This window comes from Lytechinus pictus, chromosome 6 (assembly GCF_037042905.1).
Source record: "Lytechinus pictus isolate F3 Inbred chromosome 6, Lp3.0, whole genome shotgun sequence".
NCBI classification, from domain to species: Eukaryota; Metazoa; Echinodermata; class Echinoidea; order Temnopleuroida; family Toxopneustidae; genus Lytechinus; species Lytechinus pictus.
Genome location: NC_087250.1, coordinates 17,137,971 through 17,192,500, shown reverse-complemented (window position 1 = coordinate 17,192,500; position 54,530 = coordinate 17,137,971). Strand labels below are relative to the sequence as shown.

Genomic DNA, 54,530 nt, shown 5'->3' with positions numbered 1-54,530 from the left:
AATCTCGGACTTAAAAATTGATTTTAAAGTTAATGAAACAATCCCTATAGACAACCCCCGAGATACTGATTGATAATGCTAACATTTGTTTCTAGTGGATCTAAAGCAGTGGCGTACCTAGGATTTTCCACGGGGGGGGGGGGGGGCAAAACCGTCCGCCAAAAAATTTGACAAGCAAAAAAAAAAAAGGTTTTCAATCACAAATGAAGGATTTCGACCAGAAAAAAAAATTGACAAGCAAAAAAATAAAATAAAAAAAATAAAAATAAAAGAGCTTCAAGCTCGTCAGGGGGGCAATAAAGGTCTTCAAGCTCGTCAGGGGGGAGGGCAAAAAAAGGTATTTCAAGCTCGTCAGGGGGGCAGGGATACGTCCTTTGCATGGGTTGTGGCTCGTCAGGGGGGGGGGGCAGACTGCCCCCTCTGCCCCCCCCCCCGTAGGTACGCTAGTGATCTAAAGCTTTCCCTTTCTCACTCTAAAATGCAAATGAACCAAATTACCGATGGCACATCAAAATAAGTCAAGTAATGCAAATTTGCCTCTACTTTATATAGCAAATATTGACTCATTATACATTTACTTCCATGGTCGACCATTTTGTCGACGAGAACTCATTTCATTTTATTGATGAATAAAATGCCCGCTCCTCTCCGTAAAAAAGGAGCCTTGCGAACTTGTCATAACCCTTTATAGTTTCTTCATGTTCATCGTTTTCTCATAATTGAATTATGTTATAAAGTCATTTTCTTCACCTTGATGGCGGGAAAATATGCTCAGATGAAATGATATCGATCACAGTAATCAATACACCTTAGTAGTCTCCCCAGCTTCAAAACCCCTCAAACGCACTCGTTACAGCCTTCACGAACAGGAAATAATAAACACAGACGGCGACTATCCAGGCGATGTTGAAGAGGATACCAATGACGAGTGCGATCTTGGCCCATTTACTCGCTCCCTTTGAGGCCTGCTCAGCACCGGCAATGTCGCCTGCATTGTAACGAGTCTTCACCTGAAAACAAAAGGTAAAGAATTAATGCATGAGTAAATAAATAAATAAATAAAATAAATAAATAACTGAATGAATGAATAAATAAATAAATAAATAAATGCACAAATTAATGATTTAATGGAATAAGTGAATAAATAAATAAATAAATAAATTAATTAATTAATCAATAAATTAATACCAAAAAAAATAAATAAATGAATATATAGATAGATTAATAAATGAATAAATGATTAAATGAATAGATAAATAAATAAATACATAAATAAATGAATGAATAAATAAATAAATGAGAATGAATGAATGAATATGAATTAACTAATTAATTAATTAATTGATTAATTAATTAATTAATTAATTAATAAAACAAACCCATTGCTCAGTTAATTTCTAAAAAAAATCAAGCCTGCTATAGGTATCCATTCATATCACCTTGGTTGAGTGCAGCACAATGTTGTTAAAAAAATCGTAGGTGAATCAATAAGGATGGTGGTGGTGGCAGAGGTGAGGAGATTGGTCAGGTGATGATGATGATTATGATGGTATTGGTGGTGGTGATGGAGGTGATGATGATGATGATGATTATAGTAAATGATGGTGACGACGCCAACGACGATATTGTTGTGATGCTGTTGCTGCTCAAGGTGATGACGATGGTGGTGGTGATGATGATCATGATGATGGTGGATGATGGGGATGAGGTTGATGATGACGATGATGATTAGATGATTATGACTAATAATGTTATTAGTATTATGACGCATACTTACATTCACCGATTTGAGTACTGCGACCACACCAAGCGGTAGACAGCAAAATATGGTAACTAATAATGCGAATATGAAGTGATCATCAGGCATTGGCTGTGCTTGGCGCACAATTACAGTGGTGTGTGTTTGGGGGTCTACCGGAGCGGACGTAGTCTGCGGATGAAAAAAAGCAACTTAAACAATGAATAGTTTTTCTAGATATATACTGCGTAATCAAAGGAATATAAAAGTAATAAAATAGATACACATCAGGGGCGGATCCTTATTTTTCAAAGGAGGGGAGGGGAATTTTTGTACAGAAAAACTTAACAAGCCCCCCCCCCCCAAAAAAAAATAACTTCACTCCCTATCAATCACTTAATGGTGACTTATTATGTCAGAAAAAATATGATAAGCAAAAAAAAAAGTCCCTCACGAACGAGGGACCTAACAATATTGGTATGTCTCTCAAGACGGAGGGGGGGGGGGGGGCGCATATGCCCTTGCCTGGATCCGCCACTGATACACATGTAGTTATTACAACGATTATCCTACAGCAGTAACGTGGTATGCGAAGGGGGCACGGTCAGAGCGAACTGGGGTGAAAAGGGGGTGACACGACATATGCTCCCGCGACATTTGCTCCCGGGTCTCAATATATTATGACAGGGCACTGGGGTACAGTTAGGCTAAGCATATTGTAAAAGTTATATTAGGAGTAGGTCTTATTTAGTTTGGAGGTTAGGTTTTATGTGTGGCGCCACGTGCAGATTTTCCATCAGAGCAATTGTCGTCGGAGCAAATGTCATGGAACCTACTATTGAATATAGAATTGATAAAAAGGCTAAAGCAAAACGATATAAATAATAAAAAGATAATAATGAAATGAATTGATCAATACAAGTGCGAACATTACCGACAACTATTACAGTGATGTGTAACGTAACTATAGAGGGCACTCGACCAGAACATGGACCTATAATTTATGTAATAGGTTAATGGCCAGAGCGAGTCTTGGAGTGAAAAGGTGAACTTAGAATGGATAAATGAATGAAGTAATCATGAGATATAATATTAAAATAATAATACGTATCGGGATCGACAATATGGGGTTAAAAAGAAGGGGGAATGAAAAGGATTAAAGTATCAATGAAATAAAGAGAAATGAATGATCAACATATTATAACTAGATGATACAAATCACTTAAACAAAATAGTGCTGAAACAATAATTATATATCGATCTATTCCCCGGTCTATTCCCGGCATACCTGCCTGCATTTCTATTATAGTATCTAAATATATCTATCTATCTATCTATATATCTGTCTGTCTGTCTATCTATCTATCTATCCATCCATCCATCCATCCATCCATCCATCCATCCATCCATCCATCCATCCATCCACCCACCCACTTATCTATCTATCTATCTGATCGACTTACCGTATCAGGCACTTGGTTGATCATGATTATCAGTCGATAAGTGCAACTTGATCACAAGAAACAATCTAAATTTATAAAACATCACAATAATTTGTTAAATACTTGGACGTAAAAACAGGGGCCGCGGAACGGTTTTCAAAGAGGGGGGGGGGGGGGGCAACCATGGACAAAATCACATCATAATGGTATTTTTTACGTATTTGTACACGATTTTTGAAAAAAGTGGAGGGGCTGAAGTCCACCAGCCCCCCCCCCCCCGCTTCCGCGGCCCCTGAAAAATGCTTACAAACAATTAAATTATTACAGACTGACATAGGCCTAGATAGTCTGACAATTTGCACCTCACCCTGTGGTAAGGAATCCATAACCTGGCAAAGCAAAAATGAGACTTCACAAAGTCCAACAAAATTATTGTTTAAAATTGGTCTAATCCAAATCTACAAGGTAGATCTTAGACCTATCGTTACTGTAAAGATACTCTGTCGACCCATCATCATGTTTGAAATAATTTCATCATTAAAAGTTAGGGCCTATCATCATCGCGTTTAATAAGATTATTTGACAACGTTGTTATCGAGAAAACCCAACCATTCACGGCCCCTACTCACAAAATCACCCTCTTCCCCCCTTTATCTCTCATTCTGAAACATAATCTTTAACAACATTAGGCCTATTTAGAACTACTTTCTAATACTTACCTAATTTTAAGTAGAAAAGGTTAGATCAAAATGATGTGAATAAAGAAAACAATAGAAAATAAAACAAATTCTTCCTCGCGATTTCCCGTTTCTGTGTAGTTTTTTTTATTTTTTATTATTTTGGCCGGCCGCGCTTAACAACAGTGTGCAAGACGGGTGCGTAGCGCAGGGCGCTTAATACGCGCTCTGACGTAATAATGATAATGATCATTGAAACTAAAAAAATCGTGAAATCAATTTTCTTGTTTGATTTATCTACTTTATTATTACTTTATCATTTACTTTATTCTTCTTCTTAATCTTCATTTTTTATGATGATGAGGATCTTCTGTTCCTCTGTCGTCTGAAGAATTGGCGCTGTCCGGGGGAGGGACCTTAGTTACACTCTTAAAACAAATCAGTCAAATTAGCTAGACAAGACAGTAGTCAGCTGGGTGCAACTGATAGTCTAGTCACATTTCATATTTATAATCTAGTTAGAAATAACTCGAATCTAGTAAAATACGACTAGAATATAGTTAAATACGACTAGAATAACAGTTGCACCCAGCTGACCTATATAGTCATTTTTTGTGTATAATCAAATTTAAATTTTGCATTGCGCCACCAAAATCAATCCTCTTTTTCTTATTCTTTTGTTTGCTATAACAAAACGTTAGATGGCGCTACACGTTTTTCTGCAGTTTTTCTGTAGAGTAAACAAATATAATTATCGGGCTTTGAGAAAGTACGGTATAGTGGAATTATTTATCCGAGGTTGGTCTGGCAATGACTATTTCTCCCGAGGGGCGAAGCCCCGAGGGAAATATAGTAGTTTTGCCAGTCCAACCGAGGATTGATAATTCCCACTATGCTTTCGAATGAAACGCCTGATATATTTGTTTTATATTCTACTTTTAATAATGTATAACCAAAATCTATGCGCTGAGCTTGCAAAGTCCGGTTACTTGCATTACCTACTCCGTGCCACCGCGCTCAGCGGAACGCAGATTAGTGCCTGCGCCGACGCATCACGGGACTTGCCCGGGAGAGAGAGCTCGCTGGCCGGTGTGCCCGAGAGTTTAGCTAAATATACAGCAACGAACGTAGAGGGCAGCAACACACAAGCGTGTTGCTCTAAGGAAGGTCAACTCCGCTCGAATTTTGTGACCACTTTAAAAAATAAGGTGGGGTTTTGGGAAATTTGTCGAGTTGATTTTTTTTCATTTGTTAATTTCAAATATTTTTTAATGAACAATTATTAGATCGGTTATTCTGGGTATAAATATTAAAAGTATTACTTTCATTTTTAAAGAAAATATTTAGCTTAAATAATCATGATTTTGACATTTTTCCTCATTTTGGAATATTAAGCCTGTGACGAGGATACCTCATATCTTTTATTTTCTTCTGCTGAATTTCGCTGCACAACTAATAAATGCATAGACAACCACCGTAATAATCGAGGTCATTTTTCTGGCCTGGGTGCGCCGAGTCTGGGCCGGTCGCGCAGCTAGCTAGTGACGTTGATGATGCGCTGGGGCTTCAGGCGACTCGTCATAGATCTAGCAACTTATACCGTGTTTACACTTAATCGGCAATTGGTTCTGAACCAATTGCCGATGCAGAATCGGCATTTGGATTGCGTTTACACGTTGTTACAGCTCACGGTTCAGAACCGCGAGCCGATGCAAAAACTTGAAATGATACGCATACCTACAATATACGTCATAATAAAGACAACGCTGGATCAGTGCGCTAACAATTACGTCACAATGGTAAAGTAATTGAAATGCGCACAAATTGCCGGTGCAGAATCGGCTTTCTGTTTACACGTAGTAAAAAAGCCGATTCTGCATCGGCTCGCGGTTCAGAACCTACTACTTTGGTGGTGCAAATTGCCGGTTCTGAACCGCGAGCCGATTCAAGTTACTCGCGTTTACACGCTATGAAAAAGCCGATGCTGCATCGGCTCGCGGTTCAGAACCGCGAGCCGATTCAAATGCCGATTAAGTGTAAACACGGTATATGACAATGACGTCTAATTTGCCTGGCCTGATTTGAAGTGTAATGGCTTCAGGGCTGATGTTTATCAACGATGATTGTTCAAGGTTAGATTTCAAATTTTAAATGTCATTTGACTTTTAAGTCTATAAATCTGAAATAAAGGCGCTGTATCCCCGAAATCCGGGTCTAAATTTCAACTCTGAGTCCGAGACCATGGCATGGACGGCGAAAAAACAACCCATGCATCGGATGCATTGCATTGGCTGCGCGCTGCGCTGCAGCTGCACTGTGATGATGGGTTCAGCGAAGAGCTCAGAGAAAATAAGGTGGTTATATTCAATCCCGAAATGCTTTGCGAGTGGTCACAAAATCGTCTCGACGCAAATCACCTAATACAGCCGTCTGGTGAAATCGCTGATAACAACAATCACCGATTTGGTAATGATTTTAGTTTCCTGAAACTTATATTTGTAAAGTTTTAAATATCAAAGTATGTATTTATATGTATGTATATTCCTCAACATATTTTTTAAGTTATCTTTGATATTGTTGTAGTCATATTCTTTCATATTCGTTTTTTGATCGCTACTAATTTGTTGTTGTATTTGATCGGCATTTGATTTCGTTGGCATGAACAATAAAATACGCGCGCAGCTCAGCTGCATGCGCGTATCGAGTTGACCTTCCTTATAGCAACACGCTTGTGTGTTGCTGCCCTCTACGTTCGTTGATATACAGTTTTCTGAAATGATGACGTCAGAATATTGGTATAGTAAACAAATATATCAGGCTTTGAGAAAGTATAGTGGAATTATTTATCCGAGGCTGGTCTGGCAATTACTATTTTTCCCGAGGGGCGAAGCCCCGAGGGAAATATAGTAGTTTTGCCAGTCCAACCGACGATTAATAATTCCCACCATGCTTTCGAATGAAACGCCTGATATATTTGTTTTATATCCTACTTTTAATAATTTATAACAAAAATCTATGCGCTGAGCTTGCAAATTCCGGTTACTTGCGTTTACCTACTTTTCTCCGAGCCACCGCGCTCAGCGGAACGCAGATTAGTGCCTGCGCCGACACATCGCTGGACTTGCCCGGGAGAGAGTAAACAAATATATCGGGCTTTGAGAAAGTATAGTGGAATTATTTATCCAAGGTTGGTCTGGCAAGTACTATTTTTCCCGAGGGGCGAAGCCCCGAGGGAAATATAGTAGTTTTGCCAGTCCAACCGAGGATTAATAATTCCCACTATGCTTTCGAATGAAACGCCTGATATATTTGTTTTATATCCTACTTTTAATAATTTATAACCAAAATCTATGTGCTGAGCTTGCAAAGTCCGGTTACTTGAGTTGAATCACATACTTTTCTCCGAGCCATCGCGCTCAGCGGAACGCAGATTAATGCCTGCGCCGACGCATCGCTGGACTTGCCCGGGAGAAAGAGCGCGCTGGCCGGTGCGCCCGAGAGTTTAGCTAGATATCCACTTTTGTGAAATAATGACGTCAGACCTCGATATATCCAAAAATATATCGAGGTCTGACGTCACGCGACATCATAGTTGAAATATATTCGGTCACATGATGCTACTTGAACCAATCACTATACAGGATTTACTCTATGTAGGATATAATAAACAAATATATCAGGCTTTGAGAAAGTATAGTGGAATTATTTATCCGAGGTTGGTCTGGCAATTACTATTTTTCCCGAGGGTCGAAGCCCCGAGGGAAATATAGTAGTTTTGCCAGTCCAACCGAGGATTAATAATTCCCACTATGCTTTCGAACGAAACGCCTGATATATTTGTTTTATATCCTACTTTGAATAATTTATAACCAAAATCTATGCGCTGAGCATGCAAAGTCCTGTTACTTGCGTTGAATTTCCTAACTTTTCTCCGAGCAACCGCGCTCAGCGGAACGCAGATTAGTGCCTAGCTGCGCCGACGCATCGCGCTGGACTTGCCCGGGAGAGAGAGCGCGCTATCCGGCGCGCCGAGATATCCAGTTTTGTGAAATAATGACGTCAGAATATTGGTATATCCAAAAATATATCGAGGTCTGACGTCACGCAACATCATAGTTGAAATATATTCGGTCACATGATGCTACTTGAACCAATCACTATACAGGATTTACTCTATGTAGGATATAATAGTAATTATCACCCGTATCAGACATCTGAGCTGGTCATTTACAAAACTGCATGTATTTCCCTGTATTTTATTATTATCAGGGAGGGATAGGTATATTGTTTATATTTTCCTCGGTCTCAATGCGCGTATTGACTTTGCATGCAGAGACGACGCAAAATATACCTTTGTATTTTCCCTGGTCTCACATCCGGGCCTTTGAGGATGCTAATGAAGTGATACGCTTCATAATGTTCCGCGCACCAACGATCTACGTCATAATAAAGACAACGCTAGATCTGGGCGCTTGCAAGTGCGTCATAATGGTAAAGTGCAGAGCCTAGACACTGATATTATCATGACACAACAGAACTCTATTCTAAAAAGATATCACTGATATCATGATTTTTGCTCTAGATATCTGATTTGGATGATAATAAAAATATTGACTGCCCTTCTTTCGGGGAACATCAAATATATTGCCCTTAAAAGACCCATATTGCCCTCGTCTAAAGACTCGGGCCAATATGATTCTTTTGCTGGCAATATATTTGATGTTCCCCTCAAGACCAGTCAATATTATATAAATATACTTCTCTGTTTTTTTCTGCTTTGATGCGTCATCCATCTTCAAAAAAAAAAGGAAAAAAAGAGCCATCTTATTTTTCGTTTTCTTTTTACTCTCGAAGCGTTGATTGGTAAATATAGACCTATTGATGAGATGAATAAAGACAAATCTCTACTCACCGACTTTATTTTTGTAGAGATCCCCGCAGAATTCCTCCAATATAACCGAAAAGCTCCATTAATATACAGCACAAATTCTCAGAAAATACAATAATTCACCACAGTTCTTTATAAAAAAAACTATCTTGGCGAGCTAAAGCGACATTTTATTGTTATTATTCTATTAGTGAATATTACAGACAGAGAAAACGGCGACAAAATCACAATAGTTTCCTTCAATATCAAAAGCTCAATTATTGCCAGAGGGGTTAGATCCATTTTTCATCAAATTATTTTTTTGGTCTCGATGTATAGATTTTGGTAGCTTTATAAGATGATACAAAAGAAAAGTTGAAATTCTCATTAAAGAGTGAAAAAAAATGGCAAAGAAAAATTACCTTTTCATTCAAAAGGGGTTGGACTCATTTCAGTTTGTTTGCAAAAGGGGCTAGATGGTAATTTTTGAAAAAAAAATTATTTAAAAGATATGAAGACAGGTAGATTTTTTTTTTACAAAAAATGTTATGCATGCCATGATAGGTTAGTCAATTTAGTTTCGCATAAGAATATTGCAATATATGGGAGATTAAAAAAACATGATGTTCTCGGAATGGTCTAAAGTAGATCTAACCCCTTTTGCCAACAAACTCTTCATACGGTATGAAGGAAAACCTGATGAAAAAAGATATATTCTGGAAAGATGAAATTTAAACGTAGCTTGGATGATCCAAAGATGGGATCGAGAGTACGGTTCCAAATGAGACGGCTCAAAGCATAGGTTAGTCTAAATTCTAGACGTCGGTGTACTTGTTATTTCTCTCCCCTTTCTTCATTCTCCCCTGCGCGCCAACCCCAGTGATCGCGCAATCCCCTCTTTCACGAGGGTAGGTAATCGTGGGGCTGTTTTCATTTCGGGCGTAGAGGTCGAGGATTGTGTTATTGATCAACTGAAAAGCAGAACAGTCCTGGCAAAGGACTAAGCAAAGGTATGAAACTGAAATGCCTGATTGCGTGTTAACTCGACGAGAAAACTTCAAGAAGTGCGTCCGAAAGAAAAGTTGTTGTTTTCATTCCAATTGGTGATGGAGGGTGTAAAAAAAGAAAGGGAGGAAAGGAGGGAGGAAGGGGGAAGAGAGAAGAGAGAGAGAATGAGAGGGAGAGAGAGAGAGGGGGGGGGGGGGAGTGAGAGGAGGGTGGGGGGGGGGTATCGAGGATACCGATTCAGGGAATCTGCAGTTTGTGAGTGTGTATATAGTGCAAGGGTCATTATTGATCACTTGTTGACATGTTTATTGCCATTGCATGTTTATGGCCCGCTCTGAATGGACATAAGCTATAATCCCAAGGTTACAATATCCTCTTGAAAATAATGACTAATAAAGGACAAAATTGAGAAATCGTGATATTTGGAAGACACTAAAAATTAATCAAGTGAAGAAAATTTGGCGAACAAACTATAAACTGGGAAAGAAATTTTGAAAATGGCGGACTGGGATGGAAAATAAACGCCTAAAATAAAGATCAAAATAAAGGTAAAACAAAACAGACTTTAAAAATGAAAAAAAAAATGGATTGACGTGGAGAATTTATTTTTCTTTCACCCATAGCAGGGGCATTTATTTTCAGCATAAATCAATTCCACATACAAAACTTAAAAATACAATTGCAAAATATCTGGCAAAATACAACCCCCCGCCCTTTTTCCCTATAGCTCCTTATTAACGTCTAATCTAATTTTCAATTCCTTCACAAAGGTAATTCACAGTTTCTTTTCTCTTTCTCCTCTTTTATGTACGTTTCTTAAAATTATCAATTTTGAATACTCCAAAATGATATGATGTCATCGATCTTCTTTTCTTGGTAATTTTTAAACAAAATGTTTGTATCAAGAGAAAGGTCTGCTTCATATGCATCTTTAAATCAAAATGAATAATTTGTGAGCCTGAGAGAAAGGCCTATTTATACATCTTTAAGCTGCGATACAAAAACGCATGTGCCAAATCTTCCTTGATATTACAAACTTCACATGTATCAATATTATCCTATTGCCATAAAAACAACATCATCTTCGTGGGAATGAAGTAACACAAGAGTTTAAGTTAAATTGTTTCAAATTGTTTTCTTTTATATTCACCAAATTTCTCTGAAAGACATTTTCTCCAATTTAAAGATTTATCTCCTACGTTAGCCCAATGTATGTACAGGCATGTAATGTGATAAAAAAATAATTAATGTGGTAAAAGAACTTGCTGGAGCAGAACTAAAGTTGTTTCTCTTTTCCCTTCAGTGGTATTTTTGGAATGTCCAATGTGATATCGTCTTTTAAGTTATTCAACCACGCTTTTGGTATCGCCCTTTGTAGTTTACAATAATTAATTGCGGCTCTTGTTTTTGTTTTTCTCCAATTCGAAATTTTCTTTCAGTTTTGTGAGAGAAACGAATTTTCCGTCAATGCAAATGTCTTTCAGAAAAAATACTGGAACAAAATCACTGTAAAAAAGGGTGGTTGATTATTAAAGAAATAAGGGGGGGGGGGGTGGGCTGGTAATCTTTCGGAGCGAAAGAACACCCAAGAAATGAATATTGTGACAATTAAAGGGAGAGAAAAAAGAAAAGGGGAAAACAAAACAGGAAAGGAATCGATGATATGAAAACATAAAAAAATGGGTGGTGCATCATTGATATTCTAAAGGGGAGATAAGGGGAAAAGAAAAAAAAAGTGAGACCACGGTCCCCGTTTTCAATGGGAATCAATTCGTGAAATCTTTTCCAATATTCGCACGGAATGGAGCATCATATTAGTTTTGTCAAACTATCGGTTCGTAATTATGAAAGCGTGGGTGAACAACTATGAAGGTCGTTATTGACACTTTTAACAATAGGATAATAATATTTACAGTATAAAGATATTTTCTATTGTCCACCTCTTAGGTATATTCCCTTAATTTTCCCCTGCAGGTGAAACCCCGGGGGGGGGGGGGATTCCATTGCACGAGTGGATACCATGCGCGACCATGAATGGGGTAACGAAAAGGGTGCCAGGTAAAAATGGCAGAGGTAATAATGGCAGAGGTAAAAATGGCAGAGGTAATAATGGCAGAGGTAAAAATGGCAGAGGTAATAATGGCAGAAGTAAAAATGGCAGAGGTGAAAATGGCAGAGGTAAAAATGGCAGAGGTAAAAATGGCAGAGGTAAAAGTGGCAGAGGTAATAATGGCAGAGGTAAAAATGGCAGAGGTAATAATGGCAGAGGTAATAATGGCAGAGGTAAAAATGGCAGAGGTGAAAATGGCAGAGGTAAAAATGGCAGAAGTAAAAATGGCAGAGGTAAAAATGGCAGAGGTGAAAATGGCAGAGGTAAAAATGGCAGAGGTAAAAATGGCAGAGGTAAAAGTGGCAGAGGTAATAATGGCAGAGGTAAAAATGGCAGAGGTAATAATGGCAGAGGTAAAAATGGCAGAGGTGAAAATGGCAGAGGTAAAAATGGCAGAAGTAAAAATGGCAGAGGTAAAAATGGCAGAGGTAAAAGTGGCAGAGGTAATAATGGCAGAGGTAAAAATGGCAGAGGTAATAATGGCAGAGGTAAAAATGGCAGAGGTGAAAATGGCAGAGGTAAAAATGGCAGAGGTAAAAAGAGCAGAGGCATAATTGACAAGAGGTAATAAATGGAAGATGTGATAATGGCAGGGATAAAAGTGGCCGAGGTACATTATTAGAAAACAGTAGATTCTACAGAAGAAAACAGTTAAAAAACAGGTTTTACAGAAAAAAAACAAATAATTGTGTAAATTATAATAACAGGAGGATTTTCCACAATTTTTCTACAATTTTACAGAACAGATGTTTTAAAAAAGGGGAAAACATTTTTATTACAATAAATTTGTAAGGGTACACGCACAAAATACTAATTTTCTGTAATTTTACACAAATGCATGTAAGATTACACAGTGCAGTAAGATTACAGGTGTTCTCCAGACTCTGTTGCAGGAATTTTTTATTTTTAGGTGTAAATTTTCTAACAGTGTAAAAAATGGCGGAGTTGAAAATGGCAAAGGTAAAGGTGGCAGAGGCAAAAAAGAAAGAGATATGGGGTGCTGGTTTGTTACAAAGCCGAGAAAAAAAGTTTTCACTCCAAAATGAAAGGGGATTTGGTTAAGGGGGAAAATGACACAAAAACAATTATTTTAACAAAATGAAGTTCTTTTAGGTCAGAAAAAGAATTACAAAAAAAATAATGACAATTAGATAATAAACAATGTTTTTTCTTCTGTTTAAGAAATAACAGAAATTTGTATCAAATCTCTACATTCTAGCATACCAAGCTAATTACCAAGAGGGTGCTGCTTATGGTGTACAAAATACCCAACAGCACTTCCGCTTCCAAGGGTTATGACCATCAAAGCGTTTATATCATATTCGATGCAGTGGTAATGCAAAGAATCTGAACCAGACGGTCCCCCTCGATCGACCCCAAATTGGTTTACCAGTCAAAACAAGATTATTATTGTTGATTTTCATAATCAGTAACATATTCAGTGCCAAGCCTGGGAACGCATGCTTATTGTCATTCAAATATTTAAAAAGAATAGTACAGACGACATTACAAATAAGGACATAATATTTAACCACAATCATTCGTGACAATTTCAACGTCTAAGCTTGCCCCGCTATGTTCTCTATGTTTTCCCCGCCCCTAACCCTCTCTGTCTCTCCACCTCTCATATGTCTACTCTTCCCAGTGGCGTAACATGCGGGGGGGGGGGGGGGGCAGGGGGGGGCAAGCTGCCCCCCTGGCGGATTTCACCGGGAAAATAAAAGAAAAACGGGAAAAAGAAAAAAGGAGGGAGAAAGAAAGGGAAAGGGGAAAAGGAAAGGAGGAAAAGGAAAGGGAAAGGGAAAAGAAAACGACGAAAAAATTTTTTTTAATGGAAAAGGAAGGAAAGCGGGAAAATGTACGAAAGAAGAACATTTGAGAAAAAGGCCTATGTAATGCAATAGCACGGTGGGAAATAAATTAAAAGATGACAAAATGGCAAACTGTATAGAGGGAAACGAAGGTAGAATGTAATTAGTCAAAAGTTAAATTAGAAAACAAAGAAAAGGGACAAGAAAAATAAATAAAAACGCGACCGGCTGCCGATTATTGAAATTAAAGAGCGGGAAGAAAGATGAACTGCATACAACATTGTGCAATAAGCTTGCTAACTTTTATGCAAATAAGCTAGTGGGGCTTTGCCCCAGACCCCACGCAGTAGGGGCTCTTCATTTATAACTTTCAAATGGTTTTATAACGCCCCCCCGTTCAATCACATTCAATCACTGGCATACTGGCGGGGGGGGGGTCTTGGTTCCACACCCAAGAGGAAATAAAATAAATTATAGGAGACAACGTATAATGAAATGAATGGAAACAATGAAATGTGTTATTTGCTGAATATAATGGAAAAAATCACATAATCACATAATTATAATTTAATTTCAATAGGCAATTCTTTTTTCCAGCTCGCTTTGCACGCTGTCGACTTTTTACAAGTTTTTCTCACATTGCTATGTTTTGCCCCCTCAAAATATTTGGTTCATTACGCAACTGGGTTGAATAAATGTGTTGTGTAAAAGCTATATTCTGTATATGCCCGCGATTTGATTAAAATAGCGGCAATCTGCGAGGTTTAAATGGCTTTGATATCAAGAAGTTCTACAAACAAGAACAAAAAAAGGTTGAAAGAAAAGCAAAGCAAAGCAAAAGTGTAGGATATGATTTATTTACTGAATATAATGTAAAAAAATAGATCAAAGTTAGATTCTCATGGAAAGGTGATTTTTTTCTCGCTCGCTTCGCTCGCTCGAGACTTATATAAAGCAGCTTTTTAGCACATGTGCTATACTGCGCCCCTCGTTTTTTTTTTTTTTTCACAGTGGCATACAGACCACAAAAAAGCAATCTAAAGAGAGAAGAGTGAAATATATTATTCTCTGGATATCATGTCAAAATCTATCACAAAATTTGATTTTTGTATTTAAAAGGTCCAAATTTCTGCTCGCTCGCTTCGCTCGCTCGCAACTTTTTTTTTTAAAGATAAATTCTGCCCGATACGCAATATCTGGCCTTCTCAAATTAGTCGCCTCATTACACCATTACGCCTGTTCATACCATGATATGACCGGGATATTTTTGGCTCTTGCCCCCCTGGCCACCGACCCCTGTTACGCCGCTGACTCTTCCTCCTTTTTGCATCGGTAAACCTGGCAAAACTTTAGAGATAAAAAACCAGCCAGGCAAAATGGAGTGTTATAAAATGATGAATGAGAATAGTGCAGTTTCATTTTGCTCCTGATAAATTGAATGAAAAAATATCTGTCGTTTGATTTCCTTTTAAAAAGCGTTCACGGTACACCTCCAACGAATTCGTAAATAGTTAGGCCGATGAAGACATAATGATGATGAAATGCCTAACCGTGACATGCACTTCTTATTTAAAGGACAAGTCCAACCCAACAAAAAGTTGATTTGAATAAAAAGAGAACATTCCAACAAGCATAACATTGAAAATTTCATCAATATCGGATGTAAAATAAGAAAGTTATGACATTTTAAAGTTTCGCTTAATTTCACAAAACAGTTATATTCACATCCTGGTTGATATGCAAATGAGGAGACTGGTGATATCATCCACTCACTATTTTTTTTTGTATTTTATTACATGAAATATTAGATATTCTAATTTTCTCCTCATTGTCAAGTGAAACAGCGATTAATTCCTCCCTGAACATGTGGAATTACCATTGATTAATATTATATGATTCAGTCAAGTTGGTTCTTTTTGTCAAATCTGTAAAAAATGAAATATTGTATAATTCAAACAATAAAAAACAAAAGAAAAAGTGAGTGAGGGACAGCATCGTCTGTCTCATTTGCATGTCACTGAGTTGTGCATATCACTGTTTTGTGAAAAATAAGCGAAACTTTCAAATGTCATAACTTTCTTATGTTACATCCGATTTTGATGAAATTTTCAGCATTATGCTAGTTTGATTTTTCTCTATTTATTCAAAACAACATTTTCTGGGGTGGACTTGACCTTTAATGTATGTACATGCGGGGGCTTTTTGACAATTCATTGCATGGGGGTTTAAAGACTGGCCATATTTTACCAAGAGTTGTCATTTTTACCTCTCCCATTATAACCCCTGCCATTTTACCTCTGCCATTATTACCTCTGTCATTTTTACATCTGCCATTTTTACCTCTGCCATTTTTACCTCTGCCATTTTTACCTCTGCCATTATTACCTCTGCCATTTTACTTTTGCCATTTTTACTTCTGCCATTTTTACCTCTGCCATTATTACCTCTGCCATTATTACCTCTGCCATTTTAACCTCTGCCATTATTACCTCTGCCATTTTTACCCTTGCCATTTTTACCTCTGCCATTTTTACCTCTGCCATTTTTACCTCTGCCATTATTACCTCTGCCATTCTTACCTCTGCCATTTTTACACCGAGCCTCGAAAAGCACCCTAATCAAGTATTTCCCATATTCTGAAAATTTAACATTAAAAATTTTAATTGTGCCTCTAAAGGGGGGGGGGGGGGGGCAAGGGCCTACTGTGCCCCCCTGGATCCGCCACTGGTTGATATAATAGTCATTTAGTCCATAGGTCTATACCATTTGGTCTAATTAGAATAAGTGTTAATTGGGCAAAATGAATAAAAATAAAACGAATATTAGACCAATTGGTTATGAAACGAAATGGTCACACAGACGAACTGGTGATAAGACGAAGTGATGATTGGACCAAATGCTTAAAAACGAAATGTTGATGGACGGAATGGCATTAGACTATATTATGAAAGTAGACCATGTGGTGAGTGGACGAATTGGCCATTTTCCCAAAGCGACGGCTAGTTATATTTTGATGTCATAATACCTTCTTTTGAAAATATTCATTAAGATGTTTACAAAATATTTGAACAGAAGTCGAACTTTGGACATAATGGCCCGTATTCTGAGCTCGGGTTAAAATCAATCCCTGGTTTAAAGTTGTTGTTTAACTATGGAAAGCCAATTGGAGCACAAATCTCTTAAGAGTACACATCCAATTTATTAACTCATATGACACCAAACTTGTCTAGGAATGATTACTGAAGTATTTTTCTTCATTATGAAAGCAAAAGGAAACTAAATAGTAAACATAAGAAATGTACAATATAAACACATAATTTCTGAACTTTTGGCTCCGCATAATTTTAGAAGAGTTAGACCGTAGTCTAAGCATATAGGGTCCATTTTTATAAGTTAAACCCGACTTCAGAATACGGGCCCGAATGTTTCGACTTAAATTGTCAATGCAAATTTATAAGCATATGGCGTTTTACAAAATATTTGAACAGAAAAAAATACAAACAACAGATATCGAACTTGTGACATCTTTTTTTTCGACTGGAGTTGTCAATGCAAATTCACTAGCCATGTTAGGAAAGGGAGTTTTACAAAATATTTGAACAGAACCAAGATTACAAATATTTGAACAGAACCAGGAAGATTACCAAATATTTGAACAGAACCAGAAAGATTGACAAATATTTGAACAGAAATCGAATTCGGGACATTTTGTTTCGACTAGAGTCGTCAGTGCACTCTTATTTGCATAGGAAGTTTCGATAAGATTAATTTTGGCTAAGTATGTATGTATGCGCAGTGTGAAAAGGTTGCTTTATCCGGCTTTCGGAGAATTTTACCGGAACGGGGATTAAGTTGGCCTTCTCCACTAAATTTTACTCCGTTTCACTATTATAGTGGAGAGTTGGGGGGGGGGGGGGCGTTGCCCTCTGGCCCCCAAAAGTTTCACGTCCAATGGAAAAAGAAAGAAAACAGAAAGGGTGAAATGTGACATTACTTGTTGAATGTTCAGATGTTATGTAAAAATCTATCGCAAGATTAGATTTTCAATTTAAAAAGGCAAAATATTTCACTCCTTGAGTAGAAAAAAAAAGAAAATATCCCACGTATGCTCTTTTGTGGCCTTCAAACATTTGCCTCATCTGTTTACATAACCAAACTAAAACTTCTGGTGGATTGGTGAAATACACTCAAATCTGTAGAGGGGCGGAGCCAGGGGGGGCACACGACCAAAATTATTAAAATATAAAAGAAAGAAAGAAAAAAAGAAAGGAAAGAAAGAAAAGAAAGGAAAGAAGAAAAGAAAGGAAGGAAAGTAAGAAAGGAAAGAAGGAAAAAAAGAAAGGAAAGAAAGAAAGAAAGAGAAAAATATGACAGGAGTTACACAACCCACCCCTCCAGACACCCTTATTTCTTTCTTCTTCACTACTTGCAAAATCACCGGGGGGGGGGGGGGGGGTGATCGTCCCCTCCCCCTGTTAAAGGGATGGTCCAGGCTGAAAATATTTATATCTAAATAAATTGAGTGAAATTCACAGAGCAAAATTCTGAAAATTTTATCAAAATCGGATAACAAATATCGAATTTATTGAATTTCTAAGTTTATCAATAATTTGTGAGAACAGTTATATGCACATCGTCATGAATATTCATTAGGTGGGCTGATGATGTCACATCCCCACTTTCCTTTTTCTTATGTTATTACATGAAATCATAAATGTTTCATTTTTTCATACACGTGTCTCCATTATGAAGAAATAAGTTGCGGCAATAAATAACTAATGCACTTAATCAGTTGTCAATCCAATTGTTTTCAATCTTGGTAGAAAATTTTTGAATAAACCTAAATTTCATATAGAAAATACAAAAGAACAATGACATCATCAGCCCACCTAGTGAATATTTATAAAGACATGCCTAGAACTGGTTTACCGGAATAATGCAAATCTTTGAAATTCAATAACTTTGTTATTTGTTATCCGATTTTGATCAAATTTTCAGCATTTTGCTCTGTGAATTTTACTCTATTTATTGAGATATATTAAATCTCTAGCCTGGACCATATCTTTAAGTATATAAAATACAACATGAATGACAAAAGGGGAAAACGAGAAATCACTAAAACACATTTTTATTCATAAGTAATCATACATATAGTTGGTTCACAATGTGTACAGAGGGAATAAAATCTGATGCATTTAATTGCAAATATGCAATGTCATAAAATTGGTATGAAAGTACAATTAAATCTTTAAAACTTGATTTTATCGAAAAAAGAAAATACGAAAGAGTGAGGCACGATCGAACAGTACGAAAGAATGAAATTACCCGGCCTGAGATATATTCAAAGGCATATACCCTCTCTCTTTAAAAATGATAACAGATGAATGAAAATGTATTCGTTTAGGAGTGAATAAAGGTGAATTCAATCTATAAATAGTGAATTGACTGTCAAGCACAAAGAGGGATTTGACACTTATGGACTGATACAGTGCTTAAATTCACTCTTTGCAGAACGATTCATCTCTTGAAAAGTAGAGTAAGGTGGAATTAATTCTTTCTGGAGTTAAGATTGAATAAACCCTTCAAGTTCAGGAGTGGATATGAGTGAGTTCAAACACTAAGGATTGAATCAGCATTAAATCACACTCCTTATTTTCACTTTTTCATTAAATTAATAAGATTGCATTCACTTTTTTGGAGTAATAGAATGAATTCACTCCTTAAGGAGTAAATCAGAATGAATTTGTAGAATATATTGAGTGAAAATCTAATCTGAATATTCCCTCATCTGAAGCAACCTATCTCAAGGATTACTCAAAGACCATTCTATAAGTCCATCCAAAAGTATTTTTCACCCCCAATTCACTCTAAAATCACTTTAAAAAACATTATGCCTTACGACATGGACATCTTATTCAATGTATAAAGATTAGAGAGAAGAACTACAATTTTACAAATTCGAAGACAAAAAATATAGAAAGACCATTGTATGATTCATCATTCATAATTTGAACAGAGCTAAAAATGGGTCTTAAAAGACAAGTCCACCCCAACAAAAAGTTAATGTGAACAAATATAGAAAAATCTATGAAGCATAACACTAAAAATTTCATCATAATTGGTTGTAAAATAGGAAAGTTATGACATTTTAAAGTTTGGCTAAATTTCACAAAACAGTTATATGCACATCCTGGTCGGTATGCAAATGAGGGGACTGATGACGTCACTCACTCACTATTTCTTTTTTATTCTATCATATGAAATATGAAATATCTTAATTTTCTCCTAATTGGAAGGTGAAATAATTTTCTTCCTCCATGAACATGGGGAATTACAATTGTTCTAACATTTTATGGTTCAGTAAAACTGGTCCTTATTGTGGCAAATCTGTAAAAATTGAAATATTGTATAATAAAATTCAAACATTAAAAAACAAAAGAAATAGTGAGTGGAGGACATCACCAACTCTCTCATATGCGTGTTGCCGAGTTGTGCATATAACTGATTTGTGAAAAATAAGCGAAACTTTTAAATGTCATAACTTTCTTATTTTACATCCGATTTTGATGAAATTTTAAACATTATTCTTGTTTGATTTTTTCTCTATTGATTCAAATCAACATTTTTCTGGGGTGGACTTGACCTTTAACGGCCATGATTTACTGTCGATGCCGTTTTCTCCACATTTTGTCATGTTCACGCCCAAGTACGAATGCTGGTAATTAACACAATGCTCATTAGTGTTATTAGCGCAGCATGCATGCACATTTGCTCATTTCCCCATGCGTATACACTGTATGGGCAAGGACATGGACACCTCCCCAGAATGACACACAAACAGGCAGTGTACTGAGTCATTGACTAATTATTGATTAACTTTTTTTAAATTTCTCAAATATTTTTGAAGGAAATTTCTAATCCACTCTAGTGCAGATATTGATGAACTGATCACCGAAAGTGCATGCAATCAAAGAAATACTTTAGTAAAATTTAGCTTCCCAAATAAAAAAGAGGCAAAGTATGAAAATACGAAATTTTCATTTTACAATTTGATACCGATGGCGGGGTGTCATATGACATTATGCAATTAATTGTAAAGTAAAGCTTAAGGCGACCGCACACCTTACGATTGGTCTGCGACCCGATTTCAGAATATAACGTAGTAGAATTTGATACTAATATTGAGACTTGAAATATCTTACTGTGTAATGTTCTAAATCATCGTACGAATACCTATGTTCAAATCTGTGACTATGCTATCATCCTGCTTAGAATAAAAGCGAATTTTATATCTAGTCGTAATGACGTCATATCAGTCGTACGATAGACTACGATTTGAACCTAATTTGGCCTTTATTCCAAAATAAAGGCTTGCGATCTTTCAAAATGGTTACATTAGTATTCTTTCAATTAATTTTGACCTCAAATAAAATGATATGTTCCATTCACATTTTCAGAAAATGAGCAAAATGCAATTTGTCCCAAAATCGGATCGCGAACAGTCGTAAGGTGTGCGGTGGCCCTTACATGTACATGGAATTATATTGAAAACCATACATCTTAAAAAAATACAATCAATCATTGCTTTCTGTAAATATAAAGTGAATCTCCTTATCTTACAGCCCCTTTGCCCCGAATCTTTGAAAAACAAACAAAAATGTGAAGTATTATGATTTAGCAAACAAATACGTGAAGTATTATAGGTTTAGCAAACAAATATGTGAAGTATCATAGGTTTAGCAAACAAATATGTGAAGTATGATGATTTAGGAAACAAAAATGTGAAGTACTACAATTTAGCAAACAAAATGAACTTTCTGACATTTCAGTGTTTTCTAGAACGTTATTCCACGTTAAACATCAAAGCGCTTTGACATCAAATGCATGAGGTTCTCTAAAAAAAAATAACAGCAAAAAAAAAAAACAACAACTTTTGTTATTTCTCAAAAATGCAAATAGGGGGGGGGGGGGCAAGAATATAAACAGCCTCAGTGCTATCACTTGTATTAAAGCAGTATGAGCCAGTACAATAGCTAAAAAGAAAAAAAAATCTAAAATATAGTTAAAATTACGGCTGATGCACTGTACATTGCAATTGAAAGTCAATTTCTACTCGAGTCCCTTATTCAAAAAACGCCCAACAACTTACAGTATGTTGCCAAACTGTCAAGCTACAATATATCCTTGTTTGATGTTTGATTTAAAATTGATACATTCATCAAAGGTTTTAATGTTAATGTAGGTCTACATGTAATTAGAAAAACTGTTAACAAAATTATTAAAAAACACCATATTAGTCATCCTGTTATTACTACAAAATGTACTGTATACCAACATTCTACATGTACAAGTAGGCCTAGACAACATACATGAAGACCCAGGCTAATTTAATCAATAGGCCTACTTTATCTTACAATGTTAGTAACATTGTTACAATATGGCATTCCACACTCCCCTAGATCATGTGCACTGGATTACGCAAAACATGAATTCATAAAAAATGTTATTCAGAATTATGAAAATAGTCATTATTCTACCTCCTCATGACCATCCCAATGTGTGCCCTTCTATCTGATATAGAAAACATAAATTATAAAGTTTATGAATCCCTGAAATGCAATGGTACATCATATCCGGTTCAACACCACAACATCCAAGGTATTTGTACCCCCCCCCCCTTCCCCCTGGTTGATGTAGTATGGAAAACATGAATTATACAAGTCATTGAAATAATGGAAGGCATTATGAAAAAAAATATATATAAAAATTACTCAGACTAAATACAATATTCAAGGACACGAATGGTATACATGTACCTCTCTGATTGATACTGTATTGACAAAAATGCAAAGCATGATGTAGGCGACATGTACAAGCCATGAAAAAAAAAAGGTTTGTCATTTTATGCAAAATATCATTTTTCATCCTCCCGGTGGTTGATATTTACCAGGTCATGCCACATGACCTTGCCCTTCATCCTAAACATTCCAGGTAAAAGGGATCTACCATTCATCCTCCCTCCGGAACAGCCCACGCTCTTTGTATTCCATCATCCGTGGACTCGAGATCACATACACAAGTGATGCAGGCATGCATGTACATGTACACCTAGTCTGCACGCACAGACTCAAGTTTGAGACTTTAACCATATACACCACGTCTTGAGCGAAGACCAGACTCCAAACTCCCTGTCTGAATCACATAACATTTGGTACAGGCAGCAACAGTACATGGTGAACCTAGTCTCACTACTTCAGACTCTACATTTATGCACTATTAAAGCGATATTGTGAAAAAAAGGTCTGTGTCTGCAGACTAGGCAGCTAACATCGTGGCTATATTTGTATACACATGTAGCTTTTCAGTTGTAAGAATGGTCCGCTTACATGTAAGTGGACAACAATTACTTTGTACCATCCATGCATGTCATGTACAATGTACTAGGCTACATGGCAGTCAAGCTGGACAAGGCAGGATATGTATTTGCTCTATTAAATTAGGCATACTTTTAATAGTGCAGACATCTTCTTCGGGCGGCATTGCAAGAAATTTGCAATCATTTGCAAATCTATTTGGAGTTGCCTAATAGATCGTGTTTTGTAATTGATGGCAATTTGCAATTGACTGTTAACCAGAAGCTGCTTTGTGCAGTGGAGTGTATTACTAAAATTTGCTATCTATAGCTAAAATTGATCTATCAATTGCAACCGAAATTTGCGATTAAATTGCAAATATTTTCCTGCAACTCCCCATTAACAAAAAGTTGAATGAAAAAGCAGTTATTCCAACATTTTATAATCAAGACTGTTTTTGTTTTTGAGTTGTCCTTATGTTCGGCAAGTGGCAAATATACCATAACTGAATATCTTATTCAAAGAAAATAATAGAAGAGGGTTTTGTTAAAAGCAAATATGTATTGGTATATGCACCCATATGGAATTATATACATCATTAACGTTGTACATACTGTAGTTTGTAAATACATTTATATGGTCACCATATTATTACATTGTGAACCATTTTGCGACACATTAAAGCTCACAGCATGCATATACAGTGTATCATAAAAAGAGAAGTATTCAAACAAGCTACACGATATAAGGATAATAATAGCATGTTCATATTTACATTTAAAGCATCCAATATACATTCTATAGTACTACGATACTCACTACTGTACAGTTCCGAGTGGGGGTTCCAGGCAGGAGGGGTGACGCCCCCTCTTAATTTTGAAAATTGCCCATAATGTTGCTAAATCTAAGGAACTGTCACCTGCGCCCCCTCCATTTCCGAATTACCTTCATGCGCCCCTCTCTGCCAAAATCCTGAATACGCCCCTGCATTAGTGTACGTACAGTAGTACAGCCGAGAAAATAGGCAATATTATCAAATTAAATGGCAAGTTGTTTATCTTCAAACGCCCTCTAAGCTAAAGTACACGTACATTGAAAAAAAAAAAGATGTTTTCTAATTTAAGCCAGTCACTCCGACGTGGTAACTTCAGAGTAACATGTAGGCCCCTCATACCCAGTACATTGCAGTGTACAGTGCAGGCACTGTCAAAAGCTATTTTTTCAGCAATCTTCAGCCCATAAAGCCATTAACAAGGTTTTACTTGTAGAGTTGTATATACATGTATATAGAGAATCTTTATTTTATTCAGCAACTTTCAGCCTATCAATTACATCTACATGTATTGTGTAAAATTCAAAGTTGCAATACAAAAAGAAAATACAGCGGAATACAGCAATTTCAGTTGTATCGCATTGAATAAATTTGTACAAATCAATTGTACGTGGTACAAATTCAATTGTACATGATACAAAAAAAATAAGGAAGAATTTTTACATGTATTTTCTATGGATACTGGATCCCTTTAACAGGAAATAGGGGGAATACACAAATTTAGAGACATTAGGGGCACATTCTGCCCAACTTTGGCAAAAGGAAGCAAGTGACACATCAGTGATATTTGAGTTATTGTTGTTTCTGAAACACCCTTTGTATGTTGCACGTTCAGGCAAAATTTGGGGAAGAAATGATCGTTCTACGGATATTGAAGAAAATATGCTGTTAAACTGCACTGACGACTATGTTAATGATGAACACACATTGCTCATTTACAACAAATGATACTTTTAAACTTGCTTCCTTTTGCCAAAGTACGGCAGCATTGAAGAAAGAGTGATAATCAAACACAGCTTTATTTTCGACCAATCCGAGGCGCACTTTTGCACTTGCGTTTGATTCTCTTATTGCGTTATTAAATGCAACTCTTTCTACAGAGATGTCGTATGTACATGTACGTGTTTGTGCAAGTATACAAGTGCACTGTACACTGGGAGGCACAACATTTGCTCCAACGACATTTGTTCCGGTCTTCATATCTCAGAGGGCATAGGGTTAGATTTTATAATAGGCTTGTACATGTAAAACCCTATAGGCCCGTATTCTAAAGTCGGGTTTAACTTAAACCATGGTCTAACTCTGTGCTAAAATTATGGGAAGCCAAACGTTTCAAAATTTTGTTTCCAGTGAATGCATCTCATGTTAATTGTGCTCTTCACTAATCATGATGAACACAATTGTCATACTTATCCTTCCCAGGCAGTTAATAATGTTTTGGGAGTCAAATGAGCAGATACATTGAACCTCTACTGTTAGAGATTTATGTAACAACTGGCCTTCCATAGTTAAACCACAACTTAAAACCAGAGTTTAAATTAAACCCGACTTCAGAATACGGGCCATAGAGTTTTTGGTTCAGAAAGTAAAGAATATGATTGGGTTAATAGTTTTGGAGGTTAGATTTGTGTTTAGCTTTGATAATGTGAAGATTTTTCATCCGAGAAATTGTCGCCGGAGCAAATGTCACGGAACCCTCCCACGCAATATTGTATTACAGTCTACATGACTTTTTAATAAAAGACTTTTTCATAATAATTGTCTGTACCCAATTCAATACAAACAAAGTAAAATATGGCAATTTGTTCTGCTATGCTGCAATTTTGAGAGAATTCACCACAATATCTCTGGTGAATATTTTTTTCTTCTACCGGGTATTTATACTTGAAGACAGGGACCAAAAATTGGCTAAATCAGATAAAAAAAAAAAGATAACATTAATTTCTAACAGCCAGTTTTGAGTGAGAAGTTTCAATTATGCATTCGAGTGCGGAGATAGATCCATGGAGGCGGTCTCGTTTCAGATATATGGTGTACTAGCCATAAAAATCATTTACCGAAGAAGAGACAGCCGCAAGGATTACCACGTAGTAGACGACGATGAGGATGATACCGATGACCTCGAGGACGATGCCGACGATGAGACCAGCCATAGACCAGTTTTTGGCGGATCGAGAGGATTCCTCAGCTCCTGCCATATCGCCGGCGGTGTAGCGATTACGAACCTGAAACAGAATGGAAAAATAACTTCATTAGAGTAAATCGCTCGTTTTAGCACCTGCCATATCATTACCAGTGTAGCAATCATAAACCTACATAGTAGATCCCGTCAGAGATGTGATTGATCCAATGATTCCGATCAACCACAACTACTGTATGGAAGGCCAGCAATGTCAACATCTAAATTGCATGTTTGTGCAAAATATTTTCCAGTTACGTATGCTGTATATTCATACTCATTGTTATCTTGAAAATTAATTGTGCTTCTCTTTGTTTACAAAGGACATTGTGAAAATTTCCTTTAGGAAAAATTATTACACTGATGGATTTCCATACAGTTGAGGTTGATCAGACCAATCGCAATTCTTTGTATTATTAGACGAAGCCCGGAAAGCCAAGAATTGGAATATCAGTATGGTACATGTATATCACAGGTTTGCAAGTGCCAGCCGCCTGTCATTTCAACAGGGGAGTACCTATTACAAACCTGAAATAGAATGGAAACTATTACAGTACATAGAGGGTATGCTTGAGGCAAAATATTATGCTTTTATTTTCGGTGGCTACTTTTCACAACTAAAGTGTAGGCCTACAGCCTAAATTTGCAACATTGGAAAGCTAACAGTGCAATGAATGGAGATTTCCAAGGCTCCTTTTTTTTAGTTCCAAGGGCTCTTTTGAGCTGTGCCAGTCGTGCTGAATGTGGGCTATCCACCATATTTTATTGTATACAATTATGTTTTTAATACAGAAATAAATACTACTACTGGTTCAGAAAAATGTAAAGATACATTAACATGTAGGGAATAGGGTTCATTCAGGTTTGGACGTTAGGTTTTATGTTTAGCTTTGATATTAAACGTGCAGATTTTTCCATCGGAGAAATTGTCATCGGAGCAAATGTCATGGAGCAATATAATACACATTGTTAGACATGTACCAGCAATTTTCATTATAAGATTAGATTGTGGAAAAAAATACAACAAGTACAGTGCAATATACAGTGTACTGTAACAAAGGTAGTCATCAGAATGACCCAATCCTGTTGAGAATACAAATCTTGCATATTTTTTGTGGGTCAATCAATGTTGATCTGGGTCATGTTTCATATGACTTGTTCTATATGTAACAAATGCACAATTTCTAAAACAAATTTACAAACGGTCAATTGAACTGGAGGATTTCAATAGCTTAAAGGAGAATGAAACTCTTGGAGCAAGTTAGCTTTTGTGAAAGCAGAAAAATCAAAGAATAAGATCAACAAAAGTTTGAGTAAAATAGGACTAGCAATAGAAGAGTTATGAGCATTTGAATGTCGAGATCACTAATGCTATGGAGATCCTCCCATTGGCAATGCGACCAAGATCTATGATGTCACAGATGAACAACTCTCCCTTTTGGACACTGAAAATATACCCCAAAACATCTATTTTTGCTCATTCTAATCATATGACAAACGATTCATCAATGATATAATGTTGTGAAACCTCTGTACTTGTCCTCTCATAAAGAGAACACCTCACCTTGTGATAGACTCTATAAAAGTGAGAATATAAGTGAAATAAGTACTAAAGTAATGAGGGAGTTGTATGTGTGTGACATAACAGATCTTGGTCGCATTGCCAATGGGAGTATCTACATGGCATTTATAGTGATCTCAATATTCAAATGCTCATAACTTTCTTATTATTCATTCAATCTTCCTCAAACTTTCAACAATATGTTTCTTTGATTTTTCTCTTTGATATAGATTCAGCTGGTTTCAAGGGTTTCATTCTCCTTTCAACTATTATTACAAATTTGTTATTGTAATGGACCCCTGATATAAAATCTTCAATGAAAATGTTCATCACCGTTGTTTCAGCCATGGACCTAGTAGGTCCATGTTTCAGCTACATGTACATGTAGGTACATGTATACTTTCATTTCCCCTTGTTAAAGTAATTTGTATTTGAATGTAAGCACAATTGAAAAAAAAATCCTTGCAGTCAACAAATTTTCCCCACAAATTATTCCTATACATAATTTATACGCAAAGCAAATTTGATTCAAATCCTTTTCCATAAAGATAAAAACAAAACTTAGAGGGAAAAATCTGCGGTCTGCATGGGGAAAACCAGATACATGTACATATGTATTTCTCTATAATTTGATTCACAATATCATATTTCAATAAATACTTCACAATAAAAAAGAGAACAAAAAAGCTATTTAAAATTAATCCTAACATGAAAAAAGATTGTAGGTCCATATTCCGAGTTAAAGGTCAAGTCCACCCCAGGAAAATGCTGACTTTAATAAATAGAGAAAAATCAAACTAGCATAGTGCTGAAAATTTCATCAAAATTGGATGTAAAATATAAGAAAGTTATGACATTTTAAAGTTTCGCTTATTTTTCACAAAACAGTGATATGCACAACTAGGTGAGTCAGTCGATGATGTCCATCACTCACTATTTCTTTTGTTTTTTATAGTTTGAATTATACAATATTTCATTTTTTATAGATTTGACAATAAGGACCAACTTGACTGAACCATATAGTATTAAACAATACTAATTCCACATGTTCAGGGAGGAATTAATCGTTGTATCACCTGACAATGAGGAGAAAATTAGAATATTTCATATTTCATGTAATAAAATACAAAAGAAATATTGAGTGGATGACGTCATAGTCTCCTCATTTGCATACCAGCCAGGATGTGCATATAACTGTTTTGTGAAAATAAGCGAAACTTTAATAAAATGTCATAACTTTCTTATTTTACATCCGATTTTGATGAAATTTTCAGTGTTATGCTTGTTGGATTTTTCTCTTTTCATTCAAATCAACTTTTTGTTGGGGTGGACTTGTCCTTTACGGTACTGACGGCAAAAAAAACATTTCTTAGAAAGGCATAATGGTGTACCTCTATAAAGCAAATTTTAAAGGGGAAGTTCACCCTGAAGAAAAGTTTGTTGTAAAAATAGCAGAAAAAGTAATGAAATTGGTGAAGATTTGAGAAAAATTCATTAAATGAATTAAAAAGTTATTAAGTTTCAAGTTTGGATTTGTGACGTCGTAAACAAGCAGCTGCCCCATATGCTATGTAAATATAAAATGCATAAATTTCAATTCTTTAAAGTGATTGGTTAACATTGGTTTGACTTTTTAAAAATCTGAGCTAGAAGGTCACACTTGTCACCTGTGTCTGTGATATGTTACAAAAATGAAGCCCAGAAAAAAATTGTGTTCGAAAATAATTATTTAGTGCTTAAAAAATTGAAATACAAAGTGACCGAAAACACCATCTTTAATAATTCCATCCCATACACTTATGTGTACTATTTAGGCGTCTATAAGACGCCTATTTACAAAATCGGGGTTTGCCTTGTAGTTTTAGCTTTTCATTCTCAATAATGGTTGTTTTCAGGGTTTATTAGTTCTAATACATGCACTTGTACACATGTTTCATCTTGGTTTGAGAATTTTTTAAATCGGCTGCTCACAAAGTTAAACAATACCTTTAATGGTTCGTGATGACTTATTTTTGTTTTCTTTTTAGGAATGGGAGTGAAATGATCTGTCTATTGTAAATACTGAAGGTAAAGTAATAACCGTAAATTTTTCTGAGAAAATGACATTTCATTTAGTTTTTACCGTATGATATAAAGTAGGAAAGCTGCTTGCAAATCAAATAAAAATTCTGGTAATCTTTTGTATTCTTTGATAGATTTTTCTCAACCTCTTCGGCAATATTTTTTATTAATTCTCTGCTATTTGCGCCATCAATTTTTTGTCATGGTGAACTTCCGCTTTTAAGAGAAATTTCTTCAGTAAACAAACTCCAACAAGGAAGTGAGGACAATTCAGGACTACCTGTTTTTTGGTAATGAACAAACTCGTGAAAAATTATTAGTATCATTTATTCATTATCATGCTTTTCCTTTAGGTCAAATACCTTATCTTCCCCAACAGGCCTGTAACATGCACCATGCATAAAAAAAAAAAGACTGGCCGTGATGCAATTGGCCGTAGATAATTTTTATACCCTATTAAAATTTTCCATTTTACAATAACATGTATATACTGTTTAACAGAAATACATACAAATGAGGCCAGAAGTTTACATACACCCAGGAAATTCAAAGAAAAGTTGACACTTGCCAAACATCATAAAATTTACTGATCTTAATTAAATGTTTGCGCTATCATGACGAATTTGATAATAAACAAATGAGTATGCCACGCCTCTTCATATAGCTTTGTCATCAGGAGCTGAAAAATATTTAGAGGTCATTCCCAAAAAAAAAATCTTCACTGTTTAATAAACAAATTAAAAGTAAACACTTGACAAAAAACATTTCATATTTGTACTAGTTACTTCTTAAACAAAAATTTCAGATTACACTTTTTTTTTCAGTGGTATACAGTGTGTATCAAAAAAAAGTTTACACTTAGAAAAAGTCCTGTAAAATTATACATTTGTAATATCCTGAAGATTTTTCCAAATTTTAACATTGGTACAGATCCATTTAAGCAAATGACGATATAACTGTCGAAAAATATTTCCGCTTGAGTGAGCACCACTTACTTTTGAAAAGCTAGTGAAAAATGATTTGCGCAGAACTTTGAAATAGTTATGCGAATAAAAGTAGACCTTATTCATGAATAACACGTTGAATTTAGCTAGTAAAATTGATTTGAAGATATATTTTACCTTTTTTAACTTGTTTCCTCGCCCAAAACACTTCGAAGAGTGCATTGCGCCTCACCCCACTCCCCCACACACCAAGGTCATTGTGACGATATTTGCTTTACACTGAGCTGTGAATTACATAAAATGGCTTAGGCTGGATTTTCATTCTGTTAATCATTGTCAAGCTTGGAAAAGGTGTGGAGAAACAAGTATTAAATGAAAAATGAAATGTAAACCCACTTTAAATGATAAAAACTTAGTAAAAAAATGCTGGAGATGTCTGATATAAACTTTTGTTCAGATTCAGTTATGTCCTCAGATCCAGCTGGCACAAAAGGGTAAAGGTTGTGCTTACTAAGCGTTGAAATTTCAATTTGGGTGGCAAAATTGTTACAAAATGCTTGAATGTATCCGTTTTATTTCAATTGACTAAAAGTGCAAGGGAAATGTTTCGCAGGGTAAGTTTGATTTCGCCCTTCCCCCTTGACACAGCGTAAAAACGAGCATTTCTGCGCAAACAGATTTTTGCGAGCTTTCGAAAAATGGACAGTGCTCACTCAAGTGTAACATTCTGTCAAAACTTTTACTTTCATTGGATAGATGAGACCCAAACCCAAGATTATATGTGAAAAAAATACCCACATGTATATTTTTTAATTCCCAGGGCTTTTCAAAGTGTAAACTTTTTTTTGATACACACTATATACTGTATCATGATAGAAAATGTAAGATATATCATAGATTTGACATTTATACATGTACATTTCTATGAAATGTTTGAAAATAAAAACAAACAATAGAATACATTTGGCACGAATATCCTTTTTTTTTCAAAGAAAATTCCATCTGAAAAAAAAAAAATCGCAACAGCATCCCAATCATGTGAAAGAGCTAATACGCTCTTTCATTTGATACCAAATTCACGTCACGGTAGTATAATATTTCTGAAGATAGAGTGAATGTTAATACAATGCCTTGCAAGGGAACAAATTTCACTGAATTCTATGGGTGCATGTACACGTTTGGTCTCGACTATATATGCCTACATGTATATGCCATATAAAAATACATGAACAATGTACGTGTACACCGCTTATTTTCCCTATAGACCTGCAATATTGCAGTAAAAAATAATTCAAGAGTTTGAAAATGTGTGTTTCTCAATCTACAGCCTGTCATTAGCTTTTTTATTACCGGTAGGGCTCGATTTTAAACATGCTGAAAAAAAGCCTTTCATGTAATGCTCCCCAGATACTGGAAAGTATGTACATGAAGCAACAGTTCCCATTTTGTATTATGTTATAAAGGCTGATTTCCCCCTTTAAAATGTAGTAGATAATGAAAACCAATTAGTAATTCCAGGATTTCCTTTTTCTCTTGAGAAAAGAGGAAATAAGATGAGTAACTATTTGTCCATGTACTTAAAGGTCAAGTCTACTGGTGGGCTATTGCATAAAATATGTACGTCTGAGCAAGGCGCGGCTCCAGGGGGGGGGGGCACGTGTCCACCCCCCCTTTTGAGAAGCAAAATAAAAAATTTGTAATGTAAAAATGCCATTATATCAGAGGTGTGTCCCCTCTTTGGAAATTGAAGACCTTTTTTGGGGTACGAAATATCCTTAATTTGAGGTTGAAAACCTTTTTTTTTTTGGGGGGGGGGCTTGTCAATATTTTCCTCCGAAAAATTCCCTCCCCTCCTTTTGGAAAATCCTGGATCCGCCCCTGGTCCGAGCCCATGTTTGTGAGAACTTCATGAAATTTTCTGTCTCTGATAATTCTGGTTCTTATGCCAGTGTAATGTTCTCAACTAGTTCTATAAAATGGACCATGACTTGGGCCAGGTTTATGAGGTGAAGTAAAAGAATGGAGAAAAATGGGGGTCCGACGTACAGAAAGGGTGAATATTTAACAATGGAATAGCCTTGACAGTGGTGTTTTTTTTTTACCTGAATTGCAAAAGTATGAATGATAAAGCAACTCCAAGCAACCAGAGGACTGAAGGCTGAAGGTCCTATCTGAGGGATCTAGTTGGATTAATGCCTTTCTATTTTGGTAATACTAGCGCACCATATAGAATCAAACCCTTGTATTATAACCAGAATAGAAACCCCTACTCTGACTCTACTGATTAAGCTATCACATCTTGTTATTTGTACATTAATAAAATAAAGGAAAACATACAAATGTACTTTACAAACTATGTACATGTATAACATTTACTTTGCTAAATGTATTTTTATAGTGCACCCTCGATAGGCCTGCCTATCACAATGAGTAGAACTATGTACGTGTAAAATGGTAACAAATTGAGCACTGTTTTGTAGCCATTTCATGTAGGCCCGGGGGGGGGGGGGGGGGGGGGGTACTCGACCAAAAAAGTAGTAGGAACAGGCCTCGGAACTACAAATGTTTGTGAAAACGGGGGTCCTTGGAACGGGTCGCCTGCGTGTGCATCCCAATGGAACGGGCATACGTACATGCAGCTAGTCCGGCGGTACGGGCGCTAGCGCAGAGGCGATGGTCGGCCGCTTTTCACCAAAATTGCGGCTCTTTGTAGCAGATCAACGCGGCCGGAACGGCGTAACGGAAATATATGTGAAGCTTTGGAGCGGATTTCTTTCTTCTTTTCTCTCGATAAGAAAATGCTATGCTTTGGAGTGGCTTTCTTTGTTCTTTTTCTCAATAAGATAAAAACGCTATGCCCTGGAATGGAAATTTGAGTGTAAAAATGGGGGTCCCCTCTGCGCCTGAGTCTGCGGCACATACCCACTATGCATCTACTGAGTGCCCCCCCAGGAATGTAGAAAAAATCTAAATTTGCTACAAACCCTTTTTTCAAAAGGGCTAAGAATTGCTACAATAAGGCTATAAAATGGGAGAGAAAATGGCTACTATTTTATCTCAGTCACATTTGCTTAGATACGAAAGCCAAACGGCGAGTCGAAAACAGCCCTTTTATTCATTTCATCAAAACCACCTACAAGTATGTATGTAGCTGAGGGGTGTTTGATATTGCTGTTCGTAATTGAGATGCGATAAACATGTACATGTATTATGCTTGTAAACACTCTTTTTTTCATACTGTCTCTAACTTTGGTTGCCAAGTGCAAACATAATTACCGGTATGCTTGCTTATGATTGAAATTAAAGCAAACTGAAACTGAACTGAAATCTCAATTTTAGGGCTATTTTACCTGTACATGTACCTTAAACTTTAAAAGGGAAGTTGATGATGATGATGATGCACAGCATTTGTATAACGCCATATATCTGTCAAAGACATTCAAAGGCGCATTGGAGGAGCCAGGCAATCTGGGTCGCCTACAAGGGCGCCCACACAGAACTGTGACCCGCAGGTCTCTCCTCCCAATAACTGGTTGGGGGAATGCAGGTGGACCACTACACCGGGGTTCCCCCCTACTCTTAATATTTGAATAGTGCAGTGGGTTCTTAACGTGCAAAGGTGGTGATTCTCCTCTACACGGGGCCTCCATTTAACGTCCTATCCAAGGGACGGAGTGTTTTCCACTGTAACATAGCCTGCATCTATGAAACAGGGGAGACACGTTTACACACAACGCACTGGCTTCAGTCATCCGCCCGGGATGGACTCGAACCCACGATCTTTGGACGGGCAGACACTTTGAAGACTGAGCCAACTTCGCTCTCACCCAGACAAAGAGTTTATTATAAAAGTACATGTAAATGCGCATACATTCGTAATTACGAAGGTTCGTTATTCCGAAGGTTCGTATTTCCGAAGGTTCGTAATTCCGAAGGTTCGTTAGTCCGAAAACGAAATAAGGGTCGTAATCCCGAAGGTTCGTTAGTCCGAAAACGAAGTGAGGTTCGTAATTCCGAAGGTTCGTTAGTCCGAAAACGAAATGATTAACGAACCTTATTTCGTTTTCGGATTAACGAACCTTCGGAACAACGAACCTTATTTCGTTTTCGGATTAACGAACCTTCGGAACATCGAACCTTATTTCGTTTTCGGATTATCGAACCTTCGGAATAACACCACAAATGTTCGGATTAACGAACCCTTTTACGTTTTCGGATTAACGAACATCGAAGTATAGGCAATTTACGTGTTTGGGAATTACGAACCTTTGGAATAAAGAACCTTCGGAATTACGAACCTTCGGAATTACGAAATGTAACCATGTAAATGTAGCAGAAAAAAAATAATGAATGAATATTGGCAAAGGTTTGAGGAAAAGCCATCAAGGAATAAAATGTGGGTGAGTCGTGGTCTAGTGGTTCTGACTCTCGCCTTTCAAATAGAGGGTAGTGGGTTCGAATCCTAGCTATGGCGTGTTTTCCTTCAGCAAGAAATTTGATCCACACTTTTCTGCACTCGACCCATGTGAGGTAACTGGGTACCGGCAAGAAGAAATTCCTCAAAAAGCTGTGCGCACCAGAATCGGTAGACTACCATAGCTTAATAGCCGGGGTAATATACATACATGTAGGAGTGCCTTGAGCACCTAGCAAGGTGGATACGTGTGCTATACAAATCCTATATTATTTATTTTTATAAAAAAGTTAACAGAATTTATAATCAATGGATTTGTGACGTCATACATGTACGTGAGCAGCTTTCCTACATAATTATACAGTACTTGTACCTATCGTATGATTAAAAAATCAATGAAATGTCATTCCCTCAGAAAATTGAAATTGTATTTTAATTGTACCTTCAGTACAGTATAGATCGACAATTTATATCAAAACCTCTCCAAAAAGAAGAGATAGTCATGACATGAACCACTAAAAAATCAAAATTTATTTTTTATATTACATCACACACGTGTATGGGCAGGCCAGGCAGCTGCTCGTATGATGGCACACATCAAAAACTTATACTATGTATGCTATTAATCTTAGATTGTCCTCAGACCTTCACCAATATTTTTCAATATTTTTTCTGGCATTTTTACAACAAATTTATCTTAAAGGAGAATGAAACTCTTGGAGCAAGTTAGCTTTTGTGAAAGCAGAAAAATCAAAGAATAAGATCAACAAAAGTTTGAGGAAAATAGGACTAGCAATAGAAGAGTTATGAGCATTAGAATGTCGAGATCACTAATGCTATATAAGATCCTCCCATTGGCAATGCGACCAAGATCTATGATGTCACTGATGAACAACTCTCCCCTTTTGGACGCTGAAAATATACCCCAAAACATATCCTTTTGCTCATTCTAATCATATAACAAACGATTCATCAATGATATAATTTTGTGAAACCTCCGTACTTGTCCTCTCATAAAGAGAACACCTCAACTTGTGATAGACTCTATAAAAGTGAGAATATAAGTGAAATAAAGTAATGAGGGAGTTGTACGTGTGTGACATCACAGATCTTGGTCGCATTGCCAATGGGAGGATCTACATGGCATTAGTGATCTCAATATTCAAATGCTCATAACTTTCTTATTATTCATTCAATCTTCCTCAAACTTTCAACAATATGTTTCTTTGATTTTTCTCTTTGATATGGATTCAGCTGGTGTCAATACAATACAATACATTATGATTGAACTCTCGATTGCTAATTGTACTTCAAAAATTATTTAGTGTACTTAACTCTCAAGAGTCTGCTCTCAAAAGACAATTAAATCATTAATTATACATAAAGCAGGTACTTGTGTACAGTACATAATTTCATAGGAGATACCGGTACATGCACATGTATCTGCAGTTTGTACAGTATATCAACTCTTGCACGCTTGAATTATTTTTTGGGGAAAAATAATGACAATTAATTAATATTTTCTTTGAATATAGAGTTCCAAATTTCACAATTGATATTGATATTTATTGAATAGATGCTACCTGAGAACTATAGCTATTTTAATATTACATTTCCTGGTATTAAGGTATTAAAGGGAGAAAAAAAATTATTACCATTGTTGAATTGAATTGTACGAATGTGCAAAATTGCAACATCAGCGCAGCAAAAGTATACAGTTAAGACTAAATGGTGGAAAATCAAAACTGAAAAAAAAAATAGTGTACATACCTTCATACATTGTTACATAATTTTCTTGTCTCTGATTTATTGCTGGGACAATCAATATCAAGCTAAAATTCTTTTGCTCCCCCCATTTTAATTTTTAATTTCATCATAGGTGTCATGCCACAGGACAGATGCGATGGGATATACGAAAATATTCTGTGTACAGTAAATGGTAATTTTACTTCACGTCATGTATCTTGATCTGGGCCTAAAAAATACATTCAAATTCGTGTATAAATAAAGGCGGTATCAATTTATGTAAAAGAAAAATGGCTGGAGAAAGATGGTCCTTATATTTTATAATACATGTTTGTAATTCCTTCCTATTGACAATTTTGTTGGCTAGCTGTTTTGTTCTACAGGCAGGCTTTCATTTTTTTACTGACAGTGACGTGTATTACAACTTGATCAAATTGTTGATACAACTCTGACTGGTGAACACTGAGATTGAGTCAGGGGTGTGAGTGGTCACAGATAAAAAGATCTGAAAAAAGCTGAAGAGTGTTGAAAAAGTCTGAAATAGAAAGAGCTCCCATACTTTTTGTACAGAGGAAGGCCAAAAATAAGCTGAAATTAAGCTGAAAATCAAAACAAAAAAAATCTGAAATCAGATGAAAATCTTAACTCTCACACCCCTGGATTGAGTCTACGTGTCATCCCAACAAGCCCCCCCCCCCCCTTCTCTCTCTCTCTCTCTCTCTAATTGCCCATCTCCAGTTCTCCACCCACAATAAAAGATAAATACTAGTTGTGGTAATGATCTCAAAATGAATTTGAACAGAATCCAATGAAATTACCACCAAAGTGTTTGTACATGTATAGGCTGTATATGTTCCAAATATATAGCTCTGGAAGAAAATGCGTAATTGCTGGGAATGAGCAAAATAAGCATGGAATTGCATCAAATGTTGTGTATTTTTCAAGGCAATATTAATACATTAAAATAAAAATAAACAAACAAACAAACAAACAAACAAACATTGTCCCAGATACAGTATGTACAGTAACAAGCATATTTCTCTGTTAGGTGATCATCAGAATCATCAATTTTGAGATATATGTAGGATTTCATGATTTTACAAATATAAATAATGTACCAGATCTAATGTATAATAATATTTTGATAATTATTAAACCTTGATTTAAAAAGACTTTCTCATGAAATAATTGCTTGCTGCAACTTCTGTCTTTTACCTTACTGGTGCCTCTGTGCATCTCATCATTAATTATCATACTGTGTAAGTACTGTACATAATCAACTATCTGCTGGTGCCTTGATGGCATGAACACAGCGTCATTTATACGCTTGCAGCCAAAGCTAACTGATCTGAGCAAGCCAAGCTTTCAAGGCTGGGCATGATCGATTGAACGAATCTAATGAAATAAAGAAGAAACCCTTTGTGTATTAAAATGCATGGTCCTTGACGCACTGCATGCATTCTAAATGTACAGTACAGTATAGGCCTACTTTTGTATTCATTGTGGAATTTATAAACATTTTCTGTAGATAACTCTGCGTACACATAAATGCATACAGGATTTGCAGCACTTGGCAACTTGGTGCATAAATCAGAATTTGCGATCTAAGGTCCGAGGTCAGTCCTGAGAATATTGAAAAATGAGACATTTTTATATAAAACAGTTGCAAGCGGGAGAGGAACCTACATGTTCCTGTAGTCTGCAGGCACAGACCTTTGGTTTTTACAATATGCATACTGTACATGTAATTGTGCATATAATGCAGAGTCTGGAGTAGGAAGACTAGATTCACTATGTACTGTACTACTGTTGCTACCTCTTAATACAGGTACAGTACAATATTTGATACAGACAGAGATTTTTTAAAGTCTAGTCTTCCCTCTAGACATGGGCCCGTATTCTGAAGTCGGGTTTAACTTAAACTCAGGTTTAAAGTTGTGGTTTAAGTATGGGAAGCCAAAAGTCTCAAAATTTTTATTTAGTTGCACGTTTCTTATATTTACTCTGCTCTTTCGTGATTCATCGATGGTGAAGACAATACTTCCTAGATAATTATGAATGATTTAAGAGCCAAATGAGCTGAAATATGATATCTCTACTGTTAGTGATTTATGTACATGTAACAATTGGCCATCCATACTTACATAAAATGTAAACCACAACTTTAAACCTGAGTTTAACTTTAATAAACCCGACTTCAGAATACGGGCCATAGTGTATGATTGTTAAGACTGTCAAATTTGAGTCTGTGCTTGCAGACTAGGAGGTACCAATTACATACATGTACATGTAATTTCTTCCTTCGTTGGCTGCAGGCCGAGGCCCGACAATAATACACACGGACAAGTCAGATATGTAGGGAAATAGAAATACACATTGCCAATTTGAGGAATAAGAACAGACTTACATCCATGGACTTCACGATGCCAACGATTCCAAATGGCAAACAGCAACAGATGGTGACGAAGATAGCAAAGGCCAGGTAGTCATTGGGTTGTGGCTGGGATTGACGTACGATCATCGTCGTCTGAGGCGCAGTCTGAAATATAAGAAATACAGTAATCATTAAATAATGCAGCTCATGAAATAATCTCCCAATTGCTGTAGAGTGAGTGATTGTATCATTACCGACCTGCCTTGTATTACCGAACGTGCGCACCACACGCGTCAGAAAATAATTTCATACGCTCAAAACTTTGCAACATCCTTCCAAAGGGAACTAACTACATGTGGAATAGAAAGATGGTGAAAATGGTAGAAAACACATTTTCAAAGTCTTTATGTTCTCAAAATAATAATAAAAACATTATATAAAAATAGCTCATCAGTGAGTTTGTTGTTTTCTCAACTTTTCCCACAGAAAGTGCACACGTTCAGTATTACGATGCCATTTTCAAGAGACCAAAACATTCCACATGCGAAGAGGGATGCGATCATCGGAAGCTGATATTGTAAAAAAGAAAAGGGATTTCGACAAAATTTTTACATTTGTAGGAATTTGTGTATTTATGGTGAAAGCTCATTGATAAATTTTATGCGAATATTGTGTTTGATATGATTGAATTCATGGAAAGTCTTCGGTAGTACGATCCACTACCATACAGTGTACATTGCAGGAGTCATACTGTACATGTAGAACTGGGGAACCTTGTACACAAAATCATAATAATAACCACCTGACAGCGTAAGGAAGCACAAAAGGGCGGCAGACGATTTCGCCCTCATGGCTACCCAAATGTTCCTAAAATTCCCCCAAAATGCATGCTTTTGGAGTCACCATTCTTTCTATATTATTAGTCCCAAATCTTAACAAGCAATATTCAAGATTATTTATTTAGAAAGCAATATCCTAAATAATAATATGGCAATATATGTTTTGCTTTTTTTTTACTTTTTACCTGCTTGTTGACCCCCCCCCCCCAGACCTGCCAACCTCTGGGAATGAAAAACTGTATTCTGTGATAAAAAAAACTGTATTTTTCCCCAAAAAAGTGTATTTCATAATAAAATGCTTGGCGCACTCGCTCATCGCGGCGCTCAAGCTGCATGCAAGCTAAAATGCGCACTGCTCTTGCAGATGAAAAAAAAAACATTAAAACATGTGTATATCTTCACCCTGGTTTGAACAAAATGATTGAAAAAAAAAACAAGTTACCTGAAATTACATTGATCTAATAACCATATTTGTGCACATTTTATGAAATAGAGACATAAAGAGATTATTTTTCTCAATAAATAACGATTTAGTTAAAAAAAAAAAAATATATATATATATATATATACCGGTATATATTTTTTTTTACAAAAAACATATTTTTCAAAGAAAATACGTACTGCCGTATTCTGGTTGCAAAAACGCACTAAATACGGCTAAAACGTACTGGTTGGCAGGTCTGCCCCCCCCCAAAAAAAAGCCCTAAAAATGAAAGAAAAGTCCTCCAAAATTTGTATTTTTCCCAATGTGGAATAAGAGAGAGCCCCTAAAGAATGAATATCACATTTCCTACCCTGCCATCTGATCATTGCTTCATATTGTGATATTTTTTTTTGCATTGTCAGCCCCCCCCCCCCCCCCACTTTCAAGACCATTCTGTAACAAATGCATTGTCATTGAGCTACATGTACATGCTGGATGTCAATGATTCCTACAAGCCTGGCTATCATATTAAGATCCAACGAATATGGACTCTGAGCAAAGTATAAACTTCCTTTTTCAGTTTTCACCGACCGGAAGATTGTGATCAGTCATGCATGAATATTAATGAGTCATTACATGTATGTATTAAAGTGCAATAGTGCATATTTTCAGATCTTTCTATGACCATTGATGCGTGACTTGAAATGCTTCAATGATCATGATTTTATTTTTATTTTTCTGAGAGATGACATGATGCACATGTACAGTGTATGCTTTCATAATTCTGATACTTATCAGGTTTTTTTTCATTTTGGCAGGAAATGAAATAAAAATTATATATCAAGTGCTGTAGAAAATTTAATGAGGTGTAACTGCAGTCAGACATTCATTTGTATTTAAAAAATTGTTTATGTGCAATATTGGAATACATGTACATGTACTATTAATTGTATAAAATACATGTATCTCAAGACTCATAAAAATACGAAATGAGTCATAGACTGTAATCATTGACGAATTATGTACTACCCTTGAATATCAAGGTCTGAAAATATGCAATTGAATAAATTTCATAAAATCATTCGTGCATGACTGATCACAATTTTCAATTAGTCTGGTAATTATGATAGAGTCATATTCACGTACATGTACGACTCATTAGGTTAAAAAAAAAAAAAAATTCATTTCCCTGAATGGGAATTGGGAAATTGTTACCATATTGACATGCACTTTTGTGGGATTTTCCAAACTTAAAATTGGCTTGAATTCAAGGGCATTGATTTAATATAAAGAGCATGACAAAGACAAAAAAAATTAAAAAATTAGATACATGAACAATGAATACATGTATGTACATACATACTGTAGACCTCATGTACTGGGGTACTTGTTTTGGTATTACATGTAGTCTGCAGGCACAGACCCTCATTAAACTTTTATCAACAAGTGGGTCTTCAAACAAGACTAGCACTAATAAAACTTGCAGTACAGACGGGTCTGCAGGCAGCGACCCTGATCGAAACTTTTATAATCATGTGGATCTTCAACATTAGCACAAATAATACTTGGTGTTTAAAAGTCATTGGTAGGGACTTTATTATAGGCTGCATATTCAGACTATCTCTTTCCTATTAAAAATGAAGGGTATACAGATCAAACTACAGTACTTTGCTTCAGTATTGTGGTTTAATTACCCCACATCTTGGCAAGGGGTGTGAACTAATGATCCCTTGGCAGCGATTCAATAGGTGGTTTCAGACCGCCTCGAAGTTCGTCAGTTCCAGGTATTCTCTGATCGGGAAAGTTAACCTGATAAAAAAATACCAGGTATTTTGGTAATGTGAAAGCAAACTACGCGTAATTTCCCCGAAAGAAAATACCCGCTAAATAGTAGGTAATTGGCGAAATTACGAGAACTTTCGCGGGGATTTTTCCAAGGTCGCAGGTATTTTGGCAATGTTAAAGCAATTTATGGGAACTTTTAGCCCAGCGTGTCGTTGGGCGCGGGCGCCGTGGGTGGCTGCTGGGCTAGTGGTTTTGAATCTCGCACCTTGCCTGCTTATTAGACCATACTGCGCATGCTCCTAACTTCAGGAATTTATCCCGAAGGGTATGTTTCGGGGTGGTGTGAATGCAGGAATAATTAATGGGTATTTTTTAGCCTAAAAATGTTCTATTAATTTAACAGGGATTTTTGTGATCTAGGCGGTTTGAAACCGCCTCATGAATATCCGGCTTGAAATTGACATGTAATCCTTGAAAAAAAATCTAGTGCATTACCACGGCTTCCTCAGTTTCCTTTGATAATAATAATTTATAGTGCTGTACTTCATGGATCCATGATTCACAAAGTTATCTCATAGAAAATTATGTTATTGTTCATGAATAATAGTTGCCATACAGTGTGTCCCACAAAAAAAACCCTGATAATTATCAATGATTATTAATATCTGAATATATTTGGACAAAAGACACATTGTAAAGCTTTAGAAGTCTCCTTTTTCATCTGGTACAATTCATTTTCCACCCATGAGCAAGGAAAAGAAACCAAAAGACAGTCTGGCGCTATGGTGGGGGACATCTGAATCTGAATCCCCCCCCAAAAAAACCAAATGAAATAATTAATAAGATACCTCAATCACAGGAAAGGGTCAAGAAATGATTATGAAAGAATTTGCATACTAAAAATGTTTATCGCTTTCTCAAATATCTGCTACCGTAGCCATCGCATGGTTTTAGGCTTCATGTACACGTATATATGAATGGCTGATCATCACCAAAAGGGAGTGTTGTATCAAGATTAAAAGTCTGACAGAGCTCTACATACCTGTAGGCTACCGGCACTAGCGTACCTACGGGGGGGGGGGGGCAGTCTGCCCCCCCTGACGAGCCACAACCCATGCAAAGGATGTATCCCTGCCCCCCCTGACGAGCTTGAAAGACCTTTTTTGCCCCCCCCCCCTGCGAGCTTGAAGACCTTTATTGCCCCCCTGACGAGCTTGAAGCTCTTTTTTTTTTTTTTTTTTTTTTGCTTGTCAAATTTTTTTCTGGTACGAAATCCTTCATTTGTGATTGAAGACCTTTTTTTTTTTTTTTTGCTTGTCAAATTTTTTTGGCGGATGGTTTTGCCCCCCCTGTGAAAAATCCTAGGTACGCCACTGGCTACCGGTACATGTACAAATGTCTTCATTTGAAATTATTGGAATATATTTTTAAAGATGAGAACTTCATTTCTTGACCATTATCTAGGGAGGTGGAGACAGAATGACTGATAGGTACATGTACAGTTCATGTATGCGACCAACTAATACCACACTGTCTGCCTGCCGTTCAGAGACAGTCTTGGGGTATGCTGAAGAGGGCACGGGTAGGGGGGGGGGGCACTCAAATTCTTTTTTGATGGGGGTGTGCCTCATGAAACTCTGAAATGGGGGTCTAAGGAACTGACTAAATGGTTAAAGTACGGGGTCTTGGGAACTAAATATATATTGCGGTGTGTGAAAAGCAGGGTCTACGGAACGGGATCGCGGCACTTATAATTCTCGCTACCCCAAATAGCGATTTCGCCGAGATCCGGGAAAATCCCTGTAACGCGCATTGCATTATGGGATAGCTTTTCGGTATTACAACTTCCTGATCGGAAGTCCAATGCACTGTTTTGCCATTCAGATCAACAGTGCCGTCATGCACAACAACACAACGTCGCTTTCGCTCGGAAAGTTCGTGATCACAACCCTCTCTTTCACATTTTCACGTGAAATATATTTTTTATTTCTATTTATAATTCAAATGGAATAAAAACTGACCAAATTAGATAAAACGTATTATAATCTGTTCCTTTTTACGCTGATTGGCATCGATTTCAGCGTGGTGGAAAACTCAGTATCGCGAACCTCGCGCGAGCATAACTCTGAACCGGAAGTGGTGATGACGACCCGACGAAGTGAAAATTATCTCGTCTCGCGCATTATGAGATTTTTGTTCCTATTTGGGGTAGCGAGAATTACATGTATATACATGTAGGGAGTTGCAAAGCCATACGTGCACTGCAAGTCGTGCATCTCTCGCATGCGGTGCTCGCGCTTGACGAGTTTGGCAGGGCTGGGGCCGGGGAACTGAGATGTCTCGTAACAAGGGTCTTGCGAGCGGGGCTAAGTGGCTTCTGGGGAGTGTTTCATCAACATTTTCATCCGACAAGTTGTCAGATCCGACATCTTTCTCTGATGTTGATTGGCTGAGAGGTACGGTACTGTTACTATGGTAACTGTCGGATAAAATGGGACTTGTCGGATAAAACGTCCGACAGGTCCTTTCATGAAACGCCCCCCCCCCCCCCCCGAACTTCACTTTTGTTATTCAGAGTATCTAGAGAACTGAAAATTAGGTCTGAAAAAGGGGGTCATCGAAGCAGCACGTCCCCGTACCACCAATATATGTGAGTGCCCCCTCCTCCGGGGAGAGTGTACACTGGGGAGGTTATCCTTGCAGGGGGCGGAGGGAGGGGGGGTGGTTTAAAGGTGTACTTGTAGGGGGTGGGGACAGAAACCGGTAAGTTATTGTGTGCATGTACAGCAACTTACCGCTACAATGACATTCTGCCCGCCGGCGTATTGAGCCTGACCCTGAGGGTAAGCTGGAGGGGCGCCCTGGGGTGGGTAGCCTTGTGGGGGATATTGGTTCTGGGGGACCGAGGCGTATCCTTCAGGCTGTTGGGGAGGGTAGACAGCTTCCTGAGCCTTGTCTGGGTAAGGAGCTGAAAGAAAAAAAGTGGAAAGATGAAACATTTCCTTCAAATTCGAACTCACTATCAATAAACAAAACAAAGTACAATCAGTAAATACTGCAGATCACTGATCAGCAAATTATAAACCTAAACTGTGTACTGTTTATACAAAAGGACACAAGTGTGCCCCCCCCCTTGAGAATCGCAGCAAATATAATTTGTTGTTCATCCACAAATGAATAGGACTTCCTCTTTTTTAAGCATTAATTGTCAAATTGTATGAGGGACAAAATGACTTTTTGCTTTGTCAAATTTTACGCAGTCGACAAAATGTCCTTCATATTTGAGTAAAAACCTGTTTTTCTTGCTTGAATTAAATAGTGAAACTCTTTTCTTTGTCGAATTTTCCTTGGGGGAATTTGTCTCCCCCCCTTGTAAAATCCTGGATCTGCCCTGTCCATGTCTGTCCACAAAATATCATAATCTTGCTCCCAATATCAATTACCATCTACATGTACATGACCCAAAATTGTATACTCTGTTATTTTTTAAAACCAGATGAGAATATATCACCGTATACTTGTACCAGTATGAGATGGACTGCAGTGAGCACTACATTTCATCTGCAAGCACAGATCCAGAATGGAACTTTACTCAACAACTGGATTTTGCAAAATTGCAACAGACCAGCACAAACATTTATATGCTTTTCACACTGTACTTTTTTTCCTTAACCCCGGGAAATTGGTGGGGCTAAGGGGGGGCCTTAGCCCCACCAATTTCCCGGGGTTAAGCTTAGCCCACTTCGTTTTCACACTTCGTTTTAGCAAAGTGGGCTAGTACGGTAAAAAGTACTATCTGGCCCTGCAAAAAAGCAGCTTATTGTGCAGTGTTAAACGAAACTGGGCTAAAGAAAAGTGGGGCTAAGCAATAGCCAATCACAGACGTCAAAATTGCACGTTAATCACGCTCTGTCTGGTAAAATCATCAATATTCATGAGCTGTGGGATAGTCCGGGGTTAAGGCGTTAACCCCGGTTTAGCAGATAGTATGGGGTTAAGAAAGACAGTGTGAATCCAAAAAAGATAGTATGGGGTTAAGGATAGTCCGGGGTTAAGGATAGTATGGGGTTAAGGAAATGCAATGTGAAAAGCATATTACAGTGTAATGCGATCATGGAGCTAGTTCCATGATACAAGATTCCTTACAGCATACAGTACATTGGACAGTACACAAGCACATGACCCCATTAAATATTACCTTTCCAAGCACAGACTCAAATATGACAAAGTTACAAATAACACCATGACCTCATTCTCATTACACTTTCAAAAAGTAGTTTACTGGAAACCGGTTTAGGGAACCAGTTTGGAGGGTCGCTTTGCTAGCGTTCCCATTTGATCACCTGAAAGTGGCTTTCAAAATCACTTCACGTAAAGCAATCTTGTTGCTATGGGAACGGTCTCAGTGGGGTGACATGTTTCGCGCAAAATTTGAAACCACATCATAGGCATTCTACAGAGAGTGTAGAGTTGCGAGCTCAAAATGTGCGAAGATCGCTTCCCGCAGAACGGTAAGTGTCTGTATGTAACCATGGACCTTAAACTACATGTAACTCAGGCACGCATGAAAACACTGTGTTCGGATTATCCCCCGCTTACCAGGACAACCCTGTGGAATCTATGTGTGGGTGTTAGATTGTTCCAATCAGTTTAAATTTGATTTCAACTTCATGTAGCTTTCTTTTTTGTGATCAAGTCAATCGCTCAGGACTGTGAAGGACATGTGTGTGATAAACTGGGAAGTTTAAAATCCAATCTCATTTCATTGGTCTTTCTTTTGCCATTTTGTGACTTTGGATTTTGAAACCAATTGATGTGAGGGGCAATGCATGTAGCCTCTCTGAGATTGAACCAATCTCTTAATTACTGAGAAGTAATTAGAAAAGATTATTGAAGCTAGCATGTGTAAAAATATTGTTCCTTTTGACTATTAAAAGTGAAATTTGTGCAGTGCCCTTGTAAAGTTTGAGAAGTTTCTTTTGGAACCCAGTTTATAATAGTCCAGTCAATCTAGCCAGAATAGGGGGGTAACCCACCACTAATTGCAACAAAAGATATTCCACTGAAATGCTTTCCAGGAAGGTCCCCTAAACAACATACTAAAATTCCCAAGAAATCCAAGCAGTGGAAATTTATGAAATTTGCATATTATGCAAATTAGCCATGAAAAATTAGAAAAAGAAGGCAAATAATCCAAAGATTACAAATTAAATGTCCAAAACAATTTAATTTGAATGGAAATTCATGATAAATAACTGAATTCAATGTTTTTAATCAAAAGTGCAAAAATTTCTACCTCATTTGCATATTATGCAAATATGCATCCTTATATAAAAAAATGTCAAGATATTGTGAATTTTCTCATATAGACTGCTTGAAACATTTTCATTAATGTTGACATTAATATGCTACTATATCACTAAGCATGAGAATTCATCCCAATGCCTGAAAATTAATTTGCATATTATGCAAATTAGCCATAAAAAATAGAAAATGAGGAAATTAATCCAAAGATTACAAATTAAATGTCAACAGCAAGTAATTAAAACTTCATGATGAATAAAAAAGTTCAATGTCTTTATTTAAAAAGTTAGCAAATGTGCCTCATTTGCATATTATGCAAATAAGTATCCTTATATGGAAAATGTAAAGAAATTTTGATTTTTTTTTATCACATTGACTGCAGTGAAAACATTTCAGTTTTTCAAATTAATATGCTGCTATCACTAAGCATTCAAATCTATCCTAATATGATTTATATTCAAGGAAAAATACTGGAAATATGTTCTTCGCTTCCTAAGCGTAAGTCTGACAAGATGATGGGATTGGCAAGAACAAAGCACAGTATTTGATTGGTGTGTAGTTTGTTAGAGTTGACAACCATTTCTTATGTGGATGGGAACGACTTAGACTTTCTTGAAATTTCACCGCATAAACATGATAAAGTGAGGCCAGGAAAAGCAAACTTATGGCAGGTAAGATCTGATGAGTAGTCTCATTAAGAAGTGCAGCAGAGATTCCATCTGGCCTAGTAGCTTCATGCAGGTTGTTTTCTTTAACATTTTCTTCAGTAGTCTGGCTACACCTGCTTGACTAAACAATATGTTATCTGGCCATATCTAGGTCAGGACTGGGTCCCAGGACTTCAGCGTCATCATCATCATGATCAGTGGTGAATACTAAGACTAAAAATATTTGCCTTCCTTTAATAATGATATTCCAATGTAGTCATAGGTATTGATATTAAGGGCTTCCAACATGCTAATTGTTACAGCCTGGATCATTGTCAATCCGGTCAACAAATTATAGGCTTGTCTATAAACCCTCTTATGGTCCTCTTTAGTGCATTGTAGCAATTCTAAGCTTTACCTTACTGATGCTTTTAGAGCATTAAAATGTGCAAGCCTTCCTAGCCTTTCTCTAAAACTCTTGACATCTTCCGACACAACTTATGTTCATTGTCTCATTGAGGCAACTTGTGTCGGAAGAAGACATGGTTAACGATGTGTTCCTGTTAAAGTCCTCTTGATTGGCATTCAGTCTCCTACGTCGACTTGTCGGATTTCAGTACAGAGTTGTATGATTGTACGTCTGCATGACACTATTAAAGTCAGCATTCCTCCAGAAGAACATCCTTAGTTGTACCATAAAATGTTTATTCCTCTGGACAACCTCACAGTATACCCATGAGTAGCACATTGTGGCAAACAAATCCTGGAAGTGGTACACACTGTCTAATTAATGTTGGATGGTATTTGATGGTGATGTTAAGGGTGTTCCATTATGTTGTGTCCTCTTGTTGGAAAGGCAATAATCTGGCTTAGTCCTCCATCTGGTTTGTTCATTGTCTCACTGAGGAATTTCTGTTTACCATAAATATCAGGAAATTAATATTATTATTTGCATACGACTTACTTAGAAACTATAGCTTTAATATTTGGAGATGGTTGCCATAGGAGATTTATCAAAGAGGAAAGAACAGAAAATGGATGCTTCATCATGAAGCAGCAATATCAGCAAGAACGTCTAATCACGATTCCTGTATCTGAGAAAGATGCCTATAATGCACTTTAAGCCTTCATCATGAATTTATGAATGGCTTTCATGTCGCTCGTGTAGGCAAATGCCCATTGTTACTCTTATTAAGCATGCCCAGAGATCTTGTGATCCAAGCAAGTACTCATATTCACCACCAAGACAAGTGATGATGATGGTGATGATGATGATGATGATGGGTTCTTGTAAAGCGCCGGTATCCGCCTCAGCTGGGCGCTCATGGCGCTTGCTCAAAAATAGGAAATATCTCACAAATTTCAATGTATTCAAACAGTGATTAGGATCATCATTCAGTTCAAGTACTGTCCTAGTAATGCTACAATTGAGTTATTCTTGTCTTGGGATAATGTTGGAGTGGGGAACAGAAAGGTCTTCAGGTAAGACTCAAAAGTTGATTGGGTCTCTGCTCTCCTGATAAATTGGGGAAGGCTATTCCACAGCTTTGGTCCAGAGATGTAGAAGGCTCTGTCACCCCAGGTTGTTTGAGATTCCCTCAGCAATGCTTGAGCTGCTGATCTGAGACTGCGTGTTGGTCTATGCTGAGATAAGAGCTCTGAGATGTAGGGTGGAGATTTATCGTTAAGCGCTTTGAATACAAGGACCCCAAGTTTATAAGCTAATTGGTGTGCTACAAGGACCAAATATTCGAAGCTAATGGGCTTTTATTTGTACGGGTGTGACATCTTGTGCTGATCACTTGGCAATCCAGGAGTTGCTAGTGTGGACTATACTCGCAAGAAACGCAAAGTCTCTACAAAGTCAAGAAGAGAGCAAGACTTGGATGGAAATAATGAAGCATTCAAGCAGCAGGCGCGTAGCCAGGGGGGGGGGGGGCGGTGGGGGCGGTCGCCCCCCAAAAAAAAACGTCCCCAAAAAGAAAAAAAAAAAGGGGAAAAAAGAGAGGAGAAAAGAAAAAAGAAGGGAGGAAAGGGAAGAAAGGTAGCTTTGTGTTTTTTTTTTCTCAAAAGAGAAACTCCTTCACTCTTGCTCTAAATTTATAAATGAATTTTGCTTCCGCGCTGTGCGCGGTTAAATGACAATATTGAAGATCTCCATTGTTTCCCCCACCCTTTCTCTAACCCTGTTTTTCTACCTCAGCTATATGTGTTTATTGCCAGTTAAAGTTCAAATGTATACATTAGGGCATGGAATTAGAGTAAGGTTAGGCCGAAGTATATGAAGTACTGTTATCTTTTTTTTTAATTGATCGCGCAACTTCTGGTCGGGTCGGCTCCGGGCGGGTAAAATCTTTATATCAATTTCTGCCGTCACCTCCATAAAGTCAACTTCTCCCGCTTTTCAGCTCATTACTAAACAACCATAATTTTTGGGGCAAACAGGTTCCTAATCCAAAAAGAGGAAGGTATAAAATTTGTATCGTATAAGGGTATTAAATTAAAAAGTACAATATTTTTTATCAAATTCTATTAAACTTCATGTCATTTCCCTGTATATTCATCTCCTGTCCTGTTTTGCGCCCTCAGTTTGAAATTTTGAATGACTCTTAAGTTTCTTTATAATTCAAAATGAAGCGCTTAAGGATAAGTCAAAGAAATTAGGCATCCTTTTTATATAATTTCAATAAATCACAGAAGTTTCAACTTTTTGAGCACTATTTTCCTTTTAATGAAGTTCAATAATCTTAGAAAATTAATTGAATTAGAGCCGATGGGGTATTGGAGATATCTGCATTATTTTGATGAAACATCCGCCCTTTGAAATTTCAGAGTTTCGTTGCTCTGCGCGGGGAGGAATATCTTCCTCCTGGCATATACACTTCTTCTCCTCTGTTTTGCGAGTTAAAGATATGCACTGTCGCTAAATTGTTTGTAATCAAATCTGATCTTTCCAAGGGAAGTATTCAATATATGTTTGAGAATATCCTTTTCTCGGGACCCTTGTCATGGCAAAAAATTGATAAAACGCTTTAGCTTCCGCACTTCGCGTGGGGTTATTATCATTTTAATTTCCTCCATTGTATTCCTTTTTTGTGCGTTCACAATTTTTTTTTAAAACAAGGTTCATGAAAACCAGGTTCAAAATCACAATATAGTCAACTGAATTGGAGCTGATATAGATACTAGAGACAAGAGAGACGGCTCCTTTTCATTTTAATTTATGAAACACCAAAAGCTTCGCGCTTCGCGATGGAGGGGGAAGCTCCCCCTCCCTGCACCCACCCCCTAGGGAGCGCGCTTCGCGCGCTCTTTAAGTGTTGGCACGCTTCGCGTGCATTTACCGCCCCCTCCAAAATGAAATCCTGTCTACGCGGTTGTCAAGCAGTGGGATCCATGTAGAATGGACTCATCATTGTACAATATGAGTGGGGTAACTGCTCGTGACAAAAGTCAATATCAACCAAGCAATAAGTGTAGGGAAGGTCATCATGGTTAATACACATAATCTACATGGAATTTTAGAGGAAAGTATCACTTTTGTGTTTCCTTGAATATTTATAACATGTCGGATGCTTATTTGCATAATATGTAAATTACACTTCAGATATTAAGCTGATTATTAATGTATTAGCCATTCTTAGTGCTCACATCATATTGATCTAGATTGAAATGTTTTCATAACTGTTTTTGTGAGAAAAATCAAAATTTCTTGATTTTTTCCATATAAAGATGCTCATAATATGCAAATGAGATAGAGTTATTCACGATTTTTTATTTAAAAATAAATAAATTTGTAAAACTTATAATGGGCTTCAGTTCAATTCGTATTGATTTCTGCACTTGATTTCCAATATTTGGATTATTTTCCTTATTTGTAATTTATTATGGCTAATTTGCATAATATGCACATTTTGTGATTTTCCATATGCTTGTATATTTAAGGACTTTTAATATGGTGTTTGGGAAACCTTCCTGTAAGGTATTGCCATATTCCAATTTCAATAGATAATCTACTTGCAATTTTTGAGGGATGTATCACCAGTGTGTTTTCTTGAATATTTATAACATGTTAGATACTTTTATTTGCATAATATGCAAATTACACTACAGACACTAAGCTAGATACATTTAGCTGAATACAAATGTATTCAAAGTCCTTAGTGATTGCAGCATGTAAATTCCAACATTAATGAGCAGATAATGAGAGAAAAATCACAATACCTTGACATTTTTCAATATATGGATGCTTATTTGCATTTTATGCAAATGAGGTAGATTTTTTTGCACTTTTGACAAAAAACATTGAATACAGTTATTTATCATGAATTTTCGCTCAAATTGAATTGTTTTGGACACTTAATTTGTAATCTCTGGGCTATTTTCCTTATTTTTCTAACTGTTTATGGCTAATTTGCATAATATGCAAATTTCATAAATTTCCACCACTTGGATTTCTTGGGACTTTTAGTATGTTGTTTAGGGGACCTTCTTTGAAATCATTGCAGTGGAATATCTCGTGTTGCAATTAGTGGTGGGTCAAACCCTATATTGACTGGACTATAAGGGCTTTTACATGTATACAGTAGACTCCAAACCCTACACAGACAGAGTAAAGGAGTGAATTTACAAAATGTACAGTAGTCTCACACTCTCACTACTTCAGACTCTTCACTATGTATAATTGTTTGTGTCTGAAACACTAAAGTTTTGTATATACCGGTATGTGCTAGTCTTTGCGTGGAGACACACTCACTTGTTGATCAAAGTTTCAATCAGGGTCTGTGCCTGCACTCCTGCAGACTATATTCAGAGCATGTCCCTAAAAAGAGGGTTCGCTGCCTACGTATATACAGTGCGTCCCACAAAAAACGAAACCGAGATTTATCGATGATTTATCATAATCGCAAATACAATATACAAATGACCTACCATTTTAAAGCTTAGAATCTCCTCTTTCATCTGAAATTACTTAGATTATTTCTCATTGACGCATGAGTGAGCAAAAACAATTTGAAAAGGGGATACCAAAGAGTCACTTGGCGGGCCGTATCTGGGTTTTAAAAAGAAAACCACATTTTTAAAAAGTTCAATATCTGCTCTTTAATTTGATACCTCAATTACAGAAAATGGTCAAGAAATAACAGAGTTCTGGTTATTTGAAATAAGGCTTGAATTTCAATAATTTCATAAAATGAAGAGGTTTTACAGGCTAGAGTTCAAACTCACTCGACACTCCGTTTTGTTGACGATCAGCCATGCATTAAGTCTTTTGTTACCGTGCGATAGCTTCTGTGGGAAACCGGTGGAAACACGTTTATTTAATGAAATTATGGAAATACAAGCATTGTTTCGAGGGATCATAACTTTTTTACTACTTGACCATTTTCTGTGATTTAGGTATCAAAGAAAAGAGAAGATATTGAACTTTTTAGTCATGTGATTTTCTTTTTGAAATTCAGATACCCCCCGCCAAATGAGTTTTTGGCATCCTTTCTTCGAATTGTTTTTGCTCAATCATGCGTGAATGAGGAATAATCTAAGTAATACCAGATGAAAGAGGAGATTCTAAGCTTTACATTGGTAGGTCATTTTTCTATTTTATTTATGATTAAGTTATGATAAATCATCGCTAAATCTCGGTTACGTTTTTTCTGGGACGCATTGTATAAATAATCAGGAATATGTTTGAAGAGGGATAGAATGTCAATGTTTATAAATCAAAATGTGCAAATATTGATATGCCAGAAGCCAGGTTCTTTGAGCATGAGGGAGCACATCCATGCACAAGTCATTCTTTTGTTTGGTATGATAGTGAAAGAATAAACACAAACTACTTTCAAAATAAACAATGGTATGATGTCCCATGTTTATAGTGAATGCACAGGTGTTTTAAAAGGCCTATTTTGTAATTAAAAGAAGAAAGGGAGTGTTGCCAACTTTCTTGGCAGAAAACGTTGTTTGGCAAGTAAAAGGGCAATATGACGTTATCGATCGCAACCGAAGTGATACCAGCGAAAAATACCTTTTCTACAGTACCCATGCAGTTTTCTGGGTGGATGCAACAAATGATTTTTAAGTAATTTTGGAGACATCACCATAGAAACTGAGAACGGGCTTTAAATAACATAACATGTATCAGAAAATGCAGAAAAACAAAGCACAAAATAATGTAGAAAAGATAACTTCCTACATTAGCATATATCACAGTGCAGGAGATATGATCGAAACATACAAGTTATTTCACAGGTATGACCAGGAGGTAGTGCCAGATTTGGGTCAGGTGCATGGGCCTACCAGAGGTCATGATAAAAAATTGTACATTCCCAGGTCAGTAACTGAGAAACGTAAGAATTCATTTTACATAAGAATGAGGAAATCTTGGAATAGTCTGAGTAATGAATTAGTAAATGC

At 36.7% G+C, this 54,530-nt stretch overlaps 2 protein-coding genes and 1 long non-coding RNA gene across 3 annotated transcripts; all 3 read right to left on the bottom strand.

Annotated features, from left to right (window-relative positions):
- Positions 1-827: 827 nt before the first annotated feature.
- LOC129263285 (proline rich transmembrane protein 1B-like) lies at positions 828-3,274 on the bottom strand. Its single transcript, XM_064100438.1, has 3 exons — positions 3,202-3,274; positions 1,778-1,930; positions 828-1,010 (listed from the first exon to the last, which is right to left on the bottom strand). The coding sequence occupies exons 1-3, from the start codon at positions 3,223-3,225 to the stop codon at positions 828-830; spliced, it is 360 nt and encodes a 119-aa protein (XP_063956508.1). The 5' UTR covers positions 3,226-3,274.
- A 15,491-nt stretch (positions 3,275-18,765) lies between these two features.
- On the bottom strand, positions 18,766-25,399 carry LOC135154537 (uncharacterized). The gene is made up of 2 exons (XR_010293916.1): positions 20,297-25,399; positions 18,766-19,683 (listed from the first exon to the last, which is right to left on the bottom strand). It is a non-coding gene; the product is annotated as an uncharacterized LOC135154537 (long non-coding RNA).
- Positions 25,400-25,874: 475 nt separating this feature from the next.
- On the bottom strand, positions 25,875-45,726 carry LOC129263284 (proline-rich transmembrane protein 1-like). The gene is made up of 4 exons (XM_064100437.1): positions 45,684-45,726; positions 44,961-45,133; positions 39,151-39,282; positions 25,875-26,063 (listed from the first exon to the last, which is right to left on the bottom strand). Exons 1-4 carry the CDS (start codon positions 45,724-45,726, stop codon positions 25,875-25,877), a joined length of 537 nt encoding a protein of 178 aa, XP_063956507.1.
- Positions 45,727-54,530: the final 8,804 nt, after the last annotated feature.

What these genes read in the sequence shown, in the direction of transcription:
- LOC129263285 (XM_064100438.1), bottom strand. Translation starts at nt 3,225, where the DNA reads ATGATCAACCAAGTGCCTGATACG. An exon ending in TCAACCAAGTGCCTGATACG is followed by an intron (nt 1,931 to 3,201) that starts GTAAGTCGATCA and finishes TTTCATCCGCAG; the next exon opens with ACTACGTCCGCTCCGGTAGA. An exon ending in CAGTACTCAAATCGGTGAAT is followed by an intron (nt 1,011 to 1,777) that starts GTAAGTATGCGT and finishes TTTTGTTTTCAG; the next exon opens with GTGAAGACTCGTTACAATGC.
- LOC129263284 (XM_064100437.1), bottom strand. Translation starts at nt 45,726, where the DNA reads ATGAAATGTAGTGCTCACTGCAGTCCATCTCATACTGGTACAA. An exon ending in GGCAGAATGTCATTGTAGCG is followed by an intron (nt 39,283 to 44,960) that starts GTAAGTTGCTGT and finishes CTTATATTTCAG; the next exon opens with ACTGCGCCTCAGACGACGAT. An exon ending in GCATCGTGAAGTCCATGGAT is followed by an intron (nt 26,064 to 39,150) that starts GTAAGTCTGTTC and finishes ATTCTGTTTCAG; the next exon opens with GTTCGTAATCGCTACACCGC.